At 48.7% G+C, this 70426-nt stretch overlaps 3 protein-coding genes across 3 annotated transcripts; all 3 read right to left on the bottom strand.

Annotated features, from left to right (window-relative positions):
* Positions 1-470: 470 nt before the first annotated feature.
* TMEM275 (transmembrane protein 275) lies at positions 471-1007 on the bottom strand. Its single transcript, XM_068963707.1, has one exon. It carries the CDS (start codon positions 1005-1007, stop codon positions 471-473), a length of 537 nt encoding a protein of 178 aa, XP_068819808.1.
* Positions 1008-18263: 17256 nt separating this feature from the next.
* On the bottom strand, positions 18264-22316 carry KNCN (kinocilin). Its single transcript, XM_068992270.1, has 3 exons — positions 22166-22316; positions 20313-20387; positions 18264-18343 (listed from the first exon to the last, which is right to left on the bottom strand). The coding sequence occupies exons 1-3, from the start codon at positions 22314-22316 to the stop codon at positions 18264-18266; spliced, it is 306 nt and encodes a 101-aa protein (XP_068848371.1).
* Positions 22317-28492: 6176 nt separating this feature from the next.
* Positions 28493-62652, bottom strand: MKNK1 (MAPK interacting serine/threonine kinase 1). Its single transcript, XM_068963570.1, has 13 exons — positions 62641-62652; positions 54556-54662; positions 52285-52386; positions 49705-49802; positions 46888-46967; positions 44903-44976; positions 42722-42826; positions 39376-39431; positions 34814-34909; positions 33126-33320; positions 32287-32451; positions 31087-31130; positions 28493-29778 (listed from the first exon to the last, which is right to left on the bottom strand). Exons 2-13 carry the CDS (start codon positions 54569-54571, stop codon positions 29529-29531), a joined length of 1281 nt encoding a protein of 426 aa, XP_068819671.1. The 5' UTR covers positions 54572-54662; positions 62641-62652; the 3' UTR covers positions 28493-29528.
* Between the last annotated feature and the right edge of the window lie 7774 nt (positions 62653-70426).

The raw sequence follows: 70426 nt of genomic DNA, 5'->3' as shown, positions 1-70426 counted from the left end.
TCTCCAGGAAGAACACTGGAGTGGGTTGCCATTTCCTTCTCCAATGCATGAAAGTGAAAAGTGAAAGGGAAGTCGCTCAGTCGTGTCCGACTTTTCGCGACCCCATGGACCGCAGCCTACCAGGCTCCTCTGTCCATGGGATTTTCCAGGCAAGAGTATTGGAGTGGGGTGCCATTGCCGGGACGTCTGGAGAGTGAGGTAAACTGGAACCCAGCAGACCGCACCCAAAGGGCCAAGGCATTGCTCCCTCCTTTGAGGGCTGTCAGTGCCTGGGCACCGTCATCACATTCCCCTCCCCACCCCGCCCCCGGAAGTTCCAGAGATGGGACAGAAGAGGCCACCTGTGCCCAGCCCTGGACCCATAGGAAAAATTCCTTTTTCTTGTCTTTCGCCTCCTCCCTGTTTTTTCTTCAATGGCACTGATGGGAGGGAACCGGGACAGAGGAAGTCAGGGCCGGGAACCCAGTTCACTAGGGGGCGACGCGCTCCCGGGGCAGGTCGAGCCGGACCCCGTCGGCGCGCGGCGCGTAGACTGCAGCGGGCGCGGGGGCGTCCAGGGCGAAGGGCCCGGGGCCCGGGCTGGAGCGGCCGGACGACGCGTCCGAGGCGGCGGGGCTCAGCTGCACGGCCGTGGTGTCCTGCGCCGTGCGCTCGCTGCTCTCCATCTCCAGCGCCACGCGCCCGCCGCCGCCGCCGCCCTGTCCGGGACTCCCAGCGCCCGCAGAGCGCGAACGGCGCGCGCGGCCGCGGCGGCGGCTACACACACAGCAGGCCGCGAAGAAGCCGAGCGCCAGCACGAGCAGCGCCGGCCCCACGACGAGGGGCGCGTTGTGTCCGGGGACGAAGGAGGCGAAGGCTCCCACCAGCGTCACGTTCACGCCCGCCAGCAGCAAGCACAGGCCGCAGGCGCAGAACAGCGCCGGGGACGCCGGGCCGGGCAGCCGGTCCTGAGCGCGCCCCGCGGGCGCCCGGGCCGGAGGCCCCTGGCTCTTCTCTGGGGGCGGCATCGACCTGGGGACTCCGGGCACTCATTCAGTTTCCTCCTGCCGCCGGCCGCGGCCAGCCCACATGTCAGGGCTCAGCTCACAGTCGTCCTGTGGGCAGAGAGCAACGGAGAGGTCAGCTGGGCATCTGGGCTTTCCACCCCGCCCTCGGTTCTGTGGCTCTGTTCAGTGCCTGGGAGCGCAGAGGTCATGCCATCTTGACTAGCCCTTGCCTCTGCCTCTGTGAGACTTTTTTTTTTTTTTTGCCGCATCTCGACGGCATGGGGAGCTTCCCTGACAAGGCTTGGAAGCCAGGAGTGGAAGCCAGGAGTCTTAACCTCTGGATTGCCAGGCAAGTTCCCGCCTCTGCCTCTGGGAAGCAACAGCTCATCCCACATGGGAAGAGTGGCTTCTTCACCTCGTCCCTGGATTTCCTTGTGGCAGATCTTGCTATCTTCTCTCCCTCCCCACTCCCTCTTGTCCTCCAGACAGACACAGACCGTCCACCTCCCCTCCTCCATGAAGCCTTCTTGGGCTAATTAAGTGAGTGCTGTGCTTAGTCCCTCAGTTGTGTCCAGCTCTTTGCGACACCATGGACTGTTGCCTACAGGCTCCCCTGTCCATGGGGATTCTCCAGGCAAGAATACTGGAGCGGGTTGTCTTGCCCTCCTCCAGGGGAATCTTTCCAACCCAGGGATCGAAGCCAGACCTCCTGCATAGTGGGTGGATTCTCTCCTGTCTGAGCCACCAGGGAAACAATTAAATGAGTAAATAGCTATAAAGTGCTCAGCTCAGTGCCTAGGTGCTCATTACCTGATGATCATGATCAGTAGTCCTAATCAGAGGGCAGGGGCAGCTCTTGGGATTTAGACAACTTCCTCCCCTGAGCAATAGAGGCCCTAGAAACCATCTGGTCTAGCCCCAGCTTGTCCAGAGGAAGAAACTGAAGCTCAGCGAGATCTGTGGATTTACGCAATATCCAAGGCCAGGACCTCGTGACCTGCTGCCTGGCCAGTGAGTGACCTTGTGACAGTGAGGAGCTCCTGAGGTTTCAGCTGGCAAGTGAGAAGGGACAGTCCCTACATGGGTTGGGCTGGAGCAGACCCAAGGCCCCAGGTCCTTCCTAGACTGGACATTCTATTAGATTCCAGTCCTACCCCCATTAGTTCCCCAAGATTATACTGTTGAATCTAGACTTAAAAGCCCAGTCACTGGGTACTAGGATCCCCTTCTAGGTTTTTCTTGTTGTAACTGGTTGTGGAATCTATCATTGGATTCTAGAATTCTGGGAATGCATACAGAAGCTTCAGAGTCTGGGGAATTTAAGACATCTATTTTGAGAATTCTGTTCTATAACATGGAATCAGAGGTATTAAGGCCCTTGGAGGATGAGATCATTGCCATGGAGCTGTGCTAGAACTGGACATGGAACAACAGACTGGTTCCAAATAGGAAAAGGAGTACGTCAAGGCTGTATATTGTCATCCTGGAAGAGTTGACTCATTGGAAAAGACTCTGATGCTGGGAGGGATTGGGGGCAGGAGGAGAAGGGGACAACAGAGGATGAGATGGCTGGATGGCATCACTGACTCGATGGTCATGAGTCTGAGTGAACTCCGGGAGTTGGTGATGGACAAGAAGGCCTGGCGTGCTGCGATTCATGGGGTCGCAAAGAGTCGGACACGACTGAGCCACTGAACTGAACTGTGCTAGAACTGTGAAAAAGTATCAGAAAAGGGTTCTGAGTTGGAGTGGGAGGGGTGTGATCAGAACCATGCTCTGCTGGGATGAGCATGCTGGATGAGTAACAGAGCATGACCTGGACACAGGGCCTCTCTGTGTTTCAGTGTAAACACCTATTATTGTTGGTTAGTTGCTAAATCATGTCTGAATCTTTTGTGACCCCATGGACTATAGCCTGCCAGGCTTCTCTGTCCATGGGATTTTCCAGGCAAGAATACTGGAGTGGGTTGCCATTTCCTTCTCCAGGGGATCTTCCTGACCCAGGAATCGAACCTGTGTGTCTGCATTGGCAGGTGGGTTCTTTACCGCTGAGCCACCAGGGAAAGCCTGTGAATGAAATTGCTCAGTCGTGTCCAACTCTTCGTGACCCCGTGGACTGTAGCCTGCCAGGCTCCTCCGAACATGGAATTTTCCAGGCAAGGATACTGGAGTGGGTTGCCATTTCCTTCTCCAATTCACACCTGTAACTGGGGCTATTATGAGAACCTACATGATGGGATGTGAGGATGATTAAATGCTTTAAGCTAAATCAAGTGCTTAGAACAATGAAGAACATAGTGAGAATTCCATATTAGTCACATTGTGTAGTGGTGGCTGACAGAGAAGGGGCTCTCAGGCCTCAGATCTGAGGGGTTGGTCATATTGAGTTTGGAATCAGAACAGTTTCCACCCTTCAGGTGGAAGGGCTTTAGGGACAGGCCCTGACAAGGGAGTTGGAGAGAATTTGATGACAGGGTGTACAAAGGTGAGGCCAGTTTGCATTGTCACTCTGGACCCAGGTGGGAATCAGCTTGGCCCAAGCAGGTTAGAAGGCCTGGAGGCCATTTCCAGGTCTACCCAACCTGGTGGCTACAGGGCACCCTTCCCTGGCACCATGCTGGGAAGTGGCACCAGGGAAAGTAGCAGCTTTCCTGGGACTCCAGCCAGAAGCTCCTGGCTGACACACTGCACTGGCAGGAATTCAGAACCCCCCAAATCCTGGCAAAGAAAGCGTATGTTGACCCTCGAGGGCATCTACTGACCACAGATTCCTCGGGAAGCTCCCTGTTTGCATGAACCATCTGCTGTCTTTAATCTGCAGCTGTTGGTTCTGCCAGGCAGCAGTAGCAGCCGCTGAAGGGGTACAACAGTTTACAGTTTGCAAAGCATCTTCACATCCATGACATCACTGAATGATGCACTTGCTTGATGCTGATTAACAGCCACATCTTACAGCTGAGGAAATGGAGGCTCAGAGAGGGAAGTCGATTTGGGTCTAGTGGCTAGACTAAGAGGTAGATCAGAATCAGAGAACATGTGGTCTGGTTCACACAGTAGGTAATCTTGTTTCTTTTTTTTTGACCTTGGGGTTGATGTGGAGGTAAATCCCAACAGTTTCTTCCTGTTGCCCTCAGGGGGTGCTGTGAGATTCCCAAATTTCACCCCTTCTGCACCTTATCATTTTCTGACATTGCCCTTTCTATGGGAAAGGCTCTGTCTGAGGCTGATGCAGGGAGCCCCTGAGGGAGGGATGGAGTCTAGCCCTTCAGCTCGCCTCACAACAGACTCTTGAAAGCTGACATTGGACAAGGGTAGGGGAGCCTGGGTGGCTAGAGGGTCCAAGGCTCTTGTTTCTTTTCTTTTACAGAGAAGACTCTTTATCTTTGGGTTTTGGCAGTTTTACTATGATGTGCCAAGGTGAGATTTTCTTTGTCTTTATCTTCTGTGTTCTTCCTGATGCTTCTACAGCCTGCCTTGATTTCTGCCCGTTTTGGAAAAATTTCAGCCATTATCTTTTCCCCTATTCTTTCTCTTCTCTCCTTCTGGAACCCTAATTGTGTACACGTTCACCCATTTGGCATTGTCCCACACGTCTCTTACACACTACTCTGTATTTTCTAGTATTCCGCCCCCCGCCTCCCCATTCTCTCTGGCTGTTAATTCTACTGATCTGTCATCCAGTTCACTAATCCTGTCTTCACCTGGGTCTTCTCTGCTGTAAAATCCATCTATTCAGTTCTTAATTTCAATTGTTACAACTTTCTAGTTCTAGAATTGCCACTTGATTCTATTTCATAAAATCCAGTTTTCTACTAAAAAACTTCCTCTTTTGTATTTTCTTGAACGTATTAAACTCTTCAAAGTCCATGTCTGAAAACTCCAACACCTGGCTCTCTTGTTTCTATTGTTTGTTTTATCGTTCTTGGTTTTGGGTCATTAAGTCTTATCTCCTGTAATGCTAGATAATTTTTTAATTAAATGCCCAACATTGTAGAGATAGCTTGAGCCCTGGATAATACTATCTCCTTTTAGAGAAGATTTACTTTTGCTTCTGACAGCTGAAGAAGGGACAGGCCACCTTAACCCAATCTGTTATTGCATTGACTTGGAGCTATGGTTCAGTCTTCCTGAGTCTGGTCTATATCTGTTTAACCAGTATTCCTAGAAGATAGTCCTTTGGGCTCCCAATTAAAACTGGAGGTGTTTAACAGGGCCTTTCACCTTTTTCAGCTCTAAATCCCAATTGTGACTTCCCAACTCCGTGGTCGCCATTGCCCCCTACAAACCGGAAAATGCCTTAAGGAAAAAAGTGAAATAAATTATTACTTCTCTTTTCTTCGAGATCTTGGCCCCTCAAGCCCTTACTGTCTTTACCAATTGCCTTGATAGCTCTCCCATGCCTTTGAACAGATTTCTTAAATGTTTAATCCAGCCTTTTAGTTATCCTCAGTGAGTGAGTTGGTCTGATACAGGCTAGTCTTTCTTAGCCATAAAAAAGTCTAGATGAGAATCTGAAATTAGCATTTTCAAAGCTGACTAAGTTAGTTATGTTGAGCACTTTTTAATAACATCTAATTTAATTTTCACAGAATGCAATTAAGCATTATTGTCATATCCCCATTTTATATATGAGGATTTTAAGGTACAGAAAGATTCAAGTTTCCCAAGGCCATGAGTATCAGTGGTTGTGCCAGGATTTGAAAACTGGTGTCCTGATCCCAAAGCACAAGTTCTCAACCCAGTACAGTGCTGGGTTTGCTAAGCGCTTATTGAATGACTGAAGCACAGGGCACAGGCTTTGTAAATAAGCTCCTCTAATTAGCATGACAGCAGCGGACAGGGTGTGTTTTGTGTAGAAAAAAAAAAGCAAAAAAGCAAAATGGCTGTCTGGGGAGGCCTTACAAATAGCTGTGAAAAGAAGAGAGGTGAAAAGCAAAGGAGAAAAGGAAAGATATAAGCATCTGAATGCAGAGTTCCAAAGAATAGCAAGAAGAGATAAGAAAGCCTTCTTTAGCGATCAATGCAAAGAAATAGAGGAAAACAACAGAATGGGAAAGACTAGAGAGCTCTTCAAGAAAATTAGAGATACCAAGGGAACATTTCATGCAAAGATGGGCTCGAAAAAAGACAGAAATGGTCTGGACCTAACAGAAGCAGAAGATATTAAGAAGAGGTGGCAAGAATACACGGAAGAACTATACAAAAAAGATCTTCATGACCAAGATAATCATGATGATGTGATCACTAATCTAGAGCCAGACATCCTGGAATGTGAAGTCAAGTGGGCCTTAGAAAGCATCACTACGAACAAAGCTAGTGGAGGTGATGGAATTCCAGTTGAGCTGTTTCAAATCCTGAAAGATGATGCTGTGAAAGTGCTGCACTCAATATGCCAGCAAGTTTGGAAAACTCAGCAGTGGCCACAGGACTGAAAAAGGTCAGTTTTCATTCCAATTCCAAAGAAAAGCAATGCCAAAGAATGCTCAAACTACCGCACAGTTGCACTCATCTCACATGCTAGTAAAGTAATGCTCAAAATTCTCCAAGCCAGACTTCAGCAATACATGAACCGTGAACTCCCTGATGTTCAAGCTGGTTTTAAAAAAGGCAGAGGAACCAGAGATCAAATTGCCAACATCTGCTGGATCATGGAAAAAGCAAGAGAGTTCCAGAAAAACATCTATTTCTGCTTTATTGACTATGCTAAAACCTTTGACTGTGTGGATCACAATAAACTGTGGAAAATTCTGAAAGAGATGGGAATACCAGACCACCTAACTTGCCTCTTGAGAAATCTGTATGCAGGTCAGGAAGCAACAATTAGAACTGGACATGGAACAGCAGACTGGTTCCAAATAGGAAAAGGAGTACGTCAAGGCTGTATATTGGCACCCTGCTTATTTAACTTCTATGCAGAGTACATCATGAGAAACGCTGGGCTGGAAGAAACACAAGCTGGAATCAAGATTGCTGGGAGAAATATCAATAACCTCAGATATGCAGATGACACCACCCTTATGGCAGAAAGTGAAGAGGAACTAAAAAGCCTCTTGATGAAAGTGAAAGAGGAGAGTGAAAAAGTTGGCTTAAAGCTCAACATTCAGAAAACGAAGATCATGGCATCTGGTCCCATCACTTCATGGGAAATAGGTGGGGAAACAGTGGAAACAGTGTCAGACTTTTTTTTTTTGGCTCCAAAATCACTGCAGATGCTGACTGCAGCCATGAAATTAAAAGATGCTTACTCCTTGGAAGAAAAGTTATGACCAACCTAGATAGTATATTCAAAAGCAGAGACATTACTTTGCTGACTAAGGTCCGTCTAGTCAAGGCTATGGTTTTTCCTGTGGTCATGTATGGATGTGAGAGTTGGACTGTGACGAAGGCTGAGCACCGAAGAATTGATGCTTTTGAACTGTGGTGTTGGAGAAGACTCTTGAGTGTCCCTTGGACTGCAAGGAGAACCAACCAATTCATTCTGAAGAAGATCAACCCTGGGATTTCTTTGGAAGGAATGATGCTAAAGCTGAAACTCCAGTACTTTGGCCACCTCATGTGAAGAGTTGACTCATTGGAAAAGCCTCTGATGCTGGGAGAGATTGGGGGCAGGAGGAGAAGGGGCCAACCCAGGATGAGATGGCTGGCTGGCATCACTGACTCAATGGATGTGAGTCTGAGTGAACTCCGGGAGATGGTGATGGACTGGGAGGCCTGGTGTGCTGCGATTCATGGGGTCGCAAAGAGTCAGACACGACTGAGCGACTGAACTGAACTGAACTGAACTAAGGAAGGTAGACTCACTTTGCTCCTTCCTTGGCTTAGTACACTCAGTTCAGTTCAGTCACTCAGTCGTGTCCGACTCTTTGCGACCCCATGAACTGCAGCACGCCTGGCCTCCCTGTCCATCGCCAACTCCCAGAGTCCAGCCAAACCCATGTCCATTGAGTCGGTGATGCCATCCAACCATCTCAACCTCTGTTGTCCCCTTCTTCTGCCCTCAATCTTTCCCAGCATCAGGGTCTTTTCAAATGAGTCAGCTTTTCACATCAGGTGGCCAAAAAAGTATTGGAGTTTCAGCTTCAACATCAGTCCTTCCAATGAACACCCAGGACTGATCTCCTTTAGGATGGACTGGTTGGATCTCCTTGCAGTCCAGAGGACTCTTAAGAGTCTTCTCCAACACCACAGTTCAAAAGCATCAATTCTTCAGCGCTCAGCTTTCATTATAGTCCAACTCTGACATCCATATATACCACTGGAAAAATCATAGCCTTGACTAGATGGACCTTTGCTGGCAAAGTAATGTCTCTACTTTTTAGCATGCTGTCTAGGTTGGTCATAACTTTCCTTCCAAGGAGTAAGCGTCTTTTAATTTCATGGCTCAGTTCAACTAAAGCTAATACCTGCCCAAGAGCTGAGCTTCCAGGGGCTAATTGCCAAGGAGTGATTCTTGTCTGCTCCTAGGAGGCAGCACTAACTCTGGAAGACAGACTACTCCCAGAGTCTCCACCCTAGGCAGAGAACAGGCTAAGGGCAGATGGGTGCTGGGCTGATTCCTGAAGTTGCCTGTGCTGTGCTGTGCTTAGGTGCTCAGTCCTGTCCAACTCTTTGCGACCCTGTGGACTGTAGCCTGCCAGGCTCCTCTGACCATGGGGATTCTCCAGGCAGGAATACTGGAGTGGGTTTCCATGCCCTCCTCCAGGGGATCTTCTTCTCAACCAAGAATTGAACCCAGGTCTCCTGTATTGCAGGCGGATTCTTTACCATCTGAGCCACCAGGGAAGCTCCCTGAAGCTGCCTCCACCCTGGCTAATTGGGATCTGGGGCACACAAGGGAGGTGCTGCAGTTGTTCAGCTGTTGCAGTCCCATCTGCACTACCCATTCTGTCTGGTGGATTGTAGCCCTCCAGGTGGGGCTGTTGGATGCTGTTTTGCAGTGGGTGCTCTGGCTTCCACTGTGGGTGTCACTGGTGCTATCCACTAAATCGTTTTGGTACTCTCCCCTCTGAACACATGTTATGATTGCATTTCTTGGCCAATGTGTGATTTCCTGCCCAATGTGTGATTGTCACAATCATCACTTCTAGGATTGTGCTCAGTTGCTCAGTCGTGTCTGACTCTTTGTGGCCCCATGGATTATAGCCTGCTAGGCTCCTCTGTCCACACTATTTTTTAGTCAAGAATACTGGAGTGGGTTACCATTCCCTTCTCTATGGAGTCTTTAAATTCAGAAGCAGGATCCTCCAAGTTTGCACCATTGCTATCTCTTCAAATATCTCTTAAACTCTGTTTCATCCTGAGTCCAGTCCTCAACCCCATTGCCTGAGCAGGAGGGAAGGTCATTGCTCTGAATCTTGAATTTTAGTGAGCACCCAAGCTGCTGAACCTGTAGAAATCACCTTGTTCAATTCCATCATCTACACAGTGGTGACACTGAAGTTTGGAGTGAGGAAGGTCATGGAGGGAGCCTGTGGCCAAGCCAGACCAGACCCTGGCCTTTTCCCACAAAGTCAGGGCTCCGACCCCTGCTGGTCACTGTGCCTGACCCTGGTTAGGCAGCCAGACTGCCCCCCGCCTTACCTCGGCCTGGGAGACCGTGTGGACTCTATTTGGGAGTCCAGGCCATAAATGCTATTTGGGGCAGAGGCAGACACGAGGGACTGTGTCTCAGATGACCAGGGTTCTTGACTTTGGTCTGGTGGGGCAGTGTGGGCGGGCCAGGGCCCTTCTCTGGGTTTCCGCTGCTGAAAGTAAAGGGAAAGGTTGAACCAGGTGATTGTCTCTGAATCCGTCCTCCTGCTGCTAGTGGTTTGTGAGGGTGGGCATGAAACCTATTCAGAAATTACTGCCAACATATTAAAAGATCTCAAAAAATGGTATATCCATCTGAAATATGGCTATTCTTTGCTTTGGGATGTGATTAAGTCATTCCCGCTACCCTGCCCTGCAGAAGTAACCTGCTGCTTGACTGCTTGATTTGGGGGTGGGCTTGGCAGGGGGTTCTAATTTTGGAGGAGGGGTACTCACATTGAATAGTGACTCTGTGCTAAGCCTTTTCCCAGCACTAACATGTTTAATCGTTACTATGACCCTGTGGGGCTTCCCTGGTGGCTCAGATGGTAAAGAATCAGCCCGAAATACAGGGTTCAAGCCTTGAGTTGGGAAGAACCCTTGGAGAAGGGAGTGGCAGCCCACTCCAGTGTTTTATCCTGGAGAATTCCACGGACAGAGGAGCCTGGTGGGCTACAGTCCATGGGGTCACTAAGAGTTGGACACGACTGAGCGACTAAGCGACTAACACTACTGTGACCCTGTGAGCTGTTGCAGTCCTGAACCCAGTTCACCCAGTGAGAAACTGAGGCTGGGAGAGAAGAACATGGTTTACTCAGTTGTAATAGGTAAAACTGGGACTCGAACGCAGCTGTCAGGTTGAAAGTCATGTTGTTTTGCTACAGCAGACTTTCTGCTTACTGGAAGGTATAGAGGTGTTTGATTATTTTAAAAATTAGCAATTGATTATTACTATCCAGCCAACAAGCTTGGGGCCTAAGGAGGGTGGTCCTCTGTTAGGTGGATGCAGAGCTCCTAGGGCGGGGGGCTCTGTCTGAAACTGCTTCAGGTCAGCCTGCCCCACCCAGTCCCTGAATCTGGGATGTCTGTGTTGTTCTAGAGCAGTTGCTTAACTGGGGGCAGCTGCCAGGTCTCCTGGTCCCAGGTTCCTGCTGCAAGGGCCCCAGAGCTTCCGGGCGAGGGTGAGGGGGCTGGGGCTTTGGTCGAAGCAGCAGGCGCTGGACCACCCCCGTTGTCCTCCATGTGAAACCAAGTGCCTCATTTGCTCAGTCTGAATCCCTCACTGTGAACCCTTCTGTTTCCCTGAGCTTGGGCCCTTCCGTTTCCCTTCAATCCCAGGAAGTCTGGGCCAACCCCCTCCCCTGGCCTCCCCACTGTCCCCCTCCATCACACCTCCATCCTCAGGGAACCTCCCACATCACCATTACTCATTGCCGGCTTATTCACTACCCTGAAAATTCTCAGCTTCTGCCAACTGAAATCTGCCTCCTGGGAGCCCCCAAAGCTGTCACCACCCCCACCCTAGCCAATCCTAGAGCTCCCGTACACCCTGTCCAGGCAATAGACTCATGTGTGCATGGACACACACACACACACACACACACACACACAAACACAGAGGCTCACACTGATTCTCCGGAAACAGAACGGAGAGAATGAAGTCTGGAGGTGTGGCTTCCCAGCTCCTGTGTCAGACACCTGCGGCCCTTGATCCTCATCCCTGAGTGCTTGTGCACATATATACACACATGCATCACATGTGTACACTCAGTGGCTGGATATACCCAGAAACACACACACAGGTGCATTACACACTGAGAGCTGAAGACACAGGCCAGCACATAGCCAGTCAGCCAGACACTCTCCATTGCCTGCCTATCTGGTGAGAGGAAGCTGCTGCCAAGCAGAGGCACCTCTGGAGACCTGTCTGCCCGGAAGCACGGAGATGGATGGCAGACTGTCTGCAGAGGACTGCCTTTCCTGCCCACCTCCTTCCAAGGCTTTGGGATGTACGATTGCTCCTCCAGGGCAAATCCCTGAGGGGCTTCGGCATCCTTTGCACAACTGCCTCACCCTGCACCCACCTAGTGCCTTGGCTCCTCCTCTGCAATTCCCAATTCCTCCCTTCCGCCCCAGCCACCCTTCCCCTCATCACCCTTGTCATCTCCCTGAAACCCTTTCACCTCTGAGAAACCCAGCCATCCCACTCTTGACTAAGCTGTGTTGCTACCACTATAGAAACACCTGTACAGTGCTGCTACGTGCCGAACACTGGTTTAAGTCTATATTGTTGTTGCTGTACAGTTGCCCAGTCATGTCCAGCTCTTTGCAGCGCCCTGGACTGCAGCATGCCCGGCCTTTTACATCACTAACTCATTTAAGCCCTGTGACAACCTTATGCTAAGTCACTTCAGTCATGTCCGACTCTGTGCGACCCCATAGACGGCAGCCCACCAGGCTCCCCTGTCCCTGGGATTCTCTTGGCAAGAACACTGGAGTGGGCTGCCATTTCCTTCTCCTATGACAACCCTATAGATAGATGCTATTGCCATCTTCAGCTTTGGATGGGGACAAAGAAGCTCAGAGGGGTTGAGTCACTTGCCCAAGGTCACAGACATGGTGATAATAAGTGGCAGTGCTGGGACTCAAACCTAGGCTGTGTGGGGCTTCTTTGGTGGCTCAGTGGTAAAGAATCTGCTTGCCACTGCAGGAGAAACAGGTTTGAGCCCTGATCCAGGAAGATCCCACATGCCCCAGAGCAGCCAAGCCCATGCGCCAGCTATTGAGCTCCAGAGCCCACACCAAAACTACTGAAGCCCTGGGCTCCACGACAAGAGAGGCTGCAGCAAGGAGAAGCCTACACATTGCACCTAGAGAAAGCCTGCGCAGCAAGGACAACCCAGCACAGCCAGAAATAATAAATAAAATTACATTAAAGAAACCTTAGGCTGTGTGTTTTTTATACCTCTGCCCCTCACCATGACTGCACAGCCTCCAGCTGTAACTGTGCTCTGATCTGAGGCCATCCTGGAGCTCTGCTTCTTCTCCATGAGCTTCTTGTCTCTGCTTCTCTCTGCATCCACCCGAGAACCCACACTGCCTCACTTTGCTTACCCTCTTGCAGTTTACTGTGTCTTGCAACTTGGTCCTTTGTCCTTCTGTCAAAGCTGCCAGAGATGCCTCAACTCTGCATGGGTCCATCTTTCTGCCTCCTCCACATTTGTGCCCAAACTGCGAAGCTTCGTAGGTGAAAAGAAAATCAGCTCCTAGGCAGCAGGGCCTTTGTGTATCCCTGTCTTTGGTTTGACTCTGGCAGCCCTCAAGGCTCCCAGGGGTGACATCCACCTTCCTCGTCAGTGTCCATCACCCCCTCGCCACGCCTGCGTCTCCTCTTGGAGGCACTCAAGCCTCTCCCTCTTGAAACCTAACAAAGCCCCCATCTCCCCCACATCTGCCTCCATTTAACCTCGCCCCCCCTTCTTGAGAGCACTGGCTACACCCCCACTTTACCTCCTTCTCAAAGATCAATCCACTCCCATATGGCTTCTGTGCCACCACCCTTGACTGCTGGCTCCAAGGCCACCAGCTGCCTCCTCGTTGCTGAATCCAGTGAAGATTGTTCGTGACCTCTCCACAGCCCTGGACCCGCTGAACCCTCCTCCCTGGAAACATTCTCCTCCTCCTGGAAACAGGCCTCTTAAACTTCATCCTCTCCCACAAAGCCTAGACTGACAGCCAGAGACCCAGCTTCATCCTTGCTCCTCCTCCCCTGGATTGTCCTCCACACAGTCCCCTCTTGTCTGGCACCAGCCCTGCAGGTGCTTCCCTCCAGGGGTCTCTAGAGCCCATCTCTTCCTCTCTAGTCTCACTGCTACCCCATGCAGCTCTCTGCCCCCTCCGACTCCCGAGGGAACCCCTCCTGGGCTTTCCCAGCCGTGGCTCCCTCTAGGCCACCCTCTTGATTTTGCTGGAGTGGAGCTGAACTCACCAGCTGTGGTCGGGTGACCACGCTGCTTCTGCTGCTTTACCTGGCTGACTCCAGTTCAGAGCGCATCTGGGACGTCACTTCCTCCAGGAAGCCTTCCTTTGCCTCGGTGATGGGGAACTCCTGTGTCCAGGTCCACATTCCCCCACTGGTCTCCCGTGAGCATCAGAGTTATATCCTCCTTCTTCACTGCCACATCCCCCTGGTCTCCCCAGGTGCCCAGGGAATGTTGGTTAAACACATGGTTAAGGTCAGAGGGACCACTGTCACCTGCCTTTATCTGTCTCCTGGTTTGGAGGTTGCTCTGAGCCCACTTCTCCCTGATTCCCTCCTTACTTTCTTGAGAGGGTGCGGTGGGCACCGGGGTGGGGACTGGAGGTGGACTCTAGGGCAGATACTTGCTGAGTAGAGAGTAGGAGGGTTTAGGGTAGAGCAGAGGGGCCCAAGGCAGCCGCTGCATGCTGTGCGTTCCCTTCTCCTGCCTCCCCTCTCTGTGGTTCTCATCTCTTTTCAGAGGACTGTGCTCAAGGCACAGGTCCTTGCCCTCTTGTCTGCAGCTACTCAATTCCTCTGGGGTTTAGGACTGGATGGAATACCCCGTCTAGTTCTAAAGCTACCCTCCTCATCTTCTCCCCTCTCCTGCCCTCCTCTTGCCTTCTCTCCTGCCTCCCCCAACACCTGTAGCTCGCACTTGCCTGAGCCAGTTCAGTGAACACTTCTCGGTTGGTTCTGCCTGGGGCCCCTCAAGGGAGGAAGGATCCTTAGAGAGCAGGGCAGCCACGGGGCGCCCACTTGATGGGGCTGGGGCTGGGTAGGGCAGTGGCCGCTGGTCCCCCTCACTCACCTGGTTGACTGCTTGCCGATCCCGGGCTTAGCGGGTGGGCGGGGGAAGGAGGGCGCCAGGAAGCAGCCCCCCAGGGACTGGGAGGGGCCAGTGGCAGGCTGCGGGCTGCGCAGGTTCTGAGCGCCCCTCTCAGCGACGTTGCGGTTCCTCTGCTCCCTTTGAGCCCCCACGGATCATCATTCGCACCAAGTCTCCTCTCCTCTCTGGCTCCAGCTCCGCGCCGCCCTTCTCCCTTCCCGGTTTCTAGGTTTCACGCTTTTCAAGCGCCTGGCAGTGAACTCCCAGCCGCCCACACGCTCCCCAGTCTGGACTTCTGGAGTCTGAGTTCGGGATGGATACCTTGCCGTTCACTCTGGAGTGAGGGGTGTAGGTCGCACTGACTCTGTCTTTAGTCTGCGGGAGATTCCCCACCCTGGGCGAGGGAGGAGGGTGGAACTGTGGGAGCAGGAAGATTTTTCCAGACATGAGTCTTATTTTCAGCACCCTTTCTCCAATCACCCTCCACCAATCCTGCACCGTAGAAAGAGGTGTGGTCATGAGCCCCTTATACAGCTCCTGGTGGGATTTGTAAGGGTTGAGGAGGGTGGAGGAGGGAGTGGGAGGAGGGAGTGCTGGGCACCAGCGCCTCCCGGCTGGACTGTGTTGGAAAGGACTGTGGGAGTCTGAGGTGCTGATTTTCCAGGATCTGGGGAGTTCAGCTGGAGGAGCATCTCCAACCCCCTCTTCATTCATTCACTTATCCATTCATAAATCCGCCCTGTTGTGAATCACCTGCCACGCAACCTTCCTCCTGATAGTGGTCTGGGACGTACCACTCCCCTTCCATATGAGGATGAAGAAACTGTGGCCCCAGGCTCAGTCTCTGGTTCACCCCCTCTGCCCCTCACCCAGTGAGGAGGTGTGCAGAACCAGGATGTGAGTCTTATCACAGGCACAGACTCCAGTCCTCCGGGTTGACCCAGTGGGGATGTGACTTCCAGGGGGCTCCCTGGACCCAGCACCCCCCACCTTTGGTATATTCTCAGCGCTCAGTCCGAGACTGGCCAGCACAGCCACAGCTGAGGTCAGAGTGAGGCTACTGGACAGAATTAATTTCATTTATTGAATAGACTGCTGAAAGAGCTGGGTCCAAAGACCTGTATCTGTCCCCTCACTCCCATGCTGAATGGAGGGTTCTGGATCTGCTCAGAGGGGAGGGGGCACTTCCCCTCACACTGCCACCACACCATCCCTGGCTGCTAGGCCCAACCTCACCTCCTTCCAAAGCATGCATGGGGAGAAGGCAGTGACTCCTCATGGCCTCTCCCAGTGACCAGGTTGAGGAGGTGGGGGAGGTCAGGGGTGGGGAGTGGGTAGAGATGCAGTTGGGAAGGAGGTATGCAGACACTCACCTAGACTGGAGGGAAGGGAGGACTCAGGAAGCCCCTGGCAGGGAGAGAGAAGAAACAAGCCCAGGCCTGGGGAATTCCCAGAGCTTTAAGGGTCCTTTGAGCCCCCACACAGTACTTCCTCAAAGGACGTAGCTCTGCGTTTTCATGTGTTCATTTCTTAATTTATTGCACTCTGATCCCCGGCACTGCTCTGGCAGGCATCTGGGATACCATAGGCCAGCGTGGGGGATATATGGCTGGGAAGGGTTGATGGTGGGCGAGGTGGGGACCACAATCCCCATGGCTCAGGCTCCCCCTTCCCCACTTCTACCCTATCCACCCCTGCACATCTCTTTGGGGTGCTGCTGGTGAAGACTGAAGATGGACCAGAGGGAGGGTTTCCTTATTGATCAAGGAAACCAGACCTGATTTATTGTTCATGATGATGATGTTGAGGGGAAGGAGAAGGGGCAGGGAGCAGGCAGGAGGGATGTGAAAAGGGGGGAAATGGAAGGAGGGGACTGTTGACTTCCCTTGGGCTGGAGGAACCAAACACTCCCCAGCCCACCAGCATTTGGGCAACTGATTCTATCCATGGAGCTCTATTCCACTGTGGTCAGAGCACTTATTGCTGGGGCCTGTGCAGAGAGTAGTAGCAAAGGGTAGCGCTTTGGGCAGGTAGAGAGAAGGAGCCTGAATGCGAGGCCTGGCTCCACAGTCTCTCACTGTGGGACCCGATTCCTTTTCCTGCAGAGCCTCAACTTTTCCATCTGTACAATTGGATGGTCTTTCCTACTTATGGTGTGATTTTCCAACATCCACTGGGAACTTTCCATGTGTTGGCTGTCAGCTTCCTACTTTCATGAAGGGGGGAAATAGAGGCCACTTAGAGTGCTGTGGGCTGTGATGGAGCACAGAGAATCCGGGGAGGCTTCCAAGAGGAGGCGTCATCAGCAGTGATCCTTGGAGAATGAGACTCCTCATAGCTTGTCTTCTGCTCACCAACCAGGACAGGAGCCACATGGAGCAGAAGTCTGCACAGAGGTCACCTTGAGGGCACAGGCATGTGAGGGGCAGTGGGGAGGGAGGAGCAGTGTTTTCTGCACAGTCGCACACTGGTCAGGTCTGCCTGGCCCCAAACCCTATGAATACGTGGAGCCTGAAGTGGCTTTCCAGGGATAGCCTAGAGAATTGGTTCTCCATCAAATTGAAGCCATTTAACATTTACAGAGAAGGCAATGGCACCCCACTCCAGTACTCTTGCCTGGAAACTCCCATGGGCGGAGGAGCCTGGTAGGCTGCAGTCAATGGGGCTAGGAGTCGGACATGACTGAGCGACTTCACTTTCACTTCTCACTTTCATGCTTTGGAGAAGGAAATGGCGACCCAGTCCAGTGTTCTTGCCTGGAGAATCCCAGGAACGGGGGAGCCTGGTGGGCTGCCGTCTATGGGGTCTCACAGAGTCGGACACGACTGAAGTGACTTAGCAGCAGCAGCAGCAGCAACATTTATTGAGCGTTTACTGTCTACGCTTATGCTAACTGGAGAAGGGCAATAGGCAGTAGGTTTACACAAAATTAGTAATTGTTTTGTGAAAAAGGAGATTTCAACCTGCCTGGAGCATGTCGAGAGAGGGAGACAGAGGCTGGTGGAAGAGGACGTGGAGGGCACTGTGGTCGAGGGACACTTGGAAGCGGGCCTTCAGAGGTGGAGGTTTGATAGGCAAAGAGGCACGAGTAGGGGGCATCCAGAACACAGGCCAGGGCCTGGCAGCGCCAGGGCTTGGCAGCTTGGATGCATTTAGGTTGCTCAGGAGCAGTGAGAGGGTGGGGAGGAGAGGAAGGCTTGGAGGTCTTCTCTGCAGTCAGATCTTGAAAAGCCTTAAACAGTGCAGTCAGACCCCAGGAGTCTCAGCACAGGGGTCAGCTCAGGAGCTGCCTCCTCCTGAAGCCTCCAGGCCTTGCCTCCTAGGCCCCTGTCAAGGCAGTGGCCATTTCATTTTTCCAGGCTCTGCCCCTTGTCTGGTTCACTGCTGCTCAGGGCCTGTCCCTGAGGAGTGGTTCAGAGCTTCTGATATTCAGAAGAGCCTGGTCCGGCCCCTCCATCCAGCCAGTGAATTCTTGAGGCCCAGGGCCAGGCCTTCAGGACTGAGGGCTCAGAACCCGGCTGTGGTTCCTGAGGGCTTGTAGTTCACTTCCCTGGCCAGGCTGGAGCAAGGGACTGGGGCATCACTGGGCCCCACATTCCAGAGAAGCCAGTCAGTAGATCAGAAAGGGAAGAAAGCTGAGCTGCTGTTCAGAGAGAAGATCCAGGTCAAGAGCCTTCTGAAACTAGAGACACCTTGGTCCCAGCCCCGCCCATTACAGGAATCCATTTCCACTGGCTTTTGCGGATGCAAGTCTGGCGTCTCCAGGAGCTGGTTCTTCTCAGGTTCGGATCCAGGCTCTGAGACTGGGGAAGCAGGGGGAAGAGAGCGCAGGGCAGGGGGCAACCCCTCAGCCCCTGCCTCAGCCCTCCCCAGTCCCCCGGCCCCCAGGCTTCAGCTTCTCCAGGGTTCTGCTCACGGTGGACAGGCTGCTACGGGCTCCTGTGGGAGAGACCAGGACAGGGTGGCTGAATGGACAGATCCTGGGTCAGAGCCTCCCAGGGGAACCTGGGGTCAGAGGGAATAGAATGGGGAGGGAGGGAGTCTTGGAGGGCAGCCTGGTTTAAAGAGACATGGATGGACAGAGTGGCCCTTCAACAGGACAGCAACATGGTGTGGGAGTTAGAGGCAGCACTGGGGGCTGACGCCTGGTTTCTGGCCCCATCACTTCCCAGCTGAGTCTCATAACCTCCCTGGGTCTCAGTCAGTTCAGTTCAGTTGCTCAGTCATGTCAGACTCTTTGCGACCCCATGGACTGCAGCACGCCAGGCTTCCCTGTCCATCACCAACTCCTGGAGCTTGCTCAAACTCATGGCCATCGAGTCAGTGATGCCATCCAGCCATCTCATCCTCTGTTGTCCCCTTCTCCTCCTGCCTTCAATCTTTCCCAGCATCAGGGTCTTTTCCAATGGGTCAGTTCTTTGCATCAGGTGGCCAAAGGATTGGAGTTTCAGCTTCGACATCAGTCCTTCCAATGAATATTCAGGACTGATTTCCTTTAGGATGGACTGGTTTGATCTTCTTATAGTCCAAGGGATTATCAAGAGTCTTCTCCAACACCACAGTTCAAAAGTATCAATTCTTTGGCACTCAGCTTTCTTTATAGTCCAACTCTCACATCCATACATGACCACTGGAAAAAATGGCTTTGACTAGATGGACCTTTGTCAGCAAAGTAATGTCTCTGGCTTTTTAATATGCTGTCTAGGTTGGTCATAACTTTCCCTCCAAGGAGTAAGTGTCTTTTAATTTCATGGCTGCAGTCACCATCTGTAGTGATTTTGGAGCCCCCCAAAATAAAGTCTCTCACTGTTTCCATTGTTTTGCAATCTATTTGCCATGAAGTGATGGGACCGGGTGCCATGATCTTAGTTTTTTGAATGTTGAGCTTTAAGACAACTTTTTTACTCTCCTCTTTCACTTTTATCAAGAGGCTCTTTAGTTCTTCTTCGCTTTCTGCCCTAATGGTGGTGTCATCTGCATATCTGAGGTTATTGATATTTCTCCCGGCAATCTTGATTCCAGTTTGTGCTTCATCCAGCCAGGCATTTTGCATGAGGTATTCTGCATATAAGTTAAATAAACAGAGTGACAATATACAGCCTTGATGTACTCCTTTGACAATTTGGAACCAGTCTGTTGTTCCATGTCCAGTTCTAACTGTTGCTTCTTGACCTGCATACAGATATCTCAGGAGGCAAGGTAAGGTGGTCTGGTATTCCCATCTCTTTAAGAGTTTTCCACAGTTTGTTGTGATCCACACAGTCATAGTCTTTGGCATAGTCAATAAAGCAGAAGTAGATGTTTTTGTGGAACTATCTTTCTTTGTCAATGATCCAAGAGGTGTTGGCAGTTTGGGCCTCAGTTGCCCCATTATATAAAGTGGGGCTAATTATAGTACCTGCCTCATATGGCTGTTCTGAGAATGAAAAAAATCAACGTATGGAGAGTGCCTGGAACAGTGTCTGGGATGGAACCTTTTGCTGAGTGCTCAGCATCCCACCATGGGCGGCAGACACTGGGGGCAGGGGCACCTTTGAGAAACTCTTGCCCTGGAATTTTCCAGTGTGGCGGGATAGAGGAGGAAGGAGATGCCCAGTTTCAGGTACCAGCTCTGAGAGTGGGATTCCGCTATGGGAAAGGAGAGTGAGAAAATAGCTGGGCATTGGGCTGAGGGAGGGAGGGCAGTGTGGTGCTATACTGGGCCTGACAGAGAAACCTTGGGAACCAGAGGGCCTGAGCTCCGCTGGGAGCAAGACGCGTTTTGACTAAGCTCGTGGAAGAGCCATGCAACACATCTGGCTCCCTGTGACTGGAGAAGCCCTCTTTGCACGTCCGTCAAGGTGGCTTCTCTGGGCTGTGTACCCAGAGGGGAAGATGGAAGATAGACTCCGGAATTTCTGGAGCTTACCCTCTTTATTTCCATTGGCACTGGCTCTTCCCTCCCCATGGTCTGCCCCTGGCTGGGGGTGGATTCTCAGGCTCCCTGTAGGATGAGAGCACAAGCCCTGTGGTTACTGAGCCATTCTCAGATCAAGTCCAGCTATGGGAAGGGAAGTCCTTCCGGTTGTCTACTCCCCATCCTGGCTGCTGTCTGTGCTCCTCTACTTCCTTGACGTCTCCCACATGATCTGCGCAGATTTGGGGAGGGAACAAAGGTGGAAGAAACGGGCCCTTGAAGGAGAAGACAGCAGATATGTAAGGAGGTGGGGGTCCTGGGGAGAACTGGGGATGAATGTATAGGGCTGATGGAGATGGGAGCACCTATGTGGGGAGCTGAGATGAGGTGAGGAGCTATCCAGGGTCCTGAGGTCTCAGGGGAGCTAGAGGGTCTTTATGGAAGCTCAGGGATGAAGTAGGGTTATCTGGAGATCTTGGAGGCTTTGGGGAAGAAGAAAAACTGATCAGGGGAGGTGGGGGTTCTAGGTGCTCTGAGCTGGTTCAGGGACTTAGTGGAAGGCTGGAGTCTGTGTGCAGTCACAGCAATGCCTACACAACACACACACGCACACACACACAGCATCTCTAACACATGCAGCCAGTACCGTCACACATGTGGGCTTGGCCGCACTGCACAGGGGGCTGCAGACTTACACACAGAGGGTCCAGGCAGTTCTTGGCAGCAGTGGGGATGGGGGAAAGGACTCACCTATCGTGGGCAGGATGTGCTCCAGGTTGAAACGAGACTTCAGGAAAGGGTAGGCCAAGATGAGGAGCCCTAAGAAGAGAGACATGGAGGGGTTCTATGGTGAGGAGGGAGCCTGTTTAGGGCGAGCTGTATGAAGCTGGGGCTGTGAGCCTGGGGCTGGGCTATGGGTGTGCATGGGAGCAGCATGAGTGGGTAGGGTTGGGACTATGGGTGTGCGTGCTGGTGGCGGGCATTCCCCAACACCCAGCCCCAGGAGGGGGTGCGGAGCAGTGCCTTTCGGGGAAGGGGTGACTGGCTGTGAAGGCTCAGGCTCCTGGCTCCACCCTGCCCAGGCGATGGCAGTTTGGTTTCTTCCTCCCTCTGCAGCTGGAAATGGGCCCATTGGCACCCCCAGCTCTGACTCCCCACCCTCCCCTAGGGCTCCCAAGGGCAGGACTGGAGGCCCCTCAGTGAGCTGGGGGGGGGGGGTAGTGGAAGAATGGGTCCTGCTCCGTCACTCCCAAGGGTTTGGCCCCTGGCCTGAGTTCACAGGTGCAGATACCAGAGCCCACTGCCCTGGTGCTTCTGGTTCTGCCCATGCCCAGGATGGTGGAGGGGATGTGGGATGTACCTAGCACCACTGTGGGGATATCAGTGGGCCTGGTCTGGACAGACAGACAGATGCCTGGATAGACAGATCTGCTGTGGCAACATTCCAGGAAAGAAAAGGAAACCGTTTGTCTGAGCTGGATCCTGTCGGGGCTCCAGGTGAGTCCCACAGAGAACTCTGTCCTTTTCTACCCAGCCCCCACCAACCCATCTGGAACAAGCTTATGAGTCCTAACACTAAGTCAAGAGCCCAGGGCTTGGGACTGGGGAGCTGGAGCGGGAGTGGCCGGAGAGCAGGGTTCACCAGCTCCTGCCTCCTCACCCCTGCAGTGTGCTATGGGAATCAGCTCAGCCTCCCTCTCCCTCCCTGTACCCCTGATGGCTGCCTTGCTCACACCTCCAACTTCTATCCTCCCCAGCCGATTCCTGATGACCCAGCTCTTCCCTCCATTTCTTGTTCACCTGGCCGTGGTCCCCTCTCCCCACCCCCCACCCCAGCTCCCTCTCTGAGCCCAGCACCTTCTCACCCAGACCAGCAGCGCCAATAAAGATCCCGCCCACGGCAGCTGCAGCTTTGGAGATGGAGACGCCGATGATGATGCTGCCGGCTACAAGGCCAAGGGCCACGCAGGCCAGCTGCAGGCAGCGGAAGTCTCTGCTGCTGATGGGGATGTCCATGCAGGCCTACCCAGGGCACTGCCTCTACCAGTGGAGCCTGTCCCTGAAACAGCTCTGGAGGTCTTGGTCCTCTTGGATGTCTCCTTGCTAGAGCTTCACCTTCAGGAAGACAGTCTCTGGGCAGTAAGATTCTGGGCTGCTAACCTTTGGGTTTATATGCAACCCTATCCCACCACAGTCTCTGGGGCCCCACCTTGAGCGAGGATCTCTCCCAGGTCACTCCAGCTTACTCTTCCTTCCCTATAGGCCCCTGAAGCTGGAAGCCACTCCCAGGATGCCTGCCTGACCACATCCGGCCTTGGCTGCCAGAGCTCTGGAGAGCTGGGCCTGTGCCCCGGGGCAGTCTGAGTTCCCCTGCCCAGGACATCCTGCCCCAGGTCCCTGGAGCCTGTTCGGCTGCCACTGAGCTTCAGCCTATTAAAGTTTAAAGCAATGGTTGCAAGGGGGAGGGGGTCTAGGGGACCAGGCTTCCTCAGAGATGTAGGCAGCAGGAGGTGCTGAGTTATTCATGAGGTTGCAATGTGAGTTGCTGCCCGCAGGCCCATGAGGGCAGTCAGCCCAGGTTCCACTGTGGGTCCCGGAAGGGGCCGGATGAGCCGCTGGCTTCATATGGGGCTCGGCAGCCATATGAAGGACTCCTGGCCGCATGCTCAGGACCCACCCTGCTGCTCCTTTGGTTGGAGGTGAACCCAAGTCCCCTGCTTGGGGACTTGGAGACGGGGACCTGGAAGGAGACCTGGAAGGAGACCTGGATGAGGCTCAAGAGACAGACAGGAACCGTGAGAGGGCCAGGAGGAGGAGGGGGGAGGGTCCTTCCATGTCCACTCTTCACCCCCACCTTGGCCCTCTCTGGGCCCCAGGTAGGGTGAGGACGGTCTCTTCTCCTCAAGTAGGCTCCCTTTTAGTTGCAGAGGGCTGAGGAGGGGAGCCCCCTCCAGCTCCCCTTGGGGTCCTTGGTGGGGAGGCTAACAGGAAGGGGCAGTGGTGGGGGCAGGGTGGGAGGACACACGCAGGCTAGGGGCCAGGGTTGGGAGGAGGGGTTGGCAGGGGCCTGGTTATCAGCAGCCGGGATCTGGAGATTGGCGCGAGGCTGGCGCCTCCTGACCTCCAGGCTGAGCTCTGTCCAGACCGTCTGACCTACTTGCAGAATCCACCAAGTGAAGATCGGGCAGCGGTAACCCACCCCAGCCCGGCCCAGCCCTGTCCCGTACCCTGGGCCAGCCCTCAGCACTAGCTGCATTCTCTGGCCCTTTATGGATCACCACAGCTCCCGGGGTCCCATCACCAGGCCCAGTGGCCTCTCTTTCAATCGCCTGTCTCTCCCCTCCATGTTTACCAGCTGACCACACCCAAGGTCTCTGGCCTCCTCCTGCCTCCACAGCCCCTGTCCACCTTCTTCTCTGAGGCCCTTCTGCTGAGTGTATGCATGGCTTCCGCCGCCTGGAGAGCCCTCATCCTGCAGGACCCTGCTTGGGCAGCCCCAGCTCTGAGGAGCCATTCCTGACGGCAGCTGGGTGGTCACGGCACCATGTTGAGGTGCTGGCCGCCTGTCCCTATTCTCTGTCTCTTCTGTAGACTGTGAGCCCCTTGAGGGCAGGTTCAGGGACTGAGCACCACCAAATGGCTAGAGGGCACTTGGCGTGGGCTTCGGGACACAAGGACATTGCTCAGGGAGGTCTCAGAGCTGCACAACCATCTCGGATTGATCGCGGGCACCATGGGAGCTCTGTCTTTAACTGGAGGCTTTCCTGGTGGGGATAGAAGCCTGGGAAGACCAAGGTCATCTGACTGAGCTTCAGCTGAGAGAAGGCCCCGCCAGGAAGCTGGAGTGAGACCTCGGCAGGGCAGGTGTGAACTCAAAGGTGTGGAGAAAGGAGGGTTGACCACAGGACACTGAGGGGCCCCTGAGCCATGTTCCTGGCCCTCATTTGGGGAGGCCCCTGGGGGTGGGCATCTCCAGCCACAGCTGCAGCTGCCAGCATCCCCTGTGCCTCTCACCGGGATGAGGTCTGATTACTCTTCTAATTAGGCATCAAATGACAGCCCTGTCTCTATCACACGTCATTGATCTCCCACTGACTAGTTTTAGAGAGAGCCATCAAAATAATTGTCCATGAATATGTGTTCCTGAGACATCAAGCTTTGGGAATCCGAGCACCTCATACAACGCCCTGGGCCCCCATTAAGGGTTTTCATAGCTGGCTGGGCGAGGCCTGTCTGGCTCGTCTCCCGTTGTCAGGCTGAGGGTGATGCGTGCACGCCATCAGCAAGACAGCGCTCTGGTTCCACGTCTCTGAGGTGAGAACCTTGCACTGTGGGCTTCGCCTTGCTCATCTGGTGAATGGGGATGAGGATGGCAGGGGGGTCGGGGGAGCCTGTGCATTGCGATTTTCTGATTCCAGAACACTCTGATCTACAAAAACTGGAAACAAGTTCTAAATTAGAGATTTTCTTTGACAATGTAAATCCTTCCGGGCAGAGAGGCAGAGCAGAGACTGTGGAGGAGAGACACACAGAGCCATCCTTAGCGACAAGATCACGGAACCTCCCAGCTCCTCTCCAGAACAGGTGGGGGCACTGAGACACGGGGAGGTGGACGGACAGCCTGAGTCCACGATGGATTCTGGCATCCAGCTTCCCCGCTCAGTTGGGAAGGGGGCCAGCACATTTCTAAACTGTCTTCTCTGAGGTGGGATGAATTTAAAACCCCACCATCAGAGGGAGACATTGTGTTCATAAGAATCAGGCCAAGTCCTGGATGGTTCACTTGTGACAGGAGCGTCACTAAATGCCACTGGAAATTTGTGACCTCTCCTATTTATTCACAATGTTCATGGGGTTCTCAAGGCAAGAATGCTGAAATGGTTTGCCATTCCCTTCTCCAGGACTGATTACAGATGGAGAGATGGGAGACTTGCTAATTTTTTCCTGCAGCAATTTTGGCCGTACCAGCTCTGAAAAAGCAAATGTATGCTTGCAAGTTGTGATGCACTTGCTATCACAGGTAAATGCGATGGAAGCCCAAGGCTCTAGAGCCTGACCACCCCACATTTCCTCACCCCCAAGCTCAGAACCACTCCCGCCTCCTGAAGCCTGGATCCTCCAGGCCCCTGGATCCAGAGTGCTGCTGGGCCTTGGGTTACCACTGAATTCTGTCAGAAAATCTCTTTTTCTCATGGGGGGGGGGGCTAGGGTTGGAGGGGGCCTGTCTGTGCTCTTTCCTTCCCAGAAGCATGAAGTCCAAGAGTGGCATGGGGCGGGGAGGAAGGGTGGGTGAAAATACGTCAGTTTGGTTGAGTTCTGTTTATTTTCCTTGAGGGCTAAGGAACCTGGAAAGGAGTGTGATTAATTCACTGATCCCCTGGGGGATGGGCAGCTTTCCCCGACTGTTCAGAAGCTGAAGTCGGGGAAGCGGCTTCCAAGGCAACAGCTACCATGGCAACAAGTGCCAGCCGTGGGGGGGACCTTGCTTCTCACTTCTCCCCTCAGACCTCAGCAGCTGGAGCAGCTGGCATGGGACCAAGGCACTGCTGATCACTGAGCTGGATCTGGCGAGGGGCAGTCAGCCAGGAGGGAGGAGGGGCCCTCAGAGCCTAGGCAGGTGGACCCTCAGAGGGAGAAAGACTCCAGCATTGTCCCTGACCCCCCATGGAGCTCAGACAGGAGTGCTCAGTGTCCTTGAGGATCAGCACGGGCTGGGGGTGAGGACTGCCAGCCTGAGTCTGGGGCATTCCCACCTGCTCCTAAGGGCAGCCAGCACGAGAGCATAGAGCTGGAACACTGACTGCCACAGTGCCAGCTTCCAGAGCCTCACTTAGCATGTCTGCCTTGCCCCAGCACAGCCAGGCACAGGGCCTGGTCCCCAGAAAGGACAGACTTCCCAAGGTCACCAGTGAAGTGACAAAGGAAGGACTAGAACCCAGGGCCCCTGGCCCCCAACCTGGCTCTTCCCCTGGCATAACAGCTGCCTTTTGGGGACAGGGACCCTGGCTCAGAGGGACAGAGCAGAGTGTCAGCAGGAGAATCCCACAAACGGCCAGAGGTCAGCCCCATGTGGAAAGCCAAGACCCATCTCCACCCACACAAGAAGCTTTTCTCAACTTCATCACTGGGGTCCAGTTGAGTAATTCTGGCCCAGGAGACAGTAATAACTACAACTATCACAGCTAACAGGCTTCCCTGGTGGCTCAGAGGTAAAGAATCTGCCTGCCAATGCAGGAGGCGTGGGTTCAATCCCTGCATTGGGAAAATCCCCTGAAGGGAAATGGCAACCCACTCCAGTATTCCTGCCTGGGAAATCCATGGAGAGAGGAGCCTGGTGGGCTACAGTCCATGAGGCTGCAAAAGAGTTGAACACGACTTAGCAACTAAACAACAGCAATCACAGCTAATATTTACTGAGCACGTACTATGCGTGCCTGGAACTGCTCTAAATACATTTATTAATTTGTAACTTCACAACAGCACCATGAGATAAGCATTAGCTTCCTCAGTTTCTGGTTTAAGAAACTGAGACCCTTGGAGAATTAAGTAACTTGCCCAAGGCCAGTAAGTGAAACAGCTGGGCTCTGAACCCAGGCAGCACAGCTCTGGGCATCAGGTCTGTGGGGAAAATTCCACTTCTACCTTCCTAGCTCCACAGCTGTGGGCAAGCTGGTTTTCTTTTTTTCCTTGCTCTGCTTGGTTTTTCATGCTAAGCACCATAAAATAGCAGTAAGTGCATGATAATGCCAGCAAGACAGAAGCAGGCACAGTGGTTGGGAGAGCAGAGCCATGGGCAAGAGAGACCTTTCCAGGTGCACCCAGTGGGTAGGATGGGGGAATACTTGGTCCAGGAAGCTCCCGTAAGTGACACCCTGCTGGGCCAACCTGGAGGATTGACCAGGGTGGGGTTGGAGTCTAGAGACAAGACTCACACCCTGGTTCCCAGTCCCCAGGGACAGGGAGACAGGGTCAAAAGGCTCAGAGTCTGTAGGCCTGTTTATCCAGCCAATCCCACATTGGGTAGATGAAGGGATGCAAGGATGGCACACGTTCCTGCAAAGAAATGACCATCATCAGAAAGTACGTCCTCGTCACCAGGGGGTTCACAGTGCAGAACAGCTGGCAGCCTGGCCCATGACTCGCCCCACGACTCGCCCCACAGCCAAGAGCCGGGCACCCCGTCTTGGCTTTCCGCTCTCCCAGGGAGAAGAGCTAGCAGCAGAGCCCAGTCGACTGCCCTGACACTCGGACCTCCCTCTGCCACCTCCTTGGGAATTTTTTTTTGAAAATTTGTACCTTTAAATGTTAAAAAAATTTTTTTTAATTATTTCTTTGGCTGGGTCAGTTTTTCGTTGCATCATGCAGACCTCTTGTGGCACATGGACTCGCTGGCTGTGGCCCACGGTCAGGAGCACCTGGGCTCTGTAGTTGGGGCAGGTAGGCTTGGCTGCTCTTCAGCATGTGGGATCCTAGTTCCCCGACTAGGGATCAAATTCATATCCCCTGCATTGCAAGGCAGATTCTCAACCACTGGACCGCCAGACAAGTTCCTCCTTGGGAATTTCTAAAGGCCCTTCCCAAACAGCCCTCTGAGTCTGGTTCTGAGGATTACTAGGGCAACGGGCATGGAAGCCCTCTGCTCGACAAACATGTGGATGGAGATGCTTTTTCTTTGTTGCCAACTCTGGGAGGACAAACAGTCCTGGGCACACACTGGAGCCTCGAGGAAGGCTCAGTGCTGCTTTAGACAGAGGGGACTCTGCTCTGCTTGGGTGGGTGGGCTGGGCTGGGGACAGGGTGCACCCGTCGAAGAGCTCTTTGAGGTTAGCCTGTGTGAAGGCTGCTGACACAGCCTCTTCCACCTGATGGGAGATCCTAAAAGGCAGAGGCTGCTTCCTACTTCTCCCTGGGTCCTGGCACAGAGTAAGAGATTGACAGATGGTAGGTGAATTTCATTTCCTCACCTGAAAAAGAGAAGCAATGATCTCTCCTTCACCTTGTGTCATGGATCCAATGAAGTGCTGTATTTAGATGTCTTGACAAGAGGCACCCCACCCCCTCGGCTAGACTCAGCCCCTCTCCAGAAGGCCTGTCTCCTCTCCTCTTCAGGACTGCAGGGGAAGAAAAGGACCACCAGGAAGACACCAGAATTGAAAACAGTTTTATTAAAATAAGCGCAATGTGTCCTTGCACCGTATAAACATCTGACATATGCAAGTCGATTTTCTCGGGTGACTAAGCGGCTCAGCTATCTGATGCTGGATATGCCCCTGTGCTCACCAGCAGCGGATACCACATGGCTCCAACCCGGGGGGCCGGGCAGCCTCCAGACTGGCACCACATCAGGCACAGCACTCCACACTGCCCCAGACCTGCACTGCCTTCTGCAACAGGCCTGAGGGAGGAAGCAGCAGACACACTGGTCTCTAAGTCACTCATTATCTGAACAGCTTAAAACCAGTTAAGAGTAACAGAAATAGCTGATTAACATCTTCCAAATGCATGGACATTCAGGAGAGAAGTGTGAGCCCTAAGAGCTCTAGAAAGTCCATGGGCTCATAGGGGGGTTAAAAGTCTCATCTCTGCTGGAAGAGTGTGGTTAAAAACAAACAAACAAAAAATGCATCTTTAAAAACAAAATAATACTGACTTTAGCAGCAATCCCAAACAAGGAAGAGGATGATAAATGAGGGACACATTTTGGTCATGGCAAAGAAAGATTATGTGCTTCTCTGCGCCATCGACTGGAAGGCTGACCTGGCTTCCTGAATTGAGGGGATGGCTTCGCTTAGCCATGGGGGAGGACGTCTGGAGGACACAGGAAGGTGGAAGGACCGCCAGAGGGGGTGACAGTGTGGCGAGAGGGAAGAGCCTCTGTCAATGGGCGCTTCTCAAGGCTGGCTCCCTGAAGGCCACAGCCCCAGCCCTACAGCTGCCTGGCGGTGAGAGTGGGCTGAATCCTCCATCCAGGGGCACGTGAGCAGGTGGGCAGGAGCCCAGTAAAGAGACATCCCTGCCGCAGGCCATTATGCAAAGTGACAAGTGATTGCTTTCCTTTTCAACGACGACCGTCCCCCCCACCTTTGGAAAAAGCTTTTTCCTTGAGGACTCTGGGGACAGGAGGATGAGAGCCTTCGTGAAGGAAAAGGCCTGGATGGAGCTGCACAGCAGGTCTCTCACAGGTTTCCAGGGTGGCAGGGCCTGGACAGGCCTGGGACCCAGAGTAGGTCAGGGCACTGGCATTGTGGGTGTCGGGCTGGGCGGCGCGTCTCCGCTGCGACCTGCCTGGGCCAGCGCCCTCCGTCGGGCCAGGCGGGACTTGGAGGGAGGGGAGAGCTTCACAGAGCAGAGGCCCTCAGCCAGCGCCTCAGACTCCTGGGCCAGCTTGTTCTGCTCGTTCTCCTCGTGCTGAGACAGCTGGCGGTTAAGGGCGATGGCCTCGGCTGCGAAGAGCGTCAGGTCCATTGTGCTGCTATTCCTGCAGGGATGGGGAAGGGGAGCACGGAAGAGAGGGAGGCAGGGTTCAGTGGGGTCACCCGCCCCAGTTGCTGCAGTTCTGTGCTCCCACTGGACTTTTCCGAATCGGCACAGGTTGCTCTCCCCAAAGAGATTCTTGCATAGATTTAGAATCTGACTCACTGGGGCTAGAAAGGCTTTGAGCCTCAAGGACAGTCTCTGGACTTGAGTTAGGACTAATGCTCCCTTCTATCCAGAGCCCCCTCTTCTGAGCTCTCAGGGCTCTGCACACAGCTCCACCAGATGAAGGGCCATGGCACACGAAACTTACCCACATACATCCCTCTCTGTCAGGATAGGGGACTCCAAGAGCAGGGGCTGTGCCTTTACGTCTGAGTCCCAGAACCCAGCTCTGGGTTTGCTGAATCAGTATTCTAAGGTGGACCTGAGGTTTGGAGCCTCAAAGATTCTGGATGCAGCTCTACAGAGTCAGGGAGGAACCCAAGTTGGACTCAGATATTTGTGACTATAAACTGTAAGACTTCCCTGTTTATTCCGGGAAACTGCCCAGGAGGTTGGCTCCCAGAGTCTTTAGCCTTGGCTCTTGAGGAGTAGGGAGTGCTCACTGGGAACACGATCTGGTGTTAAAAGGCACCAGAGTCAAACAGGTCTGGTTCAAAGTCTCACTCCCCAGGCTACTGGGTGTATGTGTGTGTGCTCAGTCATGTCTGACTCTTTGCAGCCCTATGGACTGCACCCTTAAGTTAACTTCTATTCCTCAGTTTTCTCATCTATAAAATGAAGCAATAGGAACATTCCTCTTTTAAATTTATTGTAAAGCTTATGGGATTCAACACATGTAAAGCCCTTAGTACAAAACCTGATGGGTGGTATTTCTTATACAGTGGCTGTTGTTATTGTCTGTCTAGTAGTGTATATGACTGTTGGTCCCTCTGCCTTACAGGGCCCCGGATTTCCGCTACTTTTAACAACCCCCTGCAGTAGAAGGAAACCTTGGTGTGCTTTGTGCTGTAAATAGTGATTTCCAGTTACGATTCACGAGGATCCACAAAACAGGTTTTCCTTCTGCAAACAGCCTAGCGAGGGATCTTAAAGATGCTGGGGCAGGGGAAACCAGGTGGAAGAAGAGAGGAGAGGGAGCAGATTTACTGTAGAGGGAGACGGGAAGAGAAGCGGGAAGAGGGAGGCCAGACATCTGAGCTTAGAGATGGGCTCCACGTCCCCGACCTTGGCCCCAGCATGGCTGAGAGCTTGAAGGGAAAGTTAAAGCCAAATGAGGAAGGGAGTTGAGTGTGACAGGAGCATTTACCTCTGGAGGACTTGCGGCGTGGGGAGTCCCCTTTCTGGAGCTTGCTAGAACGGGAAGGACAAATGTGTGGGTAAGCGCTGCTCCCTCTTTCAAGAGCGGCCCCTACCCAAGCCAGCAGAGGGGACTTGCCCAGGCATGCCAGCAGTCAGACCTTCCAAGGAGACAGCAAGCAAGGTACAGCACCCAACCCAGCTGCCTCTGCATGGAGAGCCCTCTCTCTCCCTGGTGAAGTCCTAATCACCCTCTGAGACCCCAGCTCCAGGGTCATGTCCCTGTGAGACATTCCCCTTGTCCTGCTGACCCCCAACACCTGTCCCAAGCAGAGGTGGGTCCTTGCCCTGTGGTGGCCTGAGCACTTCAGATAAGCATTTGCCATCCTATCCTCATGTCCCCTTGGTTCCCTCTCCCCATCAGAACATGAAGACAGGACCCTGGTCTTGCTCCTCCCACTACTGCCAGAGCCTGTCACGTGGCAGATGCTCAGTATAGACAGCAGCTCTTGGGTGGCTGGGAATTAGCCACTTGGAGACCCATGGCTTGGATCCCTACTTGTAACTGGAGCTGGCAACCAGCCCCAGTGTCAAGGGCCTGGCAGACCAACAAGATAGTAAGACCACAGGAGGTCTGGCAGACCCCATGGAGGGGCAGGGTCTGCTATCATGATTAACTGAGGAGGATGCTAACAATGTTTTCGAGTGAAAACTTAGACTCTTCCTTGGGGAAAACAGCAGCATGTGCCTTTCAGGAAAGCTGCAGCCAGACCCCAGCACCAGGAGAAGAAGTTATGAGCCCCCAGTGCAGCCGCACAGCAAGCAGGGTGGCTAGGCCCTGCTTCTGCACACTCTCAGGTAGTGGCATTTCTGTGTAAGTGGCGGTGCTCCCAGCCAGGCTGCTCCCCGGGCTGTGTGCCTCTGCCAAGAGTGGGAGGCATGAGGCGAATCTCCCAGAGGCTTCTGTCCATTCCAGAGACACATGGGTCACCTAGGGGCTTAGTGTGTGGCCAAGGTTAGATCCAAGTCAGTGATATCTGTAAGGGGTCAGCATGGGGTGAGGTCAGAGGTCAGCTCAGTTCGCTATGCACAGGGGATAAAGCTGCCATCCGACTCCCCTCAGCTGAGGTCAGCCACCGGGATGTAAGAGCTTCCTCTTGGTTTTGCTGCAGGCCTGAAGAGGCGGATGCCCTCTCCCTGGGTAACTCACCCCCTGCACCCATGGGTGCTGCAGAACTTGGGCAGCGCTCAGTCTCTGCTTCGCATCTCGGACCAGGAGCTTGGAGATGAGGTCTTTGGCCCCATTGGAGATGTGAGCCCAGTCCTTGTCAGGAAACTCATACTTGCCTTTCTGGATGCTCTCAAACAGCTTGTTCTAGGTAAAGAAGATTCCTCCTGAGGCCACACCAGCCAGGGGATGGGCAGGGTGTACCTGTCATGGTCTGATCACATGGCTCCAATCGCCCTCAGCTACAGGTGCAGCTGGCCTGTGTATTTCCCAGACCAGGGCTCCTTCCCCAACCCCCCTGAATTGTCAAACTGCACAGAACACCCTTGGTGGGTGGGAAGGCTATACTACGTGGACGGCCAGGTGGGAGGCCAGTGAGGAATGAGCAGCTAGAGAATAACATCCAACTCCTTAGCCCTCCATCCAGGTGCCTGGGCTCATCTCCCCCATCAGCATCCTTATCCATCCTCCTCCTCCCTCAACATACGCAGCTGTTGCAGACCTCCTGTCTTCAATCGACTTGTTCCTTCTACTTGCGTTTTGTGCCTCTCCTCCCCTGGGACCAGACTCTGCCTCCAAGATTCACTCAGCTCAGGAGTGATCTTCTCTAACAACCTCCCCTGAACTCCTTCCTCAATGGCTGAGGGCCTGCTTAACTCCATCTCAGGCTCATCCATCTCCATCTCTCATCTCTGGTGGCTGCCCTTGGCCAGAGAGGGACAGGGCACAATCCACCCCTTTCCAGATCAGGCACAAGCACTGAGCCCTGTCCTGCTTGGCCTCCCACAACCACCTGACCCCACAGTGGGCCCTGGGCTCACCTGGCACACTGTGCAGACCTCTCCTCGGTCCCAGCCACAGTCGGCCCCACAGTGACCCACAAAGGGTGGGTAGCCACTCAGCATGATGTAGAGGACCACGCCCAGGCTCCACAGGTCACAGCGCTTGTCGTAAAAAGTGGCCTCGTCCGTGAAGACCTCCACCACCTCGGGGGCCATGTATTCTGCAGAGCCGCACTGTGGGGGCCAGACAAGGGGAAGGGGGAATGGCAGAGAAGAGACGGGCTCAATCCAGGGAGAGGACTATGGTGGGACTTGAGTGAGAGGATGGAGTTGCAGAGGAAGAAGCTGTCAGGAAAGTCAGCCAGAGCATGCTAGGTGCCACCAAGACACTTAGAAAAGCTGGGTCACTGGACATTTGACACCTGAGTCCTAGCATTATCCATGACCCACAGCCCAGTTGGTTCCAGGTGACCCCTCTGATCTTCTTAGGTCCTTCTGCAGTACGCATAGACCCTTGGTCAAGAACCTCCAGGCATCTCTCCCTGCACTGGGTCTCTGCACACAGTCACAGAGTGAGCAGGTACTTCCATGTTCCAGGAGCACAGCTCTCGGAGGACAGCCAATTCCATAAAGCAAGGATTTCTTAAAGTGAAGTCCTGCCAAACCTCCCTGCTAGCTTTGAGCATTCTATAAGAATTGGGAATTAAGACACCATCAAAGCTAGGAGAGCTCTTAGAACAAAGCCAATCTCCTCAGGTCTCCCATTTATGGAGGTGAAACCAAAGACTAGAATGGGATGGGGGTTTGTTCAAGCACATCAGTAGCAAACTAGGACAAGAAACCAGGATTCCTTCCTCCCATCCTGGCACAGAAAGCTGCTGATAAAAACAAAATAAATTCCTTTTACTCCCCTCTTCATTATTGCAGGCTCACTGGGAGACAACCCTCCTCCCAACTCCCAACATACAAAACTAATTTGGTGGGAAGATGGCAAGTGCAGAAAGGACATTTTCTTTGTTATTGGCAATTAGAGTTAATGACTTTGAAAACAGGGTACCTCAGTGTGGTAGAAGCTAATACAGAAACATCTCTAATAATGGTGCTTAGGATGAGACACGGGCATATTTAATCGCAAGTCTTAAAAAAACATTATTAGGAAAACTCACTTGTGAAGCATGCAGATCTCAAAAGAATTATATAATAATTAGAGTATAGCCAGTATGTACAAGAGATGCCTGAGGAAGAAATGGCTTCCAGCAGCCTATCTGGGGGGGAAATGGGAAGTGAGAGATGCAACAGGATAACTTGGCCAGGCTAACATGCAGAGAGCCTGGACCTCTCAGTTCTCATCACACCACAGAGACATTCCCCATCCTCACCACAAAGTGGACGTGCCCCATCTCTGAGGGGGCAGTGGGAGCTGTCCACACGCCCATGAGCGAAAGGGTGGGCCTGGGAGTAGTGCCTGTCACCTGGGACAGGGGTCAGGATTCAGCCAGGTCTCCTCATTAGCAGTGGACCCACCCCAACCTAAAAGCTCCAATGTCAGTTTCATCGAGTAGGGGAGGGGTGGGGGGCTGGGGGTGGTTATCGAGACAAGAAGTCAGGCTAAGCAACTCAGGTAGCAGTAGATATGCTTGGTTTCCCTTCCCCAGCCCTCAGTCTGTCTCCAGAGCTTTGGGGGCAGGAGCTCAGAAGGAGAGGGCACAGTGCCCGGCCATACATACTGGAGTAGTCAGCTCTGGTGTGGTTATGGGGGTGCAGGAGTTGTTCAGTTTCACCCCACTGCCCAAGTCAAAGTCACAGATCTTCACCGGGGACACCTGAAAAGGAGAGCAGGAGGCACAGTTACAGAGAGGAGCAACCGAAGGGCATGAGGAGACAGCGCGTGTGGGCACACAGTCACGCGGCCGCCACGCCGGAGCCCAGCTTTAGCTGGTGCTCATTTTCCCCTCCTTGAGTGAACTAGAAATCACCTGAGCATCTGTCCTAAGGTGTCCTCTTCCCCGTGCTCTTTCCTTATTTCCTGACTAGGGGAAAATGAGTGTACCACCTGGGGTCACTGTTGTGAACTTGCTAGAAGACAAGGAGCAAACTTATGGACTTCCTGCCAACAGTGCAGGCTGCAACTCAGAAGTTAAGAGAACTTAGTATGTATCCCCTAAGTATGAATGACCCCTTGTAGCTCATTCACTGCAGGGCAAAGGAGTTTTGCACAAAACCCTTGACCCCTTCAGGTTGCTTGGGGTGACTGACCAGGTTTTGCTTGCTTGGGGCTTTGTCGATTTAAGCACTGAAAGTTCTATGTTCCAGGAAATCCCTCAGGCTGGGAGGGCTGGTCATTCTGGGCAGCAGCAATGTAGCAGCCCAGCTTCCCCAGACTGGACACTGCACCTGAGACCACAAACAGCGCAGATCATCTCTGCAGCCACGTGGGAGGCCGCTGCGCACACACGTGGTGTGGGAATGGTCTGCGAGCTGGAAGCAGCACAGCAAGACAGTCAAAGTCCTCACTCACTGTTTGCCTGCTGCGCCTTCCTCCCTCCCTTCCGTGGCTCTCCCTTAGAGTCTACCTTTCCTCTTTTCCTTTTCACTTAGCTTCTCTCGTGGTTAAAATACTGGGTTGGCCACGAAGTTCATTTGGGTTAAATGAACTTCGTGGCCAACCCAATATATATAAATTATATATATATAAATTTTAACTATTTTTAAGTTTACAATTCAGTAGTCTTGCCTGGAGAATCCCAGGGACAGGGGAGCCTGGTGGGCTGCCATCTATGGGGTCGCACAGAGTCGGACATGACTGATGTGACTTAGCAGCAGCAGCAGCAGCAACATTAATTATACTCATACTGTTGTGCAGCCATTACCAGTGTCTTTCCAAAACCGTCACATCACTTCAAACTGAAACTCTGTACTTATTAAGCAATAACTTATTCCCCCTCTCTCCAGCCCTAGTAACATCTAACTTACTTTCTGTCTCTATGAATTTGCCTATTCCAGATATTTCATTAAATGGAATCATACAAAATTTGTCCTTTTGTGTCCAGATGGTTCATCCAAGTGGTAGCATGTGTCAGAATATCATTCCGTTTTATGGGTGAACAATATTCCAGTTGTATGGATATACCACATTTTGTTCACCCATTCATCTGTTGATGGGCACTTGGATGGTTTCCAGCTCTGGCTACTGTGATTAGTGCTGCTATGAACGCTGGTGTTCAAGTCTCTGTTTTCAACCCTTTTAGGTATATACACAGGTGTGAAATTGCTGAGTGTTACAGTAATGCTATGCTTAGCTTTTTGAGGAACTGCCAAACTTTTTCACAGTGGTTGTACCATTTTACACTCTCACCAGCAATGGGCAGGAGTTCCAATTTCCCTACGTCTTCATCAATATTAGGCAAGGCTTTATGGGGGTCCTTGCTGCAGCAAGGGGGAGCAAAAACAAACAAATTCCCTGGTTTACTCACCCCCAAGGGCATGGTGAGCTTGTTCCTTAATGGGGTGAAAGTAGGGGTGTGTCCAGGAGTCAGGCAGGAGAGGTTGCTTAACTGGTTTTGTTTACCCTTAGGTGGCATCTCATCAACACTTTTTATTTTCTGTTTTCTGTATTATAACCATCCTAGTAGATGGGAGGTGGTATCTCACTGTGGTTTTGATTTGCATTTCCCTGATGACTAAGGGTTAGAAGAAGCACAAGCTGGAATCAAGATTGCCGGGAGAAATATCAGTAACCTCAGATATGCGGATGACACCACCCTTATGTAAGAAAGTGAAGAGGAACTAAAAAGCCTCTTGATGAAAGTGAAAGAGGAGAGTGAAAAAGTTGGCTTAAAGCTCAACATTCAGAAAACGAAGATCATGGCATCTGGTCCCATCACTTCATGGGAAATAGATGGGGAAACAGTGGAAACAGTGTCAGACTTTATTTTTTGGGGCTCCAAAATCACTGCAGATGGTGACTGCAGCCATGAAATTAAAAGACGCTTACTCCTTGGAAGGAAAGTAATGACCAACCTAGATAGCATATTGAAAAGCAGAGATATTACTTTGCCAACAAAGGTCCACCTAGTCAAGGCCTCGGTTTTTCCAGTGGTCATGTATGGATGTGAGAGTTGGACTGTGAAGAAAGCTGAGCGCCGAAGAATTGATGCTTTTGACCTGTGGTGTTGGAAAAGACTCTTGAGAGTCCCTTGGACTGCAAGGAGATCCAACCAGTTCATCCTAAAGGACATCAGTCCTGGGTGTTCATTGGAAGGACTGATGCTAATGCTGAAACTCCAATACTTTGGCCACCTCATGCGAAGAGCTGACTCATTGGAGAAGACCCTGATGCTGGGAGGGATTGGGGGCAGGAGGAGAAGGGGACGACAGAGGATGAGATGGCTGGATGGCATCACTGACTCGATGGACATGAGTTTGAGTGAACTCCTGGAGTTGGTGATGGACAGGGAGGCCTGGCGTGCGGCAATTCATGGGGTTGCAAAGAGTCGGACACAACTGAGCGACTGAACTGAACTGATGACTAAGGATGTTGAACATCTTTTCTTACTGGCCATTTGTATACCTTCTTTGGAGAAATGTCTTTTCAAATTCTTTGCTCATTTTTTAATTACATTGTCTTTTTGATGTTGAGTTTTAGAAGTTATTTACATATTTTGGATATTAAATCCTTATCAGATATGTGATTTGTAAAATTTTCTCCCATTTGTGGGTTGCTTTTTCACTTTCTTGATGATGTCATTTGACACTTAGTCTCTTTTAATTTTCATGTTTCAACCATAAAAAGGGGCAACAAACCTGTATCATGAAGATCAAATGAAACAAAGGACAGGAAAGTACACTGTAAATCAGAGGTGCTATGACAGAGTGGTTCAGAGCAACAGTGGAGTCCGGGATCAGACTACCTTAGTTTTAATCTCTGAAAGCGTTAGTTGCTTAGTCATGTCTGATTCTTTGTGACCCCATGGACTATAGCCCACTAGGCTTCTCTGTTCATTGAATTTTTCAGGCAAGAATATTGGGGTGGGTTGCCATTCCCTTCTCCAAGTTTTAATTTCTGCTACTTATCAACTGAGTGACTTTGGGCAATTTCTTACTCTATCTAAACTTCAGTTTCCTCATCCTCATAAAATGAAAATAATAGTATCTACCTCATGAGATTTTATAAAAACTAAATGAAATAAGTGTAACTGCCTGGCACAACGTAAGTGCTCAAAAAATGTTAAATGTAATTATTAATATTAACCATAATGATAATCATGATAAATTATAGTTTTATGCCAGAGCTATGGACAGGAAGCCACAAGCTCTTATTTGAGTGAATATATTTCTATCTCCCACAAAAGCATTGCAGTAGCAGGCTGATTCACATGTTCCCTGACAGTCATTCCTTATTTATGAGCTCTCTCTGAATCCATACCAAGACATGTGTATCAGGCATATGTACATGTATACACACAGAGCTAGGAATGTGGGCCATCAAAATAACCCGTGCTTAAACTCTCCTAACAAAGAATCTGTCAAATTCACACATGCTTATGGAAATGCAAACACTTCCATTTACTAACAGCTTAAGATAAAGATTAAAATAGGGTGCATTTGGGGACTTCCTTGGTGGTCCAGTGGTTAAGAATCTGCCTGCAAATGAACATGGGTTCAATCCCTGGTCCAGAAACTAAGATCCCATATGCAGTGGGGCAACTAAGCCCATGCACAGCAAACTACCAAGCCCGTGAGCCACAACGAAGACCCAGCACAGCCGAAACAGGTAAATACATCCAATAGCTTAAAAAAATAGGTTGCATTGTTCAACACCAAGTATAAATGTCTTCTTCTTAATGGGTACCTTTGGAAATAAAAATGGAAGCAGAAACCCTTTTTAAGAACTTGCTTCCTAACTACAGCCTGTAGTGGTAGACGATAGCAGGCATACATTCTGTAGCATAAACATCATTCACAAGCAGAGATTTGCTTGATGTAAGATCGAATTGTTGTTTGACTCACATCTACTGCTCTAAATGTAGGTGCAGTGGACTAGAAAACAATCACTGTGTGCAGGTCTCATATATTTTACAAATTCTTAGGTTTACGACAATCTGCTCATAAAGAACACAGAAGGGCCTAGGACTAGCCCTGCCTGGGACGCAGAAACACTACACATTAGGACAAGACTAACAGTCAGTTCAACTGAGGCTGAGAGAGCTGCTGATGATATACACTGAAAGTAAGGATGGCTTCCCTGCGTCTGTGTCAACTGTGACACCCCAAATCAGGCCCCAGGTACCTTTTCTGGAGATTCACAAAGTATATTTTCTGGCTTCAGATCACGATGAGCAATGCCTGAAATGACAAAGAACAAAGAAATGGTTAACATACACACAATTATCAAACATTCCACACACAATTAATTTTCCCAAATGCTGTCGTTCGCAGATTAATTCCCAATTATGGTACACTAAAAAATCAACGAGCTACAGGAGGCAGAAGTAACCAGAGACACAAACAGAAAGCCCAGTTGATTCTGCAAGTTCTTCTGAAGCAGAAGCTTTAGAAGTCTAGCAGGGATAAGAAGGGCTAAATGAATCCCAGCCAGCCCACCTCTTAGCACTGCACTGCCAACTCAGAGTAAGCAGCCTAATACGAACCAGAGCAAAGAGCCCTCCAAACAGCCCTGCTTGGAACAGCAGTGAAGAAATAACTAGTGTCTTGTTTAAGAGCATCTCAGGGGGCTGGAACTACTTTACCTCATTTCTTCTTGTGTGGCCAACTTAAAAAAAAAAAAAAAGATTCCTTCAGTAGGACTCCCTGAATATTCAGAGGATTGAGAGTTAGTTAACAAATCTCCCAAAGCTTGTCTGACTCCCTTCTTACTTACTCTGCATGTATAAGGCAGTCCTATCAGAAGGTCAGCAAGGACTGCTTTGGCCCAAGGGTGCTGTTCTTAAGAACCTCCCCTGTATTTTGGGCTTCCCTGGTGGTTCAGTGGAAAGAATCCGCCTGCCAATGCAGCAGATGTGGGTTCAATCCCTGGATTGGGAAGATTCCCCCTGGAGAAGGAAACAACAACCCACTCCAGTATTCCTGCCTGAATAAGACCGTGGACAGAGCCTGGCGGGCTAGTCCATGGGGTCAAAAAGGAGTAGGACGTGACTTAGGGACTAAACAACAACAATCCCTGCATTTGGTTAGACCTCCTTGAAGGAGACTGCAGGTAGCAGCTTACACGAGGCATTAAAAGCTGCTGACTTGGCCAACAAGGCATCTGGGGGTAAACCATATTCTAACCAAAGACACTGACAAAGACTCATGGCCATGGTGTTCTAGTGGTGGACTCAGAAACCTCCCATTTTCCTCCTGCAGAGTGTATGGTGCAGAGATAGAAGAGCTGTAAAATAGAGTAAAAGTCCAACAGCTACTGCTTGGAAGTACTGGGAAGCAGCAGAGGATTCATGGAATAATGGAGAACAGCAGACTCTGCTTCACTATACCTCCCTTGCTGATCAACTTCACCGGCAGCCCTCTGGCTCATCGGCAGGAGGCAGAGGCCCAGCCCACCGGACGCTCTTCACTAGGGAGGAAGAACCTGAGCTCCAGCAGGCTAAGTAACTTCGTCAGTCACCTAATTGAATGAGAACCCAGAGCAACTCAGTCCAGGCTGCACAAATTGAGCCAGGCTGCAACTTGCTGCACTAAAAGTGAAAGATATTTTCCATTACAGCAAGTGCTCCCACAGAAGGATCACAAGCCACACATGGAGCCTTACTCTTCAAATAGATGCCTGTGGCCCCGTCATCCCCCGGTCTGAGAACTAAGAGTCAGGCCATAATAATGGGCCTGCCTCGGTGAGCACACCGGCCATCGAGCTGCTTCAGTTCATTTCCCAGAGGCTGAGCTGCACTGTGTCCAGTATTTAAAAGTATGGAACTTGTTTCAGGCTGACCCATTCTAGCCCAATTCATCTTTCAGGTGTGAAGTTATTTAGAAAACAGCCAAGTTCAGCTGCAAATCGTTTTTCATCCCCTCCAACTTCTAGTCACATGGGCAGTTGGCCATCTAGATGTTAACCAGCTCACTTCAGAACTCCTAAGACACCACCAGCCTCTGGTCCCTGTAGTGCATTCTGGTGAAAATAAATAAATAAATAAGAAATAAAACCACCTTTACCCCCCTCCAAGGTATGGATCTTGTAAAAAGTGTGACCCAGTTTTTGCAATCTACCGAGGCTGCTTGGAGAGCAGTTGTAAATCTCTGTCAGGCAGGTGTTACGTACATGCATCCCAGCTTTCAGAAACAGAACTACTGCTATTCATCATGCTGTGCAAAGTACAGATGCCCCCTTCCAGGAATTTTCATCCCATGTGCAAGTCAGGCCCCTAGTGTGGGCATGGAGCACTTTCCTCAGGCCCCGGAGGAAGTGAGGTGGATCGGTGAGCCTCCCCTCCTGCACACGCCTCACCAGCTGCACTGAATCCCTGGCACAAAGCAGGACGCAGGAGCATCATGCCTGCAAGTGGACCTAAGCACTCCTGGCCAATGTCACAGAAGTGAAAGGAGCAGAACTAAGCCTCAAAGTATGCGCTCCACCCCCACCCCAGAAGGCAGGATACTTTTCTTTAAGGGAATTAGTATAAGGAGGAAAAATGCTGCCTGCCTGGTGGGGGTGGAGGGTAGAGGAAATATTTTTGAAGAACTACTATGTGCCAGGCACTGTGCTCCACTGTTACATGTGTACAACATACACACAAGAGACATACAATCATGTAAGCGAATCGATATATAAAAGACCTAGGACAGTGCCTGGCACATAACAAGTGCTACGTAAGTGTTAGCTACTGTTGATAATGTCATTCTGATCTCTCTTAATTCTCACCACAGCTCTAGGAGGGAGCCACTGTTACTGGGAGAGCACAAAGCTGGTAAAAAAAAAAAGGTGAAGCCAGAATTCATTTTTGCCATGGTATTGCTGTTAGGCAAGTTTTCAAATGTATGTGATAGTAAACATATTTCCAGAAATGTGAAAACATATAATGTGCTAAAATATTTAATTGACTACAAAAGTTCTAGATAAGGAACCATACACTGAAGTATAATTCAAACAATAGTAGCCTGCTATTTACCATCACAATCAATGTTCAACAGATACCTCCAACTTACCATGTTAATAGAAAAATGCATTTCCCATTTATTGTGAACAAGATATAAAACTACACATATACTACCATGCCAATTTTGAAAAAAGAGATACGGGTTATATATTTTAAAACACTAGACTGAAAAATACCCAAATATTCATCCTAGAATCTAGGTTGTCTTACGCATGATTTTTGTATTCTTCATTAGTAAAGGAAAAGGTCATTCACATACACACACTCAGACATCCCTTGTTCAACATGAAATCTATTTTTTCCCCTCCTTGCTCTTTCTCCTGTATCCCTAGCCTGCTTAATAGCCCCACAACCAGCTGCCATCCCCATCAGAAGTGTAGGCGCCACCCTGGCCTGCCTCCCTCACCGTCGTGGGTGTGCCTGCTAGCTGCACCAGCTCCCAGCCTTCTACCTGGGCTGCCCCTCTCCCTTGGCCCTCAGAGGCAACCAGCCCAACCCACCCACTAAGGCCAAGGCCTGGCTCACCCTTGGTGTGCAGGAAGTCAAGGGCGGTGGCAACATCCCGTACCACTCGGCTGGCTTCTCGCTCATTGAAGTGCTTCTGCTTCTGGATGTGGGCCAGGATGGAGCCTGAAGAGCAGAGGGGGCAGAGAGGACTGTCTTTTCAGGCTCTAGTAAGAGTAGTACCTTCTCAGAGGCCAAGTTTTCAAAAGTTTCAAGTGGGGACACAGGCTTACTCATCACTGAATGTCCAGCACCAGTGTGGTATCTGGCACAGACCAGGTACCAGCACAAAATTGGACTGAACGGAACTGGACAGCTATCTTCTGCACCTGTTTATGATGAGTGCAGAAGGGCCGATGTGGGGCAGATCTGGCTTCTGAAATCGAAAAGAACTAAAAGTGACTCCACCTGGGGCTGGGGGCCTCTCTAGAGGAACTTTTCCTCCCTTGCATCTGAGCTCAGGTCCAAACAAGAGCACAGTCCTTCAGGTGGAAATGCCACACCTCTACTGGTTGTGTAAAGTCTAGAAAAAGGGAAAAAACTGCTTTCTTTCCTGAAATTTCCCATTTATTATTATTATTGTTGTTGCTGTTATTTTGTTGGCAATGGCTAATATTCATTGAGTAGTTGCTCTGTACCAAGCACTACGTGATATTTTAAAAATAGATTATCTTATCCTCACTGCAACTGGACATAATGTACAAAACAGAGTAACTCACTAACCTGAAGCCAAGAAAGGTTAAGCAACTTGTTCCAGACCATGTATCAGTAAATGGTGGCGTCATCAGGACTCGAGCCCAGTAAGTCTGGCCCCGGAGCCTGTGCAGACCTCTCCTCAGCAGGACTTGTGGTTTGACTGCTTCGGGGATAGAATCCCTGAGAAAACCAATCATTCTTTTTTACCCACTGAGTCTGGCCTCAGTAGAGCTGTGCTCTGAGTGATATGGCTATAGATGAACCTGGCTGCATCAAGCATCTCAGAACAGGTAATTCACAGTGCTAGTGTCGCTGGGTGAAGCAGGGCACACACAGGCATGAGCGTATGGCTTGGTTCCATGTGGTCTGTGCTCACCACTGGAAGCCAGAATTTCTGGCCTGAAGGTGCTGTCTCTGTGTCCTACAAATGGCACAAGTTTACTTATTATCTCTGGCTTTTGATGTGGGAAGAGGATGAAAGATCTTTCACTTGCCAGAGTAAACAATCAAAGGATCCCAATACACTGTGGAACATTCTGAGAAAACTGGCTCTAGGTTAAGTCTTGGGATTGCTCAAGTCTTGTTTCCAAATTTGTTAAAAGGGAAGGTGAAGAGTACATGTCTATAACAGCCCTCAGTACACCCAATTGTTTTAATAATATTAACAGCTGACATTTGTTAAACCTTTAGTGCCCACTGGGCACTGAGCTAAGCATTTCACATGAATTACTGCATTTAATCTTGACAGCGTTCCAAGGAGGTAGGAGCTCTCATTTCCCCTGTTTACAGATTACAGAGAGTACCATTTAGAAAGTTTAGATGACTTGCTCAAGGTCACATAGCTAATAAGAGACGGAGCTCCCTTAACCACCTAGCCCCTTCCCGTGTAGACCTCCACTCGGCTCCAGACATCCTCCTTAACCTTCACCTTGCAAATGTGACCTAGGGATGGGTGAGTGATAGGGAGGGAAGGGACTTCTCTATGTCAGAAAAGCAACTTAAATATATATTCCAGCAATCATGTGTGTGGGTAAAAGCAGTAGCAGTGGTGGTCGAGAATGGCATCTTTCCATCTGCAGGATGGCACTTCTCAGGCCTCCTTTCTATCCCGGTCTGTGTCCTAAACAATGTGTCCCTCCTCTCCTCTGGTGAGCCTTTTTGGACTTAGTAGTGTATGTAAAAGCTTCTGCCCCATAATTAATTCCATTAAATAGTGAAATGTCAAAACAATGGATTGATAAATTGATGATGAAATATATCTATATATGAGCCCTATTATAACGAGAAGGCATTTATAGAATGTACATACCAATGACATTCTAAGTCCTGCAAAATGCTAATTATCATCCTTCCCTCCGGCCTCCCTTCTCCCAAACCAAGGGCAGTTTTAAGTCCTTCATCCTTTTTATTAGCTTGACTCATTTTAGAAGTCTCTGGGATTCATGATGGATGATCACTACCCTGGGTCTTAATCAGAAGTCCGAACACACGCTCAACAGTAAGTACCTCCTTGCAATTTCTCAAAGACCAAGTAAAACCTTGTGTCGTCTTCAAAGAACTCAATCAGCTCCAAAATGTGCCTTAAATAGGGAAAAATAGGAGGAAAAAAAAAGGGAAAATGGTGTTATAGATTGACGCTCACTTTTAAATAGACAAAAAAAAAAACAAAAACAAAAACAGATGCTCTGTAATGGGCAGAAATCAACTTGAAATCAGAATGCTTATTAAAGACCCAGGTTTAAGAAGCAGCCAACGGTGTTAGCAAGATTCAGGTCACCTTATCTTTCCATAATGTTTAGTCTCTGGTGTTTTCACCAAGTCTGTGCTGTCAAACCCCAACCCTAAAACCCACTAGGTAGAGTTATAAAAAAAGTCCCGGTCACATTAAACTGAATAAAATCTGCAGCCGACTGGAAGCAATTGCGGCTAATAACACTGAATAGTAGGTGTGTGTCCTGGAGGCAAGCAGCAAATAATTACTTGCCCTCCCTCTTGCCCATAAATCACGGGGCAGTATTTACATTGCCTGGAGAAAATGGAAACATCTGTCAAATAGACTTGGGGCCTAACGTGGGCACCGCTAGACCCTAACTGCTAAGCGCTACTTAATGAAACGGCCGCGCTCCCCGCCACCATAGCACTTGTGGCCTTCCCCGGTGAGCACTCTCTGTCTGCCTGAGCATTACTGTGCTCTGCCAACAAGGTCGTCTTGTAACTCAGTAGGGAAGCCACCAGCCTGGATATCAGAGGTGTTGGGGGCTTTTTTTCTTTTAAAGAATGAAATAAACCAAGTAGAGTCTGTAATGCTGAACTCAAAAGCTGCAGGGCTGAAAATAAAAATCTGTCTCTCATAAAAAAATGCTGACCACTTTGGGACAGACATCGGGCTTTTACTAGCAAAAAGGCGTCCGAATAAGATGGCCAAAATGGCCTAATTTGAAAGAAGATTGTAGAGGCAGTGCCTGGAGTTAAATCAACAGCAGCCCCCTTCTTCCAGGCTTAATGACAAAGCCATCAATACCGGCCACTGGCTCCCTGCTGACCCTGCCATGACAGGAGAGAGCGGGAAGCGGAGTCTTAGAGGTGACCCTGATTTAAAGCCACAGTGGGAGAGCCACTCATTCGGAGCTGGTGGTGAGCAGAATAAGATGGGGCTAGAGAACACCTTGGCCCAGTTATCAAGCCAAGAGTGTTAAACAAGGTTTCAGGACCCTTAGTAGTAGCTGAAAGTCAAAGTTGCTCGGTCATGTCCAACTCTTTGCAACCCCATGGACTGTATAGTCCACGGAATTCTCTAGGCCAGAATACTGGAGTGGGTAATTTTTCCCTTTTCCAGGGGATCTTCCCAACCCAGGAATTGAACCCAGGTCTCCTGCATTGCAGGTGGATTCTCTACCAGCTAAACCACAAGGAAAGCCCAAGAATACTCGAGTGGGTAGCCTATCCCTTCTCCAGTGGATCTTCCCGACCCAGGTATTGAACGGGGGTCTCCTGCATTATAGGTGGATTCTTTACCAGCTGGGCTATGAGGGAAGCCCTAGTAGTAGCTGCACACATGTAAATATGCTAGAAAAAGAAAACAGCACAAATAGTCTTCACAGTTATTATCATCCTCATCTATTTACTAAAGCAGCTCCCTATAGATTTCTACTAGGCAACACTCAACCTACTTTCTACAGGTGCTTGCAAGAAATAAAACCTGTTTTTTTTTCCAAGCAGCCACTGATTCAGATTGCTTGCTCTTCTAATTTGCCTAAATTCCTGGTATGTATAGTACTTCAGCCTACACAGAAGACAAGCTTCTTTGCTGCTGCTGCTTCTCTCTCTCTCTTTCTCTTTTAAAAATTGTAAGATGGAAGGAGTTATATACAGTTGTGGGGGAAGGAGCAAGAGCTAACTGCTGGGGTTGGGAGATGGTGAGAAACAACTTCCTTTTCTGCAGCCAACCATCCCCCCCAGAGAAGCAGCAAGTCACCCAACACTATACTCACTTGTTTCCTTGACACTGATAGAGCGTCTCCACCTCCTGAAATACCCTGCTCCGACTGTGCCCTGCGTGTTTTTCGATGATCTGTGTGAAAAATAAAACCTGTCATATACACCTACCTGGTCAAAACACTCCCAACAGGTGCCCTCTGGCAGAGCACAAGGCCAAATTCAGCCCAAATTCAGCCCAAATCCAGTGTCAAGCACAAGTCTGGAATAGGCCATGGCGATGCAGGCACTGTGGTTCTGTCAGCAAAGCAACAGACTGGCCCCAGGACCTTCTAGCCCACCTGTTTGACTCTGGCCAAGTACATCGCCATCAAAGCCTGTGAGGGCACTACCCCAGCAGCCAGGGAGACTGAGGCAGCCAGCAAGACAAAGAACCAGCTCTCCCAAGCTCCTATTCTGAAGGCATCTCTCTCTGCCTTAAGGCTAAGAACTTACAAGCTCTACTGAAGGATCTCCTAGTGCTGGAGGAAGAGCAAGGGGATAAGGGATACAGTGAAGAGGAAATAAAGCTCCAACACCCAGCTCAGATGCCGCTTCTGCAATTCTTCTGAGAACTTACCCTTTGGCAGGCACTGTATGAAGTCATTTAGGTACATAATCTCAGTTAATCCTTACAACACAATCCCGAAAGAACAGGCAAAGGTAAAGCATTTTGCCCACAGCTCTGCTAAGTGGTAGGCTGCCATTCAAGCCCATAGCTGCTTCTAAAGCCCTTGCTGTCCAACATCCGCTTATATCCTACACAACTTTGCTCAGAGAACCTGGAGGCTCTGTCTCTCCAATGATGCTGTGAGCTGCTCCCCCTCCCTACCTATACCTGGAGATGCTTGGCAAGTAGTGACTGAAGGAATGGGCCAGCCAACAGATGAGCAGGGGGGTTATGCGGGGACTGGCTTACTCTGCACATCTCTGTAGACCCATCCAGAGCCCCAAACCACTGCAGGTAGAGCCTGTGAGCAAGTCTTCTGCAGAGCTGGCACTGTCTGGCAGTCCCATGTGTGGGGTGGGCAGACATCTGGGTCCTTCATCCCAAGACTGTCACCAAAGACACTTCAAGTGTCTCCAATATGTAGCAGCACACACATCTACAACCAAGTGTAATTTTCTAAATAAGTCCAAGTTGGTTAGTAAACCGATGGACTCCAGTTCTGAGCTGTCAGAGAGGTGTGATTCTGGGGCACAGAAGCTATTCAGCTTGTTCATCAGGAAGATCAAAGTTAGGAAGAAATTCCCAGCAGGCAACTATCCAGCATAGCTGGATGGCACGATTTTCTCTGAGGAGGCAAACAGCTCTTGCTACCAGAGATTGCAGGGGTGTGCAAAACATGGAAAATTATGAGGAGTTACAAGGGAGGCTGAGGACCAGGTTATCTTGAAATTCCATTCCAAGAGTAAGACTCTAGGATTCATCAGTTGGATGGCTGTTATGCAAAGCCCTAATAAAATCAAGTATAGTGGAGCCAGGCTGGAGAAGTAGCCCACATCTGGGGTACTTTCAAAGAACAGGAGAGCTGTGAGACATGGGCAGCACTGCTGAAACTGAAGCATTGCCCCGCCTAGGTCTGATATTTGCCCAAAGATGCCAGGGAGCATGGAGGAAGGGCAGCCTTGAAGAAGTAGTTCTGTCATCCACAAATGTATTAAATATTTGACAATCCATTTACATTTACCCACTTAGGCATATTCTAAAAAATTACTTGAAATTTATAGTGATCTGTTTAGAACAAGGAATCAAGATAATGCTTTTGCTACCACATGAAGCAACACTCCAGCAAAAAGGGCTGTGGCTTAGCAAAAGTGTTCTCCTTTATAAATCCATCTGGGACTATGACCATGTGGTTAAAAGGAGAAACATGTCTTTCAGAAGCCAGTTTGGCTGGGTTTACCCATTTGAAGCAGCGATGAGAGCTTCTGGCTCAGGCAGATGTCTTGAAAACTTTGGTGTGCACCAGAATCACCTGGATGGTTCAAATTAATGTTGCTGGGGCCTGCCTCAAGTTTCTGATTCAGCAGGTCTAGGATAGAGTTAGATAATTTGTGTCTCTGACAAGTTCCCAGATCATCAAGTTGTGCTGATGCTGATAATGCAGGGACCACACTTTGAGAACCACTGCTTTAGATCCAACCCTTCTTTCATGTAGCGTTGGCAAACAGAAGAGCAGAGGGGCAAGGTAAGCCACTCTGAGGTCATGTAGCAGGAAAATACTTCTCGTGCCCCAAAGCTGAGCACTTAGTCCTTGTCAACACTCTGTTGTACATCACTTGTACAGCATCTTGTAAACTGTGAAATGTTTCTACCTCTACCAGTTCATTTTTGTTTCCATCTTCATAACCACTCCATGAGATTGGAAGGGTTGGTATAATTATCTTCCTTCTAGAAATGTGAGAACTGAGACTCAAAGAGGTTCAGTGACTTGTCCCAAGTGAAATAGTAGTAGTTTGTCAAAAAAGAGATTCAGACAGGTCTTCTAATTCCAAATCTGACTGTTTTCTGAAGCTGACTTCATTCACCAGAGGCATTGCCCTAAGCACTTTACACATATTAACTTATTTAAACCTCACAACAATACCATATAAGTTCTATTATTACACTCATTATACAGGTGAAGAAACTGAAGGACAGAAAGGTTAAGTAACTTGTCCAATGTTACACAGCAAGTAAGTAGAGAAATCACTGAATCCAGTGAATACAGCTTTGGAGCTCCCATTCTTATTAAGCCACTATGCTGTGAAATGTAAAATCTATCTGGTTTAGGACAAGCTGGGACTCACTATCTGCAAAGTAAATTCTGGCATCTAGATGAGACACTCACTTTGACAGCATACTCGTTGCCATTCTGCAGGCTCACGGCAACTTGAACTTTGGCATTGGCTCCCTCTCCCAGCAGTTCAGAGGTCAGCTTGTACACATCTAAAGGTGAAATGGAGGAGAAGCATAACAAGATGAGTCACCCCTTTGCAGAGAAGGAAAGAAGAGCTGTGTCACTTGGCTTCCCCAGTCTGACAGCGCAGGTGCTCAAGGACCCGGCAGTGCTCATTGATGAGAAAGGCCACTAGTGCTGCCGGCTGCCTTGGGACTCAGCTTCACGACAAGCAGGTCTCATCGCAGGATCTTGTTCCTCATTTTAGAGATGAGGTCAGTGAAGGGGGTTCAATTCAGCACATGCTTCCCAAGCACCTACTGTGTGCCAGACAACTTGTCAGACTCACAATAGGGACAGAGTGAGGAATAAAATATAGTCCCTGGCCTTTGAGAGTCACAGTCTGCTGGGGAAGACAGACAGGTATGTACACAAGTGACCCCAGAATAAACCAGAGAGGGATGAAACACAGTAAGAAAAAAAAGAGCAGGGGAAGGGGAAGGGGAAGGTTAAATCTGCTCAGTGGATCTGGGGGATCCTCACAGAAGGGATGCGATCTGAATGGACATCATTCATTCACTCACTCATTTGTTGAGCACCTACCACATGACCAGTGCCAGGAACTGGTGATACAAAGGGGAATAAAGCACTGCTTTATTTTATACCACACATAGTGGAAGTCACTGGAGATTTCTGAGAAGTTTCCAGCAGTTACCCACAGGAAACAGGAGAGAGAAGTAAGATGCAAACGGATGCCTCGAGGTTTTTAGAGTGCTGAGTCAGAGCGATTCTAACACAGCAATAGCCCTGGGTGAAAAGTATATTTAGGTGATCTCCCAGGCTCACAAAGAGCACAAGCTCTCTGAACCCCTTCCAAAGGAAGCCACAGCTCCATCAAGGCCTCTGCTGAGCTGACCTCTTCCTCCCTTGGTTACTGTTCTTCACCTTTTTCCTCTAAAGGTAGCCTAGCATTAAAACCCGCAGAATACTGTTAACCATGAAATTAGATTTTATCACTTAGTTATGAGAAACTCCATAATTGCACAAGTCATCTGTGAATAACAGGAAATACTCTCTTGTTCATTGAAAGAGAAAGACCTGTTGATTTGGAAACTATTCTAAAACCCATGGGACTTTTGTTCATTCCCCACCTTCAACCTCTCTGCCATACACACATTATTGTTAAACACAAATAGACAAAACCTTACACTATGCACCTTCTTGGTTCCATCACTGTTTGGTCTTACAGCTGTTTGTATTTTAAATGACATGCTTCTCTCACAATGGATACTTGGATAGTAGCCCCTGCACATGTCAGGACAGGTTGGTGGCTGGAAGTCCAATATTCCTGACTTACAAAGGGTTTGTTTTAGGACCACTCTACAAAACAATCAATTCACTAGTTATGTCTGCAGTGCTGGAAAGAGGGACCATATAGGGAAGCTATTTCAAGTCTCACAATGAAAGAAACAAAAGTAGATGCTGGGGGTCACTCCGTCATTCCTTGGTTACTCCTAGGAATAATGACTGAACCTTGCAGGTGTGTCCAATGAGTCACTTCATCCCATCTAGTGCCCAGTGATAGCAGGACCAGCTCTGAGCCTAGTGCCTCACAGTGTTCAAAATGTTTGATGACCTGATCATGTCCCCTGAACACAACATGCACTCTTCAAATGGAGTCAGAGTCATCCGGCACAAATAGCTGCAATCTCTAGGAGCTGAATTCTCTACTGATAGAAGGTTCACGTCTCTTTCTTTCTTTTTTTTTTTTTTTGGTCTGGCCATGCCACATGGCCTGCAGGATCTTAGTTCCCCAACTAGGGACCAGGCCATAGTAGTGAAAGTGCTGAGTCCTAACCACTGGACTGCCAAGGAACTGCCTAGAAGATTTAAGTTTCATTTGCAGCCACAGCCTTTGATGTTTCATCTTCCTCTGCCATGGTTGTTCCACCTCTCAGCAGCTCCTCCAAGACTAGCGGAGGGAAGGATTACATCTGAAAAGGGGCTGAAACATACCAGGCGACCTTGCTCCATATGCGACTGTGACAGGCTGCCTTTCTGTTCCCTGATGAAGGGCTCAGACCATTCAGAGGAGGCCTGTGCATCATCTGGGAGCTTTTCCCATCCTGGTGCTCTCTCTCTGTCACCCCCTTTCTATAAACCGTCTCATCTTCGCCTTTTTAAAAAAATTTTCTCAGCTTAAAAGTGTATTAGCTAGCGCTGCCATATCTAGATACCACCGACTGGGTGGCTTAGACCATAGAAATGCATTTTCGCACAGTTCTGGAGGCCATAAGTCCAAGATTTGAGGTGCTGCCAGATTTGGGGTCTATGAGGCTTACAGACACCACCTTCTTGCTGTGTCCTCACGTGGCTTTTTCTTTATGCTCATGTCTCTCACTCCTATCTTCCGTGCCTATCACATGGAGAAACATGAAGCTGGCTCTGAGATCTATACTCAGGGCTTCCAGGATGCTGGTATACCTGGGGAGTCAACGACCCAGCTCTAAGAGATCAAAGAGAGTGACCAACCTTCAAACTTTCCTGGCAAGGAATCAGTGGCCCGGGCCTTCCGCTTCTTCTTCTTCCTCTTGTCACTTTCTGCAATGGGAACGGGTTCACTGCTACCCATCTCTGGGAGAAGAGAGGAGATGGAACGGAAGTATCACTGGACTGATCAAGCTATAAGTTCACCCAGAAGAAAGAGGAGGGGGGAGACCCAGGAGCTTTACACTCACGGCTTTTAAATATCTATGAGGACTATTGATCTGTTTTGACCCAGGAGGAAAAACTAAAGGCGAACCATTATAGGAGATCATTAACTGTGGAAAGGAATTCAGACAGATGGGCTAGATTAAAAGAGGATAGCAGAAGCCTGCTGAAACCAAGCTCATTAGCACACGGATTGAGATGTGCCACCAAACTGAGCGTGAATCCTTAAGCAGAATCCTACCTGTGACATCTTCCAGCCTCAGCACCAGAAAGGTAGGACCCAGCGAGCTAAGCAGAAAGGGAGATGGGTTTGGGAGGGCAGTCCATACAAATGAAATGACATGTTCAGTAACACCCCTGCGGATGTGCAAAGGATTCAAAAGGTCCTCAGTGGAGACTGCTTCTGTGAAGTACAACAGGGCAGGGGTTTGGTTTGAGGGTGGCCCTAAATTCCTTCATGTCCAAGAGCATAGACTTGAGGGCCTGTGAGGCACACTCTCCCTCCTTAGCTCCTTATTTCAGAGGATGCAGGTAGGGTCCACTCAGAAGTCTGCCGTTAACAGGTCTATGCCGTGTTGCTGGATTCAGTTATTTTACAAAAACATTATTATCTCTCCCTGGAAGGCACCTGGCTCCCCACCTTAAAGGGAGGATTTGTGAGGCAGACATTTAGACACTGGACAGAAAAGGGTACGGCCAGAGAAAATAAAGCAGGAGACTGAGAGGGGGAAAGAGAAAAGGAGGAATAATGTACCAGTGGCCAATCACAGTCCTGTTTCTAAGACACTCTAGTAAGGGCCTTCCCCTGTTAAAGATAAATTACTTATAGAACATGTCATGCCCTTGATCCAGAGTGGAGCCTTAATACCCTTTGCCTGCAGTTAGAAATAATAAGATTTCTGTGAAGTCTCTGGGTCTAAATCCCCACCAGGGTGATTAAACCTTTACATCCTTCTAAAATAGAGGCGCTCGAGTGCTGATGGGGTATACAATGTGAGAGACTTTTAGACCAACCTTCAGTAAACACAGGCTTGGGTTGCTGGATTTCTTTCTTTTTTTTTTTTCTGAGATTTTGAAGTGGAAGCTGGCTCTTTGCCCACTGAGGGGAAAGGCCTACTCTCTACTCAGAGGACCCCAGCTGAACACGATCAGAAAATTGGCAAGTCTGCTCAGGAAGACAGATTAGAGCCTAGGCATAGCTACTGTACATTGTTCTCAGAAGCAAGTATGCAACAGCCACTGGGAGAAAGCACACAGAACAATGGCACGTTTCAATAGCACAATCCAGAAAAACCTGGTTAAGCAGCCAAGTGTCTGACAGCTCAATGGAGGTGCATTCTTCCTTCCCTTCCGTTTTAAGGATCCGCTGACAGCAGACTTTCATTTACATTTTAGAGTACAGATGAACACGTGAAGAAAAGGAATCCACAAAGGATCTCTACTACTCTAGCTGACAGCTTTAAGCACAAGATGTATCTGGGGACTGCAACATGCTATGAATTCAAAGAACCGAACTTAAACATTAGCACCCCAAGATCCATCCTCCCAAAGGGAGACTAAAAGGAAAAGAGATGCCCAACATAGTAAGAAATTCTACAGAAATAAAACACAGGGTCACTTGTCTTCAAGACCCCAGGAAGGGGGCACTGGGCAAGGGGACAGCAGGCTGAGGAGGGACCACTGTCCCTCTTGCCCTGCCCTTGTGTGCAGTCCAGTGGCAAGCCCCCTCCCACCTGGTCCCACATCTATTTTCTCACTAGCACTGTGAGCCAAGTGCAGAGTGGACAGATCTGGGATTCACTTCTCTTTTTCCTTCCCCTGTCCACGCTCTGAAGGAGGGCTGAAGGACAAGCAAAACAGCCCAAAGGCAGCAATGGAGAGGCGCAGCAAGAGAGCTAGCGGCGTTATGGTTCACGGGGGACGCTCAGACATACTTATGACTCTAGCTAGAAAACCCTGTTAGTCGCAATTTATACTTGGTTTTCACCACAGCAGGGCTGAGGGAGCCTCTCGTGGAAGCAGCATACCTCTGAGCACTGCCACACATGCGATATAAGATTTTATGGCTTCACACACAAAAAGATAGAATACCTGGTCTATTCTGCATGGATTCCAATGGAAGAGGGTATGCCAGAAGGGACAGATGGTTAAGACTTTCCTTGGAAACAGAACTTGTTGAAGGAGAGTTGTTTTTGAAACTAGGAAGAAAAAAATGTAGGAAGGCAGTGAAGTGAAAAAACATATTTAACTTCCCTGTTTACAGTGGGGGGTGGGTGGGGCAGGAAGTGGGATGGGGATGTGTCATCATCTTACCAAAGGGCTGAAAGCTCTTTACCTGGAGCCTGTCCATGCACTCTCTTGGGACCTTCGTTTATTATGTGTGTAATCATTTGATAAAGGCTTCCTCAGGGTGCGAGGCTCCACAATCAAGCTGGTCCTTGGCTCACCTCCTTTCCTTGGCCTAAGAACTCCTCTCAGCCATCAAAGCCCAGCTCAAAAGTCTCCTCTCTAATAACTTAAGGTCTTCACAAATACTTTGGCAATCTATGCAAAGAGATTCCTGTACTGTACTGTGTAGGGTCCTCCAGCCACTGCTTCCAAACACCCTGCTAGCACTAATGCTAGAGCACCGGGGCTACTGGGCCTTGAGCTCTCTCCAGCGTCCTAAAGGCCAGAGCTGTCTTCACCTGCTCACCCCTGTGTCTTCTAAGTAAATCATGGTGCAGTCAGATGCATACCAGGCATCAGAAAATGTGTACTGAAGTAAAAATGACATGAGAGGACATACACCCTTGGGCTTTGGTGCAGGCCTGTCACCAGGCCCTCTATGTGCCAAGTGCACACACTGAAAGAAATACAGGGACACCTTTGCCCTGTAGGCAGCACAGAGAATCCATTCACTGAGTTCCCTGAAACACTCCCTCTCAACAAAGCCCCCTGACTGAAAGGCCCTTAACTTTCTAGCAGGAAGCCTTGTCTCTGCTACAGGATCAGCTGATGTGCCAGCACTTCCTTCACGCCTGAAGACAGACCTCAGCTAGCACTTCACTGCCCCCAGCCCTTGCTTTCCTCTTGGGCGAGGCTTAGGGGTCCACTGCTCATGTACCAGTGGAGGTGGAGCTGGAGAGGAAGCACACTGCTGACAGGAAAGGTGTGTGGGCTTGGCGTCGGGAGACCTAGTAACAGTTCAGTTCAGATATTACCAGATGTAGCACCAAGACCAAGTTACTTTGCCTCTTCAAAGTGCCAGTTTCCTCATCTACAGATTAGGCTTAAGAATAATACCTGCCCTTTCCAGCAATGCTGTGAGGATCCAGTGTTTTACATAAGATAGAGGTGTTTCAAAAACCACATGTATGCACAAGTCTGTATGCACATACACAGAGGAGAAAGACTAGACAGAAATTCATACAAGTGTTAAACTACGACAATCTGAAAGAGTGTTGACGATGCACCAAGCACAGGTATTTCACATACATTATCTCTAACTCTCGCAATAATCGCCAAAGGTAAGCACTTCACCATATTTCAAGTGAGGAAACTGGGGCTCAGAGGTTAAATTATCTGTGTGTGCTAGCTGCTCAGTTGTGTCTGATTTTTTGTGACTCTATGAGCCTGCCAGGCTCCTCTGTCCATGGGATTCTCCAGGCAAGAATACTGGAGTGGGTTGCCACTCCCTTCTCTAGGAGATCTTCTCTACCCAGCATTTGAACCCAGCTCTCCTGCATCATGGGCAGATTCTTCGCTATCTGAGTCATGAGGGAAGCTAAATTATCTACTCAATGCTGCCCTTTCAAGTCCAGGTTATGTCTGGTCTATAGCAGTTTTCTCTGTGTGATGGGGTGATTTTTATTTTCTTTATATTTTTCAGTATTCTCCAAATGGTATCAATGATGTTTACTATTTTATTTAGTGCTATTACTGTTTCAGTCAAGTTTTTATTTTTCAACAAAATATACAATAATATTTCTCTAACATACATTTGAATTTAGTCTGTACAGCTTTACAAATTATACCTAGATTTCTTTATACTGAAATTCAACATTAGACAGAGGAAAAAAAACATTTCAAGAATTCTGGTGCCTTGAATATATCATTTTTGTAATTATGAAAAACAACAAATACCATTTAAATTTTTATCTTTATAAATACTATTTTTTTAAAAGGAAAAACTTTGTGAAAAAAAAAAAAACAACTCTAAAATAATGCATTGAACACCTGTGTCTGAGATACACCCTTTTAAGTCCTGGCTCTTCACATTGTGTGAGCTTTGGTAAATTGCTTAGCTTCTCTGAGGATCAGTTTCTTTATATACAAAACAAGGCCAGAGTAAGACCCCCGGCTCTCTACATCAACAAGAATTTTGTGAGGATCAAATGAAAAACGAGAAGTGGAAGCACTGCTGACTTATTCATTTAACAAATACTATATTTATTGGGCACCTACTGGCTGTCCAGTGCTAGACACTGAGAACACAAGAGAAGACACAGTCTCTACCCTGATGGAATTTAAGTCCACTGGAATTTAAAACCATTTCAATTCTGTGGGATAAGTACTATGACAGGGGAGTACCAGGTGCTGTGGAGCAAAAGACAGGCATTCATCTCAGCTTGGTCACTAGAAGAAGGGACAGCTAAGCTGACACCTGAAGGATGAGCAGGAACCAGCCAGGCAGGGGCTGGGGAGAGAGAGAGAGGAGGTACACGTGCTAAGGCCTGCAGAAGAGGCCGCGTGGCCGGCTGGTGCCATGCAAGTTGTTCAGGCTGGCTGGAATGCAGAGGATGTGGGGAAGTGGTGATAAGCTAGTTGAAGGGGTGAGCAGACGCAGATCATACGCTGTCTCACCATCAAAGTATCATCATCACCACCAGTTTATGTGTTTCTATGTCTCGACATAAGTTTATCTTGCTTTCTCCATTAAAATAAGAGGAGGGATGCACAGTCTCCTTTCTTTGTAAAACACATTATCAAGTGGAAGTGTAGTAGGTGTTAAAGATACGATCCAACCACCAACCTGGCTCCTGCATGTGGAGAGGGCCCAGAGAACTCACAGAGCACAAATGGGTTAAGGGGGCTTACCCCGTAGGACTACAAGAGCCACAGATATTCCTGACATGCAAGTACCCATCCACTGTTCAGCCCACAAGCCGGCCTCAAGGCCCAGCTTCTGACAGAACTGTGTCATTTCTCCACGAAGTCTTAGGAGCCACACTGCCCCCAAAGGCACCAGACCTGTTCACCACCTTTCGGTACAGCTTAGAGAGAACCAACCAGCACGAACATCTGGTACGTGGCACCAAAGATGATCATTCTTCCCCAAGAACATGACTTTGCTAGCTAAGTCGGCTTGGCAAACTTAGTTCATGCTCCTCTCCCATCTACCCTAGAATTCTTGTTAAGGTCTATAATTCACTTTCCAACCTGTGAGAGGAGTTCCCTTAGTCACTGGAGCCTTCTAGAGAATGAAGTGGTGACAGTAAGCTGCTGAGGATAATTATCCATTCAGCTGTCTTCTCAGTCATCAGCTGGCTAAGGGCCCCCAAACAAATGGAGAACTAAGAAAATGAAAGGAAGTCGAGGAAATGAAAGGAAGGGTGATGGACACTCCTAAGGAAGAGGCTGGGACTAAGGAATCTGGGCAGAGGATGAGGCAGGGAAGAGGAGCTGGGGAGCCTGGCCTGGAACGTTTACTTCTCTGAAGCAGTAGTAACAGTAGCGGTAGCAGTACACACGCCACACTGACTTGATGCTTACCACACGTCAGGCAAAGTTCTAAGCATTCTACAAATACCACAGTTTACATAAACTGACTGACTCAATTGTTAGAACTCTATAAGGTAAGTATAATTATTATACACATTTTACAGATGAAGAAACTGGGTACAAGCAGATTAAGTAATCTGCCACAATTATACTGCTAGTAAGTGGCAGAGCTGGGATTTAAATCTAGAGAGTCTGGCTCAGAATTCAAGCTTTTAACTATTACAGTATATTTAAACGTGAATGCAGAAAGGCAGAAGGGGACAAGCAGCCATAGTTAGCCAGGTGCCAGACAAGAATGCTTTTACACTGAAACCTTAGCATGGAGTCTCCCCTCCGATGTGCTGTGAGCTACTGATCCTCTCACCAGCTGAACAACATCACTTTTCCTGTGTACTATGATGTCAAAAACACTGGGCGGCTCTAGCTTACATAAAACAAGGTCATGACTCACCATCATCACTATTAATCTAAAATCTAACTACCCAGAAGTTTTCCCTCCCTTGCTCTGAGGCAGTTTTGTATTTTGTGTTTTGGCCTGTTACAGGATGAGTTACCAGCCAGTCCAACTACATTATTCCATGGCACTGATATCAGGACAAGGCTACTGTGTTCTTCTGTCTGACTGATCAGCTGGCTGATTTGGTTTCTGGTGCTATCATGTAGGGGACAAGATCAAGGAAAGGGCACACTCCAATGGAAGTCAAATTTAACACATGATGGACGAAAGGAGCACCTTGTGAAATCAGCCTGTCCTGATCAAAGGACAGCCTGTGAATGTGATTCCAAGGGTTGACAGTATTTCACAGGTTTGCCCCAGAGTCCAGGGTGCAGCGAGGCTGGGCGGCATTATGCAGACTGCAGCCTACCACTCAACTACGATGAGGCCCACTAAGGCGCCAGTGGGGTTACAACAGGCCTCAAACAGGGTGGGGATGGTAAGATTCCCAGGGGCAAAAGGTCTAGTTTCAGGACCATCTTCTTCCTCTGTTCTGATTCTGGGCTCATGTGTAGCCTTCAGAGCTGTCACTGCATCACCTGGCGAAAGGAATGAGAACAGGAAAGGTGGGGCGGGTAAAGGGAATGTGTACTGAAGAAATGGTAAACAGGAAAAGAGAACTGCCATATGACCATACCTGGGTATTTTTCTGAAGAAAATGAAAATATTAACCTGAAAAGATACCTGCTCCCTCATGCTCACAGCAGCATTATTGACAAGAGCCAAGATATGGAAACAATGTAAGTATCCACTGATGGATAGGCAGATAAAAGAGTGTGAGATACACACACACATACATATATACACACAGTGGAATAGTATTCAGCCATAAAAAAGAATGACATCTTGCAATCTGCAATGATATGGATGGTCCTTGAGGGTACTGGGCTAAGTGAAATAAGTCAGACAGAGAAAGACAAATACTATGTGATCAGTGAATATAATTTATATGTGAAATCTTAAAAAAGAGAACAGACTGCTCATTGCTAGAGGTGGCAAGTAAAGGGTGGGTGAAATTGGGGGTACGAGGAGTAAAAAGGTACAAAATTCTAGTCATAAAATAAGTAAGTCATGGGATAGAATGTGCAGCGTGGCAATTATAAGGGCTTCCCGGGTGATTCAGTCGGTAAAGAGTCTGCCTGCAATGCTGAAGAGCCGAGTTTGATCCCTGGGTTGGGAAGATCCCCTGGAGAAGGAAATGGCAACCCATTTCAGTATTCTTGCCTGGAGAATGCCAGGGACAGAGGAGCCTGGTAGGCTACAGGACATGGGGTCACAAAGAGTTGGACATGACTGAGCGACTAACAGACAACATAGGACAACTATATTAATAATACTGTATGGTCTGTTTGAAAGTTGCTACGAGTAGGCCTTTAAAATTCTCATCACACACAAAAATTCTGTAACTGTGTACAATGATAGATGTTAATGAGACTTACTGTGGTGATCGTTTCACAAATATCAAATCATTATGTTGTACATCTGAAACTAATAAAATGTTGTATGTTGATTATGCCTCAATTTAAAAAAAAATAGCAAGCAGGAGTAAAGGACTGGATTTGTGTGAGCAGGACAGTATAAAAAGCCAAAGTCAGCTCACCCAAACTTATTAATACAGCCCACAAGGTCCTTCAACATCTGGTGCCCATCTACTTTCCAGCCTCACCAACCTTTAGTCATTTATTCTTTCATGAAAAAATGAAGAGTGGCTAGTTCAGCTTGCAATTCACAAACAATCTCACAAGTGCTTTTCCTCAATACAAGTGCTGTGCTTTGATATACAGCAGGAGAGCTTTGAACATTCTCACTGTGTCATATGGAATATTAAAAAGTTGTGTACTCAAGGAGATTCAGTAACATTAATGATTTCTACTGCCTCATCAAGGACAGATTTAAATAAACATGGTATTTAAAACAAAACTCTAAGTGTGTAGTGGTAAAGAATACAATGACTGCAAGTACAGTTCAGGGCCACTGCCAGGATTTATGCTAAGGCACCAGCAGTTTGCCTGTTGTTGCTCTGCAACAACAAACAGCATCTTGGCACTATTATGAAAACCTTGTAGATACCCTTTGACCTTGTAGATACCCTGAAAGGTTTTCAGGGCTCCCCAGGGTCTGCAAAACACATTTGTGAACCACTGTTCTAGGCAATGGGGAGGCACTGGCCACCCCTGGAGCTGTGCTTTAGGACAGGGGCCCCCAAACTCCAGGCCTTCTGTTAGATGAGTGGCAGCATTAGATTAGAAATAAAGTATACAACGGATGTGTAATGCACCTGAATCATCGCTAAACCACCCCCCAATCCCCAGTCCACGGAAAAATTGTCTTCCAAGAAATCGGTCCCTGGTGCCAAAAAGCTTGGGGACCGCTGCTTTAGGGCCATCAAACTGGCTGTGATGGCAGAACAAACTGTAGGCTGGAGGGGGACTGGAGGGCAGAGTGACGCTGAGGTAACCTGGAGGAGAGTAGGGAAGGTGTGTAGCTGAGGTGGGGACAGAAAGGAAGAAAAAGAGGTGAGGGGTATTACGGGGAGAGGGAGTGAAGCCACAGAGGCAAAGCTGGTCCTGATCCTGTCCAGTGACTGGAGATGGAGAAGTCAGAGACCACTACCCTCCTCAAAGGAAGGCATGGGACCTAATTTCTCTCCGTCCCCACTGCCTTGTATGGAACCAGACACAGAGGGTTACCTCAATATATGTTACCTAATCAAAGTTGGGTAACGTAAGAACAGCAGTACCATCAAAGAAGGGGAGAACCCACCAAGGGCAGCTCGCTGGGGATGGGAAGCAAGGGAAGTCTGTGTCCCTGGCAAGCTTCAGCCAAAGGAGGGTGACATAGCAGCAAAGTAGGAAAACTCACAGGTCAGGCTAAAGCCATTCTCACCTAGCCCACAGCTAAACCAATCAGCAAATGAGGCACTGTTATAACTGTGAGGCATGAGGAGACCTCAGGTCAGCAAGTCATACAGAACCCTTCAAAAAGTCCTCAGATATGTTACATTTATTTTAAAAACCTGAAAAGATACATTTCAAAACATTATTAACAGCAGTTACTTGGGGAGAATGAAATTAAGTGGGTTCGTAATTTTATTTTTTATAGTTCTGTCGTATTTGATTTTGTTTTGTCATGATACAGTTGTTTTACCTTTAGGGAATAAATGATTTATTTACTGCATGGTTTTCCTTATGACCCTCTCTGCCATTTTCTTCTTGTGCTTCTCCCTGTTTAGTAACTGTCTTAGGGGTGCCAAGGAGCCCAGTGAAACCCCAGTTGCCCAGCTGAACACTGAAGTCTCTGACTTACTCCTTCCTCTGGCAATATCAGATACAGATCTACACCGCTTATGGAAAGTTCTCTTTATGCCATTTTGCTTTTATGAAAGACCTTTCTTAGTATGTACTCATTTTCAAGAAATACTAAGAAGGTTTTCCTTTTTATGAGAAAGGATGAAAAGTGAAAACGTAGTTCAGCACATCTTGAATGTTATAATGGCAGCATGCACCGTGAGCAGAGTGGTACCACTGAACTCCTTCCCTAGGAACGACTCTCAGCATCTAGCTCATGGAGCCTGGAACTCTGTCTGTGAGCATCTGTGCTTGATCTCCATTTATTTTGTGCATCCATTAGCAAGATGTGTCCTAAGATAATTGCTTACCACCATTTCAGCTTAAGGAAGGTTTCACTAGAAGGTTCTACTTTCAGATAGAAGGGAAATCTGTAATTTCAACCTGATGCAATCTAAAGTGTTAAGTAAGGGACTTCCCTGGAGGCCCAGTGGTTAAGACTGAGTTTCCAATGCAGGGGACACAGGTTCGGTCATTGGTTGGGGAACTAAGATCCTATGAACCATCCAGTGTGGCCAAAATGTAACAAATTTTTTTCTAAAGTTAAGTAAAATGGGCATCCAATCTTACCTATAGGTCTGCCCAACTCTGTGAAGCGAATCCTCTGTCAACTTGAAACTTCAAATGCAATAATGCTTCTGTCAGGGGGCTGCTGTTTTCCAGCTACAGGAAAGGTTTCAATGGCCTCTGTGCACAGCAGACATTATTCAGTTCTCCATCGGCCTCTGCTTCATCATATCTGGCATGAAAACCTTCAGAAAGCAGAAATGGAAAGGATGTAAAAATACTGACTTAATGACCAGAGAAGATAAAGATCAGCCTGTATTCCCTAAATCTGTGTTATACCAGTAGGTAGGTAATCACAAGGCAATCAGAGATTTCCCCAGTCTTTAAAATCAGGCATTGGAGCATTTAAAATGCTGACACAAAGCTTTGACTTAACAAGTGTCTGGGTTAAAGTTTTCAAATTATGCTTCCACTGTGGCATTCCAGACCCCAAAAGAAGTAACTGGACCTGGATAACAGATATGGACACCTTTGTTCCCTGAACAGCCTCACGCAGAAGGTAAAGGCTGCCACTGCTCTGTTGTCCACTTATTTGGAGATGAATGAACTCTGGGTCCATCTCCCAGTGGTCAGGTCTAAGACTCACAGTGGGGAGGCAAGAGTCAGAAAGGAAAAGTAGATGCTGAGAACGGCAGGTGGCACGAACAGGAACAAGGTTTTCTGCCAATTGCCTAGTTATTGCTGGTTTTCCATCTGATGATTTCATTTTCCAAACGTCCACTGCTATTTTTAATCTCATGGTGCCACTTATCAGCTGCCAAGGTTGATTTGTCAGTTTCTCTATGCAATGAGTATGTACTTCCCCTTTTCCCAACAGGAAAGCTCTGAAAGTGTAGTGCTAACATTTCTAAAGTGTTTTCCTAACTGAAAGCCGGATGTGTTTCATCATTACCTCAAATCTCATGTCCCAAACTGGACTTGTCCCTAACTCCCAGCTACCACCTCCTTCCTCCTTTCTCTTTTTCTCTATCGCATTATCACCCTGCCAGTCACTCAGCCACAGAACCTTTAAATCATTTCTAATGTTACTTTCTCTCCCAACCTCATAAGCTCCAACTATTACTACGTTCAGGCTCTCCTTCAGCCTGGTATGTAGTTCCTTGAAAAATAACACCCATTCATCCTTCCAGGCCCATTATAAATTACTGACAGCAGTCCCACAAATTACAGGAATAGTCCCTAACTTTTTTTCTACTTCATTCAACATTGAATTGAAAGCACATCTACTATGGTAATACTTAGAGTTGGCTCCCCTCATGCACACGTGGCTCTCCCATGAGGCCATAAGAGCCTCAAAGGCAAGGACGTATCTTTTTCATCTTTGTATTTCCAGCATTGATCACCTGACCTGCCTCTTGAGAAACATATATGCAGGTCAGGAAGCAACAGTTACAAGGGGACATGGAACAACAAACTGGTTCCAAATAGGAAAAGGAGTACGTCAAGGCTGTACATTGTCACCCTGCTTATTTAACTTCTATGCAGAGTACATCATGAGAAAAACTGGGCTGGAAGAAGCACAAGTTGGAATCAAGATTGCTGGGAGAAATATCAATAAACTCAGATATGCAGATGACACCACCCTTATGGCAGAAAGTGAAGAGGAGCTCAAAAGCCTCTTGATGAAAGTGAAAGAAGAGAGTGAAAAAGTTGGCTTAAAGCTCAACATTCAGAAAACAAAGATCATGGCATCTGGTCCCATCCCTTCATGGGAAATAGATGGGGAAACGGTGGAAACAATGTCAGACTTTATTTTTTGGGGCTCCAAAATCACTGGAGATGGTGACTGCAGCCATGAAATTAAAAGACGCTTATTCCTTGGAAGAAAAGTTATGACCAATCTAGATAGCATATTCAAAAGCAGAGACATTATTTTGCCAACAAAGGTCCATCTAGTCAAGGCTATGGTTTTTCCTGTGGTCATGTATGGATGTGAGAGTTGGACTGTGAAGAAAGCTGAGCGCCGAAGAACTGATGCTTTTGAAGTGTGGTGTTGGAGAAGACTCTTGAGAGTCCCTTGGACTGCAAGGAGATCCAACCAGTCCATTCTGAAGGAGATCAACCCTGGGATTTCTTTGGAAGGAATGATGCTAAAGCTGAAACTCCAGTACTTTGGCCACCTCCTGTGAAGAGTTGACTCATTGGAAAAGACTCTGATGCTGGGAGGGATTGGGGGCAGAGGAGAAGGGGACAACAGAGGATGAGATGGCTGGCTGGCATCACTGACTTGATGGACGTGAGTCTGAGTGAACTCCGGGAGTTGGTGATGGACAGGGAGGCCTGGCGTGCTGTGATTCATGGGGTCGCAAAGAGTCAGACACGACTGAGCGACTGAACTGAACTGAATGTAGTATCTGGCATAAAAAAGGGCTCCAGTTAATATCTGAATGAATTATTTCATCCATAAAATATTTCTTTATTATTCAGAAGAGAACATTAACACATAGAATAATCGTTCCTATTGTGCATTTTACTCCCAAACAAATCTCTGTGGCCCACAGAAACTATTTCCAAGGTCTACAAAAGCTCAGGTTATGTTCCCTCTCCCTATGGGCACAATGCTTCCAGGGACAACCTTGAACACCCTTGACTTTTAACTCTTTGCTTTCAGCCTTGCCATAGGTTTGAATCTCTTGGTCCCTTCTTGTTGCCTATAGTAGGGGTTGGCCATTTTTCTCTGTAAAAGGCCAGAGTCCATATTTTATACTTTGTGTGTCACATGGCCTCTGTCACAACAACTACTCAATTTTGCCTTTGCAGAGCAAAAGAAGCCAGAGATGATGTGAAAATGAGTGAGCATGGCTATATTTCAGTAAGACTTTATTCATGGATGCTGAAGTTTTAATTTTATATGATTTTTGTATCACAAAATATTAATTTTCTCTTGAACTTTTCCCCAACCATTAAAAAAATGTAAATGGCTTGCAGTCCAGACAAAAACAAGTGGAGCCAGATATGGACTGTAGGCCATAGTTTGCCCCAGCTTTCCTTTCCTCACCAACTCCATCCTTCTACACACACACACACACACACACACACACACACACTTCTGTTCATTTCTACCTCTAGTAGACCTAAGTAAAAACAGTCTTCACAATTCCTTTATGGACTTTCATGTTATTCTGTTTGGAGCCACTCAGGGCTGGGGAGAGAGAAAGTGAGTGGGCTTTTGAGTCATTAGGGCCTAGATTCAGAGTCTAGCCTTATCGTGTAATAATGAGGTAACCCTGGACATAATATTTAACCTCTCTTGTGTTTCACTGTTGTCATCTATCAAAAGGGAGCAATAACATCTACCTGACAGGGATTTTGTGAGAATGAGCTAATCTGTATCAAGTTCATGGCACAGTGCCTGGTTTATAGTATGCACTCAATAAATAGTAATTGTTACTCTAGCTTGGGATATGGCTTCCTCAGATCAGCTGTGACTCTGGAAAGCAATCCAGCCACTCTGTAAACCACAACTGGGCAGCAGAAGAGAACAAACTGAGAGCAGAGTACAAAGGCAGAGACAGTATTCGGAGGTTTTCAGACACGTGACCCAGGATTCTGAGTGCCCGGTTGGCCCTGATTCCTTCTGACACCATTCCAAATTCCAGTGGGCCTCTTTTTCTCCTCAGAAAGAACTTCTGACTCTCATACTACCTGAATCTTCTTAGCATTCCATATGAAATATCCAGAAGAGCCCTGGAACCCTCTTCTCATTCCCGCACCTCTTCCTGGTATACATCTGGGAAAGAGTGAAATGTGACCGGGCCAAATCTCACAGACTGCCCTGCCACTGGATCTTACACGGGTCAAGCACCCAACTCTCTCTCAATTATTCATGAATTTTCTGCTGTGCAGAGAATGAATTTTTTTCAGAGTTCAAAAACTAGTCTCTCTATAGAAGCTTTAGAGGAAAAAGAACCAAGTACACAAATAAGACATTTCCCCTCATAAAACATCAGTCAGGGCGCAGATAAGACAGATAAGCTTGTGGTATCTCTGTCCTTGATCCAAAAAGCCAGATTTGAGCCTGGCACTTTCCTGTTCCAACACTTCTAATGGGTATTTACTACCTCTGGAATGACCAAGCTCCCATGCTGTCACTCAGGGCCTCCACAATCTTGCCCTAGCCCACCCTTTCGGCATTACATCTTACGACTCCTCTACAGAAAAATTCTGAAAGAGATGGGAATACCAGACCACCTGACCTGCCTCTTGAGAAACATATATGCAGGTCAGGAAGCAACAGTTAGAACTGGACATGGAACAACAGACTGGTTCCAAATAGGAAAAGGAGTACTTCAAGGCTGTATATTGTCACCCTGCTTATTTAACTTATATGCAGAGTACATCATGAGAAATGCTGGGCTGAAAGAAGCACAAGTTGGAATCAAGATTGCCAGGAGAAATATCAATAACCTCAGATATGCAGATGACACCACCCTTATGGCAGAAAGTGAAGAGGAACTAAAAAGCTTCTTGATGAAACTGAAAGAGGAGAGTGAAAAAGTTGGCTTAAAGCTCAACGTTCAGAAAACAAAGATCATGGCATCTGGTCCCACCCCTTCATGGGAAATAGATGGGGAAACATTGGAAACAGTGTCAGACTTTTTTTTGGGGAGCTCCAGACTCACTGGAGATGATGACTTCAGCCATGAAATTAAAAGACGCTTACTCCTTGGAAGAAAAGTTATGACCAACCTAGATAGCATATTCAAAAGCAGAGACATTACTTTGCCGACTAAGGTCCATCTAGTCAAGGCTATGGTTTTTCCTTGGTCATGTATGGATGTGAGAGTTGGACTATGAAGAAGGCTGAGCGCCGAAGAATTGATGCTTTTGAACTGTGGTGTTGGAGAAGACTCTTGAGAGTCCCTTGGACTGCAAGGAGATCCAACCAGTCCATTCTGAAGGAGATCAACCTTGGGATTTCTTTGGAAGGAATGATGCTAAAGCTGAAACTCCAGTACTTTGGCCACCTCCTGTGAAGAGGTGACTCATTGGAAAAGACTCTGATGCTGGGAGGGATTGGGGGCAGGAGGAGAAGGGGACGACAGAGGATGAAATGGCTGGCTGGCATCACTGACTCGATGGACGTGAGTCTGAGTGAACTCCGGGAGTTGGTGATGGACAGGGAGGCCTGGCGTGCTGTGATTCATGGGGTCGCAAAGAGTTGGACATGACTCAGCGACTGAACTGAACTGAACTGACAGAAGTCCTCATCTATAGCCCAGGCAAAATCGACAGTTTCTACCTAACTTCACTGAACAGTTTCCAGCTTCCCACACTTGTGCATAACTCAATCACAGTACCTGTAGCATTTTATTGCACATCTCCCCCTAGACTGTGAACTAGCCGCAGGGCAGAGACTGTCTGACTCACCTCTGGGTCCCCTACCCCTAGCACAGTGCCTGACATGGGGCAAACATTCAATAAATGTTAATGAATGAATGAAAATATCTGAAGTTATTCTGCCCTTAAACTGCTTTAGCTGGACTCCTATTAGCAGACTAAGCACAGTTTGGGTCATTATTGAGAAGGAGAAAGACCTAAAAGAAAGAAAAGAATGAGCAATGTGATTCAAGCAACAGAAAATATGTTTTAATAGTGAACTAAAAGAAAACATGGCTGTTTAGCCTCCAGTAGAGAAGATGAGGCCCAATTTGATTCTGGTTTTAAGTCTACAAAAGGTTTTCATGAGAAAATCTTGATCTCATCCTCTCTTATAATCAGAGGGAACTTTTCCATATTCATGGAAAGTGGAAAAAGAAGAAACAGCTTAAGTTCAGGCTAGAGGGGCTTAAGATGGAGAGAGAAAAACCAAATCAAGCAGCACTTTTCAAAAGACACTGTCACTGTACTCTTTGGAAAGTGAATTGAAGGGGTTTGGCTGAGTACTGTTTTTTTGGGCCATGCTACGCAATTTGTGGGATTTTTGTAATCTGACCAGGGATTGAACCCTGGTCCTCAGCAGTGAGAGCACAGGGTCCTCTGGACTGCCAGGGAATTCCTGGTAGGCACTTTTGTTGAAGGCTGTGCAAAAGGAAATAAACATGCAGCTCTGTTCCTATTTGCTGTGGAGACCAGGTGGGTGAAACAAAAGTCAGGTAAGACTTTTCTAATGAGTCACTGACTCTTTTTTTTTAGCCGCTGACATTAATTGACCTACTGGCACTTTTTGTCATATTGTCCTTTGCAGTCCTGTGATGGAACAATCTAGTACAGGCATACCTCAGAGATACTGCATGTTTGGTTCCAGATCACTGCAATAAATCAAGTCACATAAATTCTTTGGTTTTTTGGCACATGTAAAAGTTATATCTATACTATATGGTAGTCTATTAAGTAGGCATTATGTCTTAAAAAAACAATGTACATACCTTAATTAAAATGAATCATTAAATTAAATCAATTTAATATTATTAAAATTAATTAAAAATAATAAAATACACTTATTGCTAAAAAATGTTAACCCTCATCTGACAATACACAGTTGCCAAAAACCTTTAATATGTAAGAAATACAGTATTTTCGAAGTGCAATAAAATGAGGCATGACTATGTTTCAAATTTTCTTGATGGGACAATGGAAAGAAAGAGAAGGCATATCAGAGTAAGACAGTAGGGAAATGGTCATAAAAATATACCTTCTATAAAACCAATACCTAATTGTATATCAATAATAATTATCAATAGTATTACTATTGGGATTTTCCTGGTGGTCCAGTGGCTAAGACTCCATGCTCCCAATGCACGGGGTCCTGGTTCCATTCCTGGTCAGGGAACTAGATCCTGCATGCCACAACGAAAGAGCTTGTGTGCTGCAACAAAGTGTTCCCATTCTCCAACTTTCTTTACCTCCTTTCTGAAGAGAGAATAAACAGAGCCCCAGTCACGGCATTTGAAGTCTTCAGTATAGTGAAAAGAACACAGGTCTCTGAATCCAACACTAATAGGTTTGGACCAAGTTCTGTCACTTATGAGCTACATGACTTTGGGCAAATCACTCTAATCTTTCTGAGGTCCAGTTTCTTCATCTTTAAATTGGGGTTAAATATCCCCATGTTATAGGATTCAGAGGATTAAATAAATTATAGTGTGTAATACATCTAATATACTCAGCCACAAAGCAGAGACTAGATAACCGTCAGTGTTCTTCTCTTCACACCTCTATACATTATGGCCACAATTCATCATTTCAGTTTATTTCCCTTCCTCACCAAATCCATTCCTCTCCCTCACCTCCACCTCTAGACCACTGCCCAAGCTGTTCCTTCTCACAGGAATGAACCTCCTTCAAGGCCTAGCATAAATTTTTCAACCTTCAGGAATCCTTGCTGAACCCCCTGTGGTCATGTTGGGATTGATTTCTCCTACTTTGTTTACATTCTTTACTAGATTTACTAGAGTCAACCTGATTTCAGTTATTTATGTACTTACCTGTCTTGCCAACTACACTGGAGGGAGAAGGCTCTGAAAAGACAATTACTTATAGGAGGGCAGGAAATGTGTTGCTCTCTTCTGTGTATATTTCTCAATACCAGGGTCCTGTATGTAGAAAGAACTCAATATGTGTCTTTGAATTGAATCTTGCCACCATGGTTTTTCCAGTAGTCATGTATGGATGTGAGAGTTGGACTATAAGGAAAGCTGAGCACAGAAGAATTGATGCTTTTGAACTGTGGTGTTGGAGAAGACTCTTGCGAGTCCCTTGGACTGCAAGGAGATCCAACTAGTCCATCCTAAAGGAGATCAGTCCTGGGTGTTCATTGGAAGGACTGATGCTGAAGCTGAAACTCCAA

This window comes from Capricornis sumatraensis, chromosome 2 (genome assembly GCF_032405125.1).
Source record: "Capricornis sumatraensis isolate serow.1 chromosome 2, serow.2, whole genome shotgun sequence".
Taxonomy (NCBI): domain Eukaryota; kingdom Metazoa; phylum Chordata; class Mammalia; order Artiodactyla; family Bovidae; genus Capricornis; species Capricornis sumatraensis.
The sequence above is the reverse complement of the archived record's forward strand: the minus strand, read 5'-3'. Positions and strand labels throughout refer to the sequence as shown.

What these genes read in the sequence shown, in the direction of transcription:
- TMEM275 (XM_068963707.1), bottom strand. Translation starts at nt 1,007, where the DNA reads ATGCCGCCCCCAGAGAAGAGCCAGGGGCCTCCGGCCCGGGCGCCCGCG.
- KNCN (XM_068992270.1), bottom strand. Translation starts at nt 22,316, where the DNA reads ATGGACATCCCCATCAGCAGCAGAGACTTCCGCTGCCTGCAGCTGGCC. An exon ending in TATTGGCGCTGCTGGTCTGG is followed by an intron (nt 20,388 to 22,165) that starts GTGAGAAGGTGC and finishes CTCATCCTACAG; the next exon opens with GGAGCCTGAGAATCCACCCC. An exon ending in TGCCAATGGAAATAAAGAGG is followed by an intron (nt 18,344 to 20,312) that starts GTAAGCTCCAGA and finishes TCTCTCCCACAG; the next exon opens with GAGCCCGTAGCAGCCTGTCC.
- MKNK1 (XM_068963570.1), bottom strand. An exon ending in CACCAGAGCTGACTACTCCA is followed by an intron (nt 33,321 to 34,813) that starts GTATGTATGGCC and finishes TGGCCCCCACAG; the next exon opens with TGCGGCTCTGCAGAATACAT. An exon ending in ACGCCGCAAGTCCTCCAGAG is followed by an intron (nt 29,779 to 31,086) that starts GTAAATGCTCCT and finishes CCATCCCTGCAG; the next exon opens with GAATAGCAGCACAATGGACC.